Raw genomic sequence first — 72,089 nt, forward strand, 5'->3', positions numbered from 1 at the left:
CAGTCCTCCAGTTACTCCTGCGAGTCCCTCAGGATGCATGATCGCCAAGACTTGCTCCTCCCATGTTGTTAGTTGTGGGGGAGGAGGTGGGGGTCTACCGCCAGTCCTCTGTACTGCTATCTGGTGTGTGAATACCACGGAACACACCTTCCAGTGGGTCATTCCACCTCTTCCTGATGTCATCCTGTGTGCTTGGATGCTGTCCCACTGCGTTGACCCTGTCAACAATTCTCCGCCATAGCTCCATGTTCCTAGCAATGGATGTCTGCTGCACCTGTGATCCGAATAGCTGTGTCTCTACCCGGATGATTTCTTCCACCATGACCCTGAGCTTGTCTTCAGAAATCCTGGGGTGTCTTTGAGGTGCCATAATGTGGTGTGGGTGATGTGTGAGGTGATGTTTGTTGTCCTGTGTGATGTTTTGTGTTGGTGTGTGTTCTTTGAGGTTGTTGGTGTTCTGTTTCCTATTCTATCTCTTTCTGCTTTTTCCAAAAACACTTGTAAGGGGTTGTGGGTAATGTGGGTTTGTGTTTTATAGTGGTGTGAGTGTGTGGGTGTAGTGTGTTGTGTATGTGTATCAGGTGTGTGCATTTTGAATTGTCCAATGTGGTTGTGTTTTGTAAATGTGTGTATTTTTAGCGCGGCGGTGTGTACCGCCAATGGATTACCGTGGTTGAATGACCGCTGCATTGATTCGTGGGTCGTGATAGTGTGGGCGTATTCCTGTTGGCGTGACGGTAGAGGTTTTGCTATCGCCAGTTTATCACTGAGCTTTGGTGTGGCGGACTTGTGTGGGTGTCTGTATTTTGGCGGATTTTGAGATGCGGGTCATAATACCTGTAGCGAATTTCCGCTGCAGCGTTTGTATCTTGATGGCTGTCAGCACGGCAGTAAGCGGGATTTACCACCAAGGTTGTAATGAGGGCCTATATTTGTAACACACATTTAAGACATATTGTTCATGCACAAATGTTCACAATTATATATTTATTAGTTTTTTTACATGGTACATTGCATTTTCACACTTTCAAAGTGTATATTAATTAGTAATGTTTAATACAGAGTTATATATTTATAGTACTATTAAATGTATACTTTACAGATACATCTGCATTGGTGGTGGGCAGAGCTTGTGGAGTTCTACTTCCTGAAATTCCATGAAGTGGTTTAAAAGCTCCCCGAGCTCTGCACAATTCCGCCATCAGCGGAATTGTTCGGCACACCTCACAGTAGTACGTTTTCCACATTCAGGAGCAGGAGTGCAGATTTTTGCAAATGTTCCAGAATGCTTTGGTTTAAGTGGTCATAGCAGTCTTGTACAGCTATGTGTGGGTATAGTTTCAATATTGTTTATAGTATTGCTTGTTTAAAGTATATTATAATGTTCTGTGAAGAGTAGTTTCTTTAATGTGGTTTAAAAGTTCATAGTAAGTATGTCTGGATGGAACTCTCAGAGCTTTGTCCGTGGAATTCTGTGGAGTGGCAAAAAACTCTGAGTGGACAGAAGTGCTCGCCCGTTCGTGCTGCTATTTTACAGGGAGGCAGTATGATCTATATTTCCAATCTGAAAAATCAGCGCGAACGACACCTTGCATGGGCCGAGCTATTTTGGCATTTTTACCTGCTTTCTGTTCTCTGCATGGTGCTGGGCCTCATATTTGGATTCATTTCAATCCCCCCGCTATCCCACTCATTCATCCCTAATTTACCTTTTTTTGGTCAGTTGTGTTGTGTATTTTACATTTTTGTCTTTTATTACCTTTTTGCGACTTTTTTGTACATCTTTGCTTTCACTTTCTATTTCCTTCAGCTCTTTCTGATTCTTCTTTTCCTTATTTGCTATTTTATCACACAATACAATGTCTGAGATGCACAAGGTAGTAAGTAGTGATGCCAGTGTGGCTGCTACAAGCTGCACCCCTTGCAGTTGCTGGTACCTCCAAGGGGTGCAGCTCGTCTAATTTTTTCTGAGGTGGAGATGGCCGCATTTGTTTTTATGTGCAGCACCATCTCCTATACATGCTTGAAGCAGGCAGTAGGCCTGGCAGAGGGTAGGCCCTGTGGGAGTAGTAGCTGCAGTGAGGGAGAGTGCACCAGTTCTGTATGCTGGAACACTGGAGTGCAGCACACGGTGCAGCAGCTGATACACCCCTGGACATACATGATCGACCACAACCTTAACCTGTTTGACCTGTTGGGTGTCATGGTTGCATGGCTTAGTAAGTAATTATTTATTGTTTGTTTTCTAAAATGGCATTTATTTTCCAAATAACATGCTGATCACACTTGAAGGTAAGTTAGGTTTGTGTAACATTATAGATATGATGTGATCCAGTTTGAGCTAGCCAGGTGCTCAGTGCTACTGAATCATACTCGTTGGTGCTTGCTTGGGCTGATTATTTAAGAAGTCATGCAGATTCCTCTGTCCTGTCACTAACATAGTGAAAATAATATCAGTGAGATAACGTTCTCTGTGCATTTTTTATGTAGCTCATACAGTCCGAATCTCCCAGTGATGTGTAGTATGTGTCGATGCATTAAAAAGGGAGAATGACTGAGTTGGCCTATCAAAGGGGGTGAGAAGCAAGGATCATTTGTTGCAATGCATTAATAGTTTCCAATTTAATCTAGGTTTAGGTAAATTAGGAATAGGGCTTAGGTGTAGGAAATTAGGGATCCGTCAGCTCAATACTAGTAGTATAGGTGATCTGATTTAGAAAAGTAAAATGTTACTGTGTTTACCTTTGTCAAAATATGTTTTGAGGGATTAACTGTATCACTGATCTATTTTTTATCTTTATTATTTCTTACATCAGCACCCAAGGGCCAAAAGAGGGCACCATTGAAAGCGGGTCAGGGTGAAGGGGTTACCACCGGTAGCGATGCGCCCTGTGGAAGTACCACCATCACCAGCACTTCGGCCGATGGATCTGCTGGCCCCAATAAGTACTGTCTTTATTATTTTTTCCCTAACTTTTACCTTTCCCAGTTTGGAATAATTTTACCATGTTTATTTTTTTATACTGCTTCCTTTTTTTCAACTCTTCCTCTACCTAATGTTTGTTAGATTCTTGTTATCCCTGGATTATCCATTTATCTATACTTCAGCAACTGACTACCTTCTCTTTGTACTAATCTGTAGCTTTCTCCTACTTTGTTACTAAGCTTTCCCTCTCCCCTTAAATATCTTGTGGACTGGTACTGTAAGACTAAGATAACATATTTTAGGTACTCTGCTGTCAGCTATTTTTTATCTCTGCATGAATGTTGAGAAGGCTTTCTTTTTCTTGCTCATGCTCCAGTTTCCAAGACAGTGCAGCATGGCAAGAAAGTAGTATGACATCCCATTGCATTTGCCAACCAAGACCATATGTCCTTCTTTGACCAATTTATTACACCCCTTCATTGCGCTTCAGTGACTCAGAGTCATCATAGCTCTTCATCTCCATTACAAAAAGTTTTTGGTTGGTTTGACTACCTGAGTTTGTTAACATTGTCAACCAGCAAAATGCCCAAAGTGATATTTTTGATAACAGATGATACTAACTGATCTGTAATGATGTATTGCAGCTGTATTTTGTTGAAAGACAATAATAAGGTGAGGTGTATCTGGAATCTGAAATGTGTAATGTTTTTTCTAGCCACACAGACTACTAGAGCTGGGACCAGAGGCAGTGCCAGTGTACTAGATGTGGCAGCAAAGGATGTTTGAAGGGGAGTACTAGTGGTGACAGGGATGTGAGGTGGTAAGTCACATTGCTTTCTTATTGACAAAAAATATTGGTAGACTCACTTTATTTGTTACGCAACCCAACCCAACAACATACACCACCTCCCTGCCTATGGCATTTCGCCACCCATGGTCCAACTGCAGCATGGTTAAATTAGACACTGCCATTTTGTCTGTGCAATGTGTGTCTGCTTCAGTTAGTTTTCACTGCACTGCAAACCAAAAACAAGGTGTGTCTCCATCACACCACCCACTCAGTTACCTCCTAGTACTTTACTTCTTCATTTTGTCCTAAATTCTGTCCCAGACTACCAAACAAAAATGAAAAATTCAATCTTGGCATGAGCCACATTTTTCTGCTACTACAGTAAATGACTTAGCAAAAGCTTAGCACATGATGATCAGTGACACCCCAACAATCAATAGCAAAACATCTAACTACCCAACCTAATCCCTCAAATTTACCCTACAGTAGAGTAATAAGTTAAGTTTCCTTTTCTTACTGTCAAGTGAATGCATTTGTTAATAATAATTTGTTTGTAGGATGAGGCAAGGGAGTGAATTGGGACTGAGTGGCTGATTTAAAGTTTTGTGGATCGGATATTCTGTGACAAATGTGCCAATTAAAATCTTTATCCCATTCCTTTTCCCTGTACTGCAGTGCATTTTTTCCACAGTTTACTTATGGCAGACAGGATATCCGGATTTTATAGGTAACATGTATGATGTAGTATCATTATTATTTATCTGCCTCTCTGGAGTCAGTGTAGAATTTAAAGGCGTTTGTAGAGGACCATTGGAATAAAAGTAAGATCATTGTCCATCACAGCTGCCCCAGCTACAGAGCAGAGCAAAGTACCCGACGAACAAGCATACCTCCATTAGTTTAGTAGAACAAGAATACTTGTCCTGCAGAGTTCATAATGCCTTGCTCATTATTAAGATAAAATGTATTTATTTTTTTTACACACAAAGGGCCTGATTACGACCTTGGCAGAGGGGATCACTCCATCCCAACTGTGACAATATCCAGCCCACTGTATCACGAGTTCCATTTTATCCTATGGAACTTGTAACACGATGGATGGGATATCTGTCACATTTGGGATGGAGAAATCCCCTCCGCCAAGGTTGCAATCTGGCCCAAAGTGTCTGTATGGTTTTTTACTAGGAAATCCTTTGTTTTTTCAATCTTGAGGTATTATTCTGGCTTAATTCCTTGTGGCCAGTCAATGCTTTTATATGAGGCCTATGTGGGTCCAAAATGAGCAATGACTCCTAATCACATGAAATTCTAATAACCCCAGGGGACAAGCAATGTACTGCTACTGTGCCACTAAATAATTTTAAACACAAATGTTTGCACAGACCATTGTTTACAATTTGTATTTTTTTGTTTTTTTCTTTCTTGATATAGCTACTTCTGCCCTGTCCATCACTAACACCTACTCAGCAGGAGATAGCAACCCAGCTGCATTGGCAGAGGATGGAGGCCATCCAGGCAGAAAACTGTCGGGAGGTGGTTCTAGAGGAGGAGGAAGAGGCTGAAGTGGCATCTGCCACTGCCCCGGGCCCCAGTTCCTACAGCTAGCTGCCAGTGCCCCACCATATGATATACCGCCAGCTGCTGGAAGCCACGTGAACCACCACTGATGCCCCCTACCAGTACCCATACTGCTTCCAACGCTGCGTACTGCACAAGCTGGTGCAGCTTCGCCTGCAAGTAACATGCCTCAAACAGGAAGTGGAAAGACTACAGACCTATATTCATGATGCTGTCTTTTGAAGCTCCTTTTTATTTTTTGCTTTGGTGAGAGGGATTTTTGTTGTGGGTGGAGAAGGTGGGAGTTGGGAAAGGACCCAGACTTTGGAGTTTGAACTAGTTTTCTTTGGATTTTTTTACATTTGTTGGGGACAGGGTGATTTGTTTGGAGAGATGGGTGGGCCTGTTGTGGTTGGAGAAAGTGGGTTTTATTTATAGGTAAGGTACAGTGTTATGGTCTTTTCGCCTTGTTTGCAGGACAAGTAAAGGCCTGCAGATAGTAAAACAGAAACAATATTGTAGGACAGAAGGTAAGCTTGCTTCATGAGGAGTGTACCAAAACTAAAAGAAGAGCAAGAGAATAGGCTGCTGCAATCACTCATTTTTTGACTCATGTGTGATCAGTTAACTGAGAAGTAGGAACACTTTACAACCAAACACAGACAAGTAGCTACATGAACCCAGCTGATCAATCTCACAACTGTCATCATAACATTTAGCCGAGTACATGCATCATGTGATGATGACATGCCATCACAAGTCTGTCTCCAGTTACAAACAACTGTCCCCTGACCACAAATGTATAAGAGGAATTATACATTTGAACCAGTACACATACTCAGCAGCATTTCCCAAATCAATGCACCTCTCTCTAGTGCACTGAGCTGAGTAGACCTCAGAGTCATCATCACATTGGTTGGTTTTCCTTTGAAGTCATTAACTTTCTTCTTCTGGCTGTTGAGGTAGTCCCACCCTGAGTCCTTCCATCCTCCTTCTGATTTTGAGTAACAAATCAGTCCAACTCCGTCCCAACGGGAGCGAGATATAACTGTAGTTCACTGATATTGAAGAACAAGAAGAGAAACAGAAATGGAGTGAACACTGAAGTAGGACTGTGAAAAGTGTGAAAAGGTGTCAACACCAGAATATTACGTGCTCTAATGGCGACTAGAATGCAAAAACCCAGCACTCTCAAAACACTGTAATGTATGCATTTTGTGGATAAGTTGTGGTTTAACCTTCTGTATTGTGGAATTCAATCCTGAAGACTGATTTTCAATATGCTTACAAATACTGTTCCTTTGCAATGTATTGTTGCAGGTTTTCAAAGTGTGTTAGGGTGTGGTCCCTTTCCAGGGTCTTCCATAGACTTCCCTGCAGCATGCCTGGGCGTGGTTGAGGGATGGGCCAAGACTCTATAAAAGGAGAGCCAGCCCAACTCCCAGTGCTCACTATTCAAAGGTCCCGGTGCAGAACAGCAGCTATTTCCAGAGTTCCTGTCCCGGTGGCCTATTTGATTTTCCAGTCCTCTGCTTTTCATGCTTCATTGGTGAATCTTGTTCTTGGGCGGTAAGACGGTAGTTGGGTTTATTCCTAACACTGTTTATTTTCAGAACTCTTGTATTCTTGAGTCTGATTGTTTATTTGATTGACAACTTGCTTTGAACTCGTTGAGAATGTGCATTTGAGTGTTTGTGGTACTTGCATGGAGGTTTTGTGAATCGGCAAAACGGTGATTCGTTTTGTAGAGGTGTAGAGCTTGTGTTTCATTGCGCGCTATTGTTTTTTAACTTGTACATGGACGCTTACGAATCTGCAGGACGCGCAATTCGTTTTATGAAGCTTTAAAACTTGTGTTTCATTACGCCCTACCATTTATTGACATTTACATGAAGGCTATGAATCGGCAAGACGCGCGATTCGATTCAAGATAATTTTAAAGCTCGTTATTTATGGCGCACAACCATTTATTGACATTTGCATGAAGGCTTACGAATCGGAAAGACATACGATTCGTTTCATGATGATTTAAACCTTGTTGTTTATTACGCGCAACCATTTCTTGACATTTTTGCATGGTAACATTTAAATCAGTAAGACGCACAATTTTCTCATTGAGCTTATTTTATGTTGTTCATTGTATGCTACCATTCTAGGATATTTGTTTGGTAGTACTTGAGTTGCTAAGTGTGTGATTTATTTCCTGAACTCATATCATGCTAGTCATTGAAGTACAATTCTTCCATAGTGTTTATTATATATAAATATATATATCTGCAAAGTGTGTAATCTTTGTTGATACTTTTCTAGAAAACACAAAAGGCCAGAGTTTCTGAATGTAATATTGTATGCTTCTATTATGCATTCTTAAAAGATTCAAAATTTAGTCAGAATATTGTTTCTGATTCTCATGTAAAGGAAAATGCTTGAATAAGAAGGTTTTCATTTAATTAATCTTGATTCCAGTACAGGTATCTGGCCATCTTGAAACCTAGTCATTTTAAAACGTCATTCTTAGATTATTCACGTTTTCAGAATGACTATGCTTAAACTCATAGTCTAATATTGTTTTCAGGAGATATAATTTTCATATTGTGTGTTCCAACCTTTTTTCTTACTATAGGTCTCCTTCCCAGCTGTTCCCTTCCTAAATACCTCTTCCCCTCTTGAACTCTCTTAGCCTCTGTGATTTATCTATCAGAGTCTTGAAGCTGTTCAGTGGTGGACGTGTTGGGAACGTGCGCAGACCCCGAGGATCTGGTGACTCTGACAAAAGGCCAATCACCTTCAGGAGAAATGATCACCCGTCAGGCCTCACACATTGCAAATCAATGAAATCAAGTTTACAAATTAGTTGAACACCTTCCCTCACTGTCTGTCACCACATGAATCATCAATCACAATCATTCAATAATATTTAATATAGCACTCATTAGTGCAATGGTTACCCGTTTCAATACAATCACAGAAGTACACAATTGTATCTTCTCTTTGATGCAAGCAAGCAACATGTTGGAAGTGTTGTAAACCAAATGATCTTTACAGGGGCAGCCCACCTAGGCGATGGAAAAAAGGACAGACATGGGACAGAGGTAGGCATTGTCTTCAATGTTCTTGAAAGGAACGGGGAGTCCTCTTTAATGCACACTAATCCAACTCCAATCAAGCTATACAAAAATGGCAGGGCTGCATAAGTCCGACACAAGCACACTATATAATAATACTTTAGCTATATCCATTTTTTTCTTTTCGTAAAGCACTAAGCAGTTTGACAATGAATAATTAAATAGTACTATGGTGACCTACTGAGTCAGTAGGGAAGTAGAGTTAATTCTCAAACTCAGGGGGTTCGCAAAGGAGATGGTCAGCTTATCGCCTCAGTCTGACCAATCACTCTCATTTTCTTCTTCCTTCTATAGTGTTTCAGGAACGGTGCGATTGTGTGGTATGAAATGTGGGGTTTTTATGACCATAGTCAAGCTCTCCATGCTTTGAGGTAAATGACTGATTCTTCTGAAAGTGACAACTGTCCCGCTGCAGTGTAAACATGCTCAGCAGACACACTAGCTGCTGGCCAAGCCATATACTTTATTGCCAGCGTGCTGAGCTCTAGCCATTGTTGCATCTTCCCATATCAATAGACCAATGGGTTTCGATCCACATTAACCTCTTTTCGGCCATCCAAATAGTCCTGGAAACAACCTCTGAATGCCCATTGATGCTGCCACTAGCTCACCCACTTTTGCCTTCACCTCTGCACTTGACTTACACCAAGCCATTACAAAGTCAAGTCTAATTCTTCTGTTCTTGTTGTTGCTGTTGTTCTTGTTGCTGGTGTTGGCTGCGGTGAGACAACAGCACTGCCCTCTCTGTAGGTAATTTGAAGCCTGCATAGTAACTCCACAAAATAAAATGACGGATGGAGTGTTGAAACTTTTCAAACACTCACCTGCAGTCACATATCTGGGTTTAATTCATTGTTATTTTGCTCGCCATGTCACCGTAGTTTGGACCCAGCATTATGCAAATCAGTCTAGACCCTGCTTCCTTTGGGAACAGTCCAGCCCAAACTACCAAGCCAGGTCCTCCCTGGACCAGAAAGGCTGCATGCCAGAACTTCTGCCCAAACCTCTAACTTCCAGCCCTTCTTCTTCCAAGTCCCTTACTTTCTCACCAATCTACATCTTGTACAGTGAAATATTTCCTTCTGAAAAAGGAATGTAAGTAGCCAGTATTTTTGTGTACCGTGGATCAACTATTGTTGATGTTTCTTTGCAGCCGTAGATTATCAGCCAAGCAAAGGATTAAGCTCTCAACAATCTCATGCACTTCTGTGTTGCAATTCACACCAGAGAAACTTTGGGACACCTCTATTGACTGGTCCTGTAACAGATGCAACAATGAGATAGCTTCACTCGTAGTACTCTCCTCCTTGATGACTTCTCATGTAAAAACCTCAGAAGGAAGTAGCATCTGTGTCAGGCAATTGACTAAGTCCCATCTGCCCGCATCCATGGTCAAGCTTTTCCCAGTTGAATCCCCACCTCTTTGAATGACATAGTCAATGTCAATGATCAGTCTGTACTGTTCAAACAGATCTTGCAAACATAAAAAAGGTTGAGTTCCAACGTGTTGGCATTTCTTGTATGAGGCTTTTACTGCTACTCTGTTAGCGCACTGAGTGATCCTCAAATGCGTCCAGGCTTTAAATGAATTGCTGAAATGAGTGCACATTATGATTATATGCCTGATTTAGAGTTCGGCAGAAGGGTTACTCAGTAACAAACATGACAGATATCCTGTTCACCTATTACAATTCTCATAGGTTATATTGGGATCATAGTACAGTGGACAGGATATCTGTCACATTTGTGATGGGGTAACCTGTCAACCAAACTCTAAATCAGGGCCTATGTCTTCTTTTTTTAGATAGTCCTGCACAGCCAGGTTTGAGTCAATGCTTCAAACAGTGGACCCCAAAATATCAACCCTCTGGAATGGCATTAACTATATTACTATCATTGTCCATGGCAACACATCCAATTTTCAGGCCTCTGGGTCACAGCCATTCAAACACCTTGTTGTTAAAGCCTTTCAGGATGTTTGCAGTTGTATGAGATTTCTCCATGATGAACAACTACTGTTGCTGCTGAATGCCCTTAAACATTTCGTCAGCATTTAGACCTACAGATAGCTGTTGCCTAATCCTCACAAAAGAGATCCACTGTGCTGTGTTATACATGTAATAATTTGCTTGACAACTGGTACACATGTCTGTCATCATGCGGATAGTGTGAAGAGTACTCTGTTGAAAAGCTTGTCTAACCAATTGCAGCACATTGTGATGAAGCTCAGAAACACAAACTCGGGCACAATAGGTCTGACTGGGAACTGCCCATTTTGGGCAGCTGGCTGACACAAATTCTAAGAATCCCACTCCTTCCACAAAATAAATTTGGAGGGGGTCCGGTGCTAACATTTTAGCCAGCTTACCATTGTACAAATGTGCCTTTGGGTGGTTGTGTTCGTAGGGCCCCTCCTGCCTAAACCTAGCCATAATAGTAGCCGGAATTTGTTTCTTTTTTGGTGCCACTGACACAGGAAACTTTCTAGAACTAGGAGGTGGTACAGTCAATGTGCATCTTGATACAGTCACTGCCTGAGATGGTGTCTGACTCTTTGTGGCGTTCCAAGGTTGCTGAGGCGGATGATACTGGCACACTGTTGGGGATACTAAAGCTGTCACCCTCTTCCTGATCACTACCTTTGTATTTTTCTATTATTGGAGCTGATTCCCTTTTCTCTTCACCCCCACCTGAAGAAAATTGTTAAGGTGCTCCTCCATCAGATTGCTTGATGCTTTATAATATGTGTCATTAGGCCTCCAGTACCATAGTGTGAACCAGGCTTACGTCGACGAACACTCATGTGACAAATGGAACACACTGCAATGTTATCCTCGTGCTTGGTAATTGTAAAGAAGTCCCAAACTGGGAAGGATAACTTTTGTAGTGGGCCACTGTTTCCAATGTCAAAAGAACTGGAGGTAGGTGGGTGCATCGATGATTGCCTCTCTGCAGCTCGTACTTCAACTGAGGTAGTGGTGGATGAAGGTCTCAGCGGGGGCCTTACAAATATGGAGGCTGGCAGTGGTGGTGGTGATGGTACCAGTGGCACATCCCTAGGAGCAGGTTGAATAGGAGGGGAGTAATGGTGTTCTCTGAAACAGCTTTCATGACAATGACTGGCTCATCCTTGTCATTCCCTTCCAGAATTGTAAGGGTCTCAGCAATGTTACTTTTCCCTTGTCTCCCATGGCAGGTCTTGGACTTAGCCGGGGACCAATCCATGTTCAGAGCATCAAAAGGGGGGCTTGGAGAAGATGGTGGAGTATCCTTCATTTTCCTAACTGGAGATTGGGAAGCCAGTGGTTCAAGAAGAGGTGCATCTAGCTCAGTAGGAAGCCTAACCTCCTGTTCTGCTCCTGCATCAGGAAGGTCTATTATTGCTGTCTGCGGCTACTGTTGTCCACTTAGCTCAGTTTCCTGTGATGGCTAAGTACCAGTTTTCCACTGAGACAACTCCAATTCAGACTGACCGCTCGTCCCCATGATTGCAGTGGCTACTTATCAGAAGGACATGACTTTTGGCTTATGTTGGACTGGGGCCATTGATCTATGAAGCTCCCAGCTTGCTGGCCAGAGGATGGTGTGGCAGGCACACATTCATGATAAAGGTTTTGGCCACTGCAACAGTGGGGAAATCTCAGCTTTCTTCTTTTCCTTACTGGCAACTTTCTTGACAGCACCTTTCTTTGGGACCATCTTCAATCTCTGTTGGCAGCGGAACTTAGCAGCACAAGTGGAAGAGACTGTGGTCACATCACTTTGTCTGCCTTCTGCCTGGCAGTATTCTGTCAGCGATGTCTCCTGCGCACCTAAAAGCGAATAAGCAAAAAAAACATTTAGTGAAACATGGCATTTTTGCAGTTTCAATTATTCATAGTACAGAAAATATAATTTAGACCCTCATTATGACCCTGGTGGTAAATCCCAGTTACCGCCACACTGACGGCCGCCAACTTACCGCGGCAGCGGCGGATATCCGTTCACCATATTATGACACACACACCAATCCGACAGAATTCAGCCACAGACACAAAGGTCAGTGACAAAGTGGCAGTATCAAAACCCACACCGTTACGCCAACAGAACAACGCCCACCACATTATGACCCACAAATCACCAGGTCGGACATTCAATGGCGGTAAACCATTGGTGGTACATACCGGCACGCTCACAATGGACACCCACAGACAAAACGCCACCACATTGGACAATTTAAACAACACACACCTGACACCCATAAACACACCACACCCACACAACTATAAAACACACACCCACAGTACCTACAACCCTTTATGAATACAAATCAATGGCACAAGACTGACACAAAGACCACTGACACAACTACATACACACACCACATACACCCATACATCCCTCATGTACCCAACTTCACACACCCCAACACATTACCCAACACACTCTCACCAACACACATCACATAACACCCATGGCACCACAAAGGCACCCCTGTTTCACTGAGGAAGAGTTAAGGGTCATGGTGGAGGAAATTGTCAGGGTAGAGCCCATTTGGAGCACAAGTGCAGCAGATATCAATAGCCAGGAAGATGAAGCTATGGCGGAGAATTGTAGACAGGGTCAACGTTGTGTGACAGCACCCCAGAACAAGGGACGACATCAGGAGGAGGTGGAATGACCTATGGGGGAAGGTATGTTCCGTTGCAGAAAGACACAAGCTTCCTCTCCAGAGGAGTGGAGGTGGACCCCCACCTCCTCCCCCACAACTCACAGCATGGGAGGGGCAAGTCTTGGCAATATTGCATCCTGAGGGCCTGGCTGGAGTCGGAGGAGGACTGGACTCTGGTAAGTCAACTCTCTACTATTATCACCCCCCTACCTGCATGCCATCACATACCCTCACCCTCACTCCCATCACTCCACTACATCCAACACATTCCACCATCACATCTCGTCAATCCCAATGCCAAGCTCTGCATGCTGTACCAATGCATGGACACCCCTCACAGCCCTGCACACTAAAGCATGCATAGCAGAGAGAACTAACAATCCCACCATACACCATACACTAACATATACAAGTGAAACCCGGCAGGGCAAATCCAACCATACAGGGGAAGCCACGGATGTACAACATGTCACACACTTAAACCATAACACATCATTTACATTCCCACAGGTACCGCAGCCAATGTCAGCTGAGAAGAGGTGCCAGCACTATCCAGTCCCCAAACTGAAGAGGCCCACAGTGATGACAGCAACTCTGGTATTCAGGATTTGATTACCTACCTAACCCATCAAGGACCACTGGACAGCCGGTCACCCAGACCCAGTCACAAACCACCAACGAGCCTCCCCCATCTGGAAACACCGCCACAGCATGCACCCAGCATACCCATACCTCTGTCCCCAGGACACGCCAATCAGCAATATGTCCACCTCTACAGGGACCCCAGGCCACACCTCACCCCCAAGACAAACTGTGACCTGGGGTCAGTGGCAGTGAGTACACAGTTCAGGGGACAGAAACACAGGCCAACAGGGACACTGGGAGGACTGCTGTGTGCCAGGGGGAGGACAGGCCCAGGGAAGTGACCCTCCTTAGGAGGCGCTCTCTGAGATCCTGGGAACCTATCAACATTATCAGGACACAATAGGCCAGATCCTAGACAACGTGCAGGAGAACAGGCGGTTGCAGGAGGGACAGTACCAGGGGATCAGGGGAGACTTGCAGACCATCAAAAACACCCTGATCTCCATAGCAGGGGTGCTGGCAGACATGGCCAACATAATGAGGGAGGCAGTGTCACACCAGCAGGCCCCTGCCACTAGCCAGTCATCTGAACAGCCTTCTACTTCCGCTGCCGCTAGTGGCCAGGAGGCCACGCCACAGGAGTCACAGGTCACCAGCACTCCTCCCCCTGCAGAAGGTGAACCTTCCCGCAAAAATTCCCTGCGATCCAGACAGAAGCCAGAGACACTTTCCAAGACCTCCGCCAGGAAATGAGACTCTCCTGATTGCCTCCCTTGTGTCTCACCCAGTCACCCTGCCCACCTTCAACTGCCATTGCTCCCCTTCCTATGTCCCAATGGACTATGCACCTGTGCTACAAACAGACTGGAACAATACCCTGTACTTTCCTCCATCATTACCCCATCCCACTGCACATTCCCCTCTATATATTAGCACTACAATAAACACCCTTTGATATAAATCTATTTTCAGTATGTCATGTATTTCAAATATGTATTGATTGAAACAGCTACAACCATTGCAAATGAATTGTACATCGAATGAGCATAGAATTAATGACCTGTAGCTGGCTGTTGTGATCACACCAGGAGTATTTGTCAAATTACCAACATCTGACAAATGAATAGCCACAGGGAACAGTAAGTGGGCATAGAAGTGGGAAATACCAGTATGCCAATGCCACACAGAATACAACCAAAATCATTTAAATGTAAAGTTGCACTGTCTCACCAGTGTGTCATTGGAAGTACTGATGGATTACAGATGTTCTTTTGTCCACATCCTCATCCTCTGCCTCCTCATCCTCAGTGTCCACAGGGTCCACTGCTGCCACAGGGGCATCTCCAGTCTCCTTCTCCTGCAGAAAAGGGACATGACATTTGAGGGCCAGATTGTGCAACATGCAGCATGCCACCACTATCTGGCAGACCTTCTTGGGTGAGTAGCACAGGGATCCACCTGTTAGATGGAGGCACTGGAACCTGGCCTTCAGGAGGCCAAAGGTCCTTTCAATTATCCTTCTGGTTCACCCATGTGCCTCATTATAACGTTCTTCTGCCCTTGTCCTGGCATTCCTAACAGGGGTCAGCAGCCATAATAGGTTTGGGTAACCAGAGTCACCTGCAAATATTGAGGGACAACATTTAGCCCACACTATCCCATATGGCCAACACCATAAGCATACAACAATATATACTGAGTGGGAACCAGGGCTCACCTATTAGCCACACCCTGTGCCTCTGTAGTTGGGCCATCACATTTGGGATGCTGCTATTCTTTAGGACAAAGGCATCATGCTCCGACTCAGGATACTTAGCATTGACGTGGGAGATATACTGGTCCACCAAGCACACATCTGCACATTCATAGAGTGGAAACTCTTACGATTCATGAACGCCTGTTCATTCTGGCGGGGGGACAAATGCAATATGTGTTCCATCAATTGCCCCTATTATATTGGAGATATGTCCCATTGCATAAAACCCGGCCTTCACAGTGGCCAAATCCTCAACGTGGGGGAATGCAATGTGGCTGCACATGTGTTTTATCAGGGCAGACAACACTCTTGTCAGCACTATTGAGAGCATTGGCTGCGACATTCCTGCTGCCAAGCCCACTATCACTTGGAAGGAGCCAGTTGCCAGGAAATGGAGAACTGATAACACTTGTACAAGAGGGGGGATCCCAGTGGAATGATGGATAGCAGATATCAGGTCAGGCTCCAATTGGACACACAGCTCTGTGATTGCGGCCCTGTCCAGTCTATAGGTGAGGATAATGTGCCTGTCCTCCAGTGTAGCTAGGTCCACCAGAGGTCTGTACACGAGGGTATGTCTCCATCTCCTATTCATCCGCAGTGGTAGGTATCTAGGGGACATAAGAGTGAGGAGGCTGTCACAGACTGAACAATGGAGCCACAACTGTAGTCTGCAATCTTTAAACATGTAATGGAACAGTGTGATTCATCAAGTATGTACCTATTTATTCTATGAAGCAGCATTATTCCATAGGCCCACCCCCTCCCTGAAATGGCATCCGGCTGTCCTGTGTGGAGGGACAGGTGGAAGTGAGGTTATCCCGCTGACGTTGTGCGCCGTGGCGGGAGGCGGTCAGAAACCGTAATGCAATTTCTCATTGGTTAATATTGGGCCATATGGGGTACAGTGGCCAATGGTGATCTATGCTGGCGATGACGGTATGCACCACTGTGGACGTGACCGCCATTTTCTATCTGATTCCTCACTTGATTCCTGACCTTCCATAGGAGAGGACCTACACTGCATGTGCTGCTGTGACCTGTGTCTGGAACCTACCATGGCCCATGTGACCGGGGCAAGGGCCCCAGCCTTCACTTCAGAGGAATTGGAGAGACTGGTGGATGGGGTCCTACCCCAGTGCGGACTGCTGTATGGGCCTCCAGACCAACAGGTGAGTACACTGTGGGCACGATGCATGTGGCATGACTGTATGGAGGTGTGTGTGAAGGCATCGTGTAAGGGGGGGATGTCCTCTTGGCTGGGTACATGTTGAGTACTGATCTATGTGTGTGCCAATAGTGATGGAAATAGGTATGGTGGGTCATTCGTGTTACAGGCTGGACTCTTTGTTTAATGGTGTTCTCCTGTCTGTATTGCCTCTGCAGGTCAGCACCCATCAAAAGAAGGGTATATGGCGTGCCATCGCCAAGGAGGTGCGGACCCTGGGGGTCTATGGCAGGCAGAGCACCCACTATTGAAAACAGTGGGACTTCCAGAGATGCCGGGCACGGAAGACCGTGGAGGCCCATCTGGGGATGGCCTCCCAAAGAGGAAGGGGTGCCCGTCGAACCCTAACCTCCTGATGGCCCACATACTGGCGGTGGCCTATCCAGAGCTGGGTGGGCGCTTGAGGGCATCACAGCAGCCATAAGTGGGTGAGTACAGTGGCCATCATTGAAGTCTGAGGGGAATGTTGAGTGGTAAGAAATTTGTGCCAGTGCAGTGATCTCACACATAAATGTGGGGAAAATGTGATTTTTTAGCTAAATTTGAGGTTTGCTGAAGATTCTGGGTAAGAAAACACTGGGGGATACACGCAAGTCGCACCTCCCTGGACTCCCTCGGGTGCTTAATTTTCAGTTTTTAGTTTGGTAGGTTTCCCTAGATGGTTGCTGAGACCAGGACCAAAAACGCAGGTGCAGCCACCCTCAAAAACAGGTAGTTTTGTATTTGATAATTTTGATGTGTCTACTCAGTGTTATGGGGTATTTCCTGTCACAGGACTAGGCCTACCCACACAAGTGAGGTGCCATTTTTATCGGGAGATGTGGGGGGAATGCTGGGTAGAAGGAAGGTTGTGGCCCCCCTCAGATTTCCAGAACTTTGCAACATGGAAATGTGAGGAAAAAGTGTTTTTTTGCTAAATTTGTAGGTTTGCTAAGGATTCTGGGTAATAGAACTTGGTGAGAGCGGCACAAGTTACCCCATCCTTGGTTCCCCTAGGTGTCTAGGTTTCAGAAATGTCCAGGTTTGTTAGGTTTTCCTAGATACCGGATGAACTAGAGGCCAAAATCCACAGCTAGGCACTTTGCAAAAAACAGGTCGGTTTTCTTTGGGAAAATGTGATGTGTCCATGTTGTGTTTTGGGGCATTTCCTGTCGCTGGCACTAGGCCCACTCACACAAGTGAGGTACCACTTTTATTGGGAGACTTGGGGAAATGCTGGGTGGAAGGAAATTTGTGGTTCCTATTAGATTCCAGAACCTTCTATCACAGAAATGTGAAAAAAGTCATTTTTTTGCGAAACTTTGAGATTTGCAAAGGATTCTGGGTAACAAAACCTAGTGCGAGCCTCACAAGTCACCTCATCCTAGATTCCACTAGGTGTCTACTTTTCAAGAATGCACAGGTTTGGTAGGATTCCCTTGATGCCGGCTGAGCTAGAGAACGAAATCCACAGCTAGGCACTTTCCCAAAAACATGTCAGATTTCATTGTAAAAATGTGATGTGTCCATGTTACATTTCTCGTCGTGGGCATTAGGCCTACCCACACAAGTTTGGTACCATTATTATCGGGAACCTTGGGGGAAGGGGAATACAGAATAGAAGAACAAGTGTTATTGACCCTTGTCTCTCTCTACATTTTGTCCTTCCAAATGTAATACAGTGTGTAAAAAAAGACGTCCATTTGAGAAATGCCCTGTAATTCACATGCTAGTATGGGCACCCCAGAATTCAGAGATGTGCAAATAACCACTGCTTGTCAACACCTTATCCTGTACCCATTTTGGAAATAAAAAGGTTTCCTTGATACCTATTTTTCACTCTTCATATTTCACCAAATGAATTGCTGTCTACCGTATAGAATGAAAACCCATTGCAAGGTGCAGCACTTTATTGGCTCTGGGTGCCTAGGTTTCTTGATGAAAACTATAAACCCTATATATGCCCGAAACCAGAAGGATCCAGCTGATGTAACAGTATATTGTTTTTAAAAATCTGCCATAGCTGGAAAAAGTTATAGAAGAAAACGTGAAAAGAAATGGCTCTTTTTTTCACCTCAATTTCAATATTTATTTTTATTTTAGCTAATACTTTCTGTAAGAAAACATTGAAGGATCTGCACAAATGACACCTTTAGGCATTAAAAATGTTGTCTACTTTTCAGAAATGTTTAGCTGTCTGGGATCCAGCGTTGGCTTCACACCCATTTCTGTCACTAACTGGAAGGAGGCTGAAAGCACAAACAACGTAAAAATAAGGTATGTCCCAGTAAAATGCCAAAATTGTGTTGAATAATGTGGTTTTCTGATTCAAATCTGCCTGTTCCTGTAAGCTGGGAAGATGGTGATTTTAGCAACACAAACCTTTTGTTGATGCTGTTTTCAGGAAAAAAATCACAAGCTTTCTTCTGCAGCTCTTTTTTCTCCTTTTTTGAAAAAAAATTACATTTTAGCTGTATTTTGGCTTATTTCTTGGTCTCCTCCTGGGGAACACACAAACTCTGGGTATCTTCAGAATTCCTAGGATGTTGAAAAAAAGGACGTAAGTTTGGAGTGGATAGCTTATGTGGACAAAAAGTTGTGAGGGCCTAAGTGCTAACTGCCACAAATAGCCAAAAAAAGGCTCGACACAGGAGAGGAAAAAGGAAAAAGGCCTGGCAGCGAAGGGGTTAACAAGCTTATCAGCCTATAGTGGTTAACATGTACAGCATTCTTGTCCTTTTCAAGAATGCTGTCAAAAAAAGATTCCTTGAAAGATGGTGAAAAAGGTTTTCCCGTTCCAAAATGATTCAATAATTTAGCAAGGAATGGTACCAACTACTTAGAGAAAGCTTTATAAATTTCAATTGGTATGCCGTCACTACTGCATGCCCTATGATTTAACATAATTTTAAGAGCAAGCAAGACCATAGGCTCTTGAATCTCTTCTCTAATTACATATTTCTGTTCTCCTGGTACCAGCGGCAAAACAATGGTATAAAAAAATTGCTCTAGTTTGGAACCGGGAACTTCTTCCATCGTCTCATAAAGATTCTGTTAATGCTGTAAGAAGACTCTGGCAATGTCATTGTTTTTATCCACACCGAGCTGTGTTTCTGAGTTCAACCGTTTCTCGATTGTCTGTTTACTTCTCTGAACGTTTGTATACCATGCTAGAAACTTGCTGACATGCTGACTCTTCATATATTTTTTGCTGATAAGCCTGACGAGTGCATATCTCTTCTATTAGAAAACAAATCAGCCAGTGCTTGCTTAGTTCTCTCACACTCTTTTTTTTCTTTTCTACCTTCTAAATTTCCTGGCATGGCAGTAGCTTTGTCTAAAGCACTCTGCAGTGCTTGTATTTGTGCATAACGTGCTTTGTTGTTATAACTCTGAAACATAATTACATGGCTGCTAAATGTGCCTTTGAATGAATACCAGACATTCATATCATCTGCCATACCAGAATTAATTCTAAAGAACTCCTCTATAAAGGTACTACTTTCCTTGATTCAAGTCAGATCAGAAAGTATTGCTAGATTAAATTGCCATCCAAGTAGCTCTTTGGTGTCAATACTAGTTTGTATTTGAACTAAGATGACAGAAGGTCCCGAAAATGGATTTGCTTTAATACTAGACATTAGGCACTGGGCTGCCCTGATTACTTAAAAAATAAATATGGGATGCTGAGGAAAACTGGCGTAAATGCCAGGTATATGCATTTACTGAAGGCTATGTCAAGTGCCATGGTTCTCTGAAACCAAAACCCTGCTTGAAGGCCTGGATTAAATGAAATGTTTGTGGTTTTAGCTGTTTCTTTGAACTGTTTGAAAGCAAGATTCTGGATAAAATGAAAGTCTCCGTCCCAGATGATTGGACCTGTCTCCATCATTGCTGAATTGTAAATTTGAATGAATGGCTCCATATGGTCAGAAATGGGACCAATAATAAATTAACCAAATTCATTACATTACCCTTAGTAGCCACTTTAAGCCATGATCAATGTGCCTTTAGCATATTGAATTACCAATCTACCGTACTGGCCAAAAGAGTGGTGACTCCCCTGAAATCAGCTCCTGCCCAGGCAAAGAAAGCATAGGAGAATCTTTTAGGGATATAACATTTTGGACGATTGTCCCTGAAATGGGTTTCTTGCAGGAAGATTGTTTCTGGTTTGAATGTTGTTAACCAGTTCAACATTGCATGAGCTTTGTGTTTATTGCAAAGCCCATTAACATTACAAGAAATAATATTAATTTTGGGAAACCAAGAATGGGTGTTGATCTGACAACCAACTTTCCAGAGGTGTGGGCACATCACCTGGAATACAATCTGGAGTAGTAATTACTGAACTTGTCTTGATAATCAATGAGTTCTGCCTCTATGAGAGGAAACTCTGGAGGAAGTACTGACGGAGAAGGTGACTGCGATAACTGACCCTGGCATAGAGGTCCATTCAGAAGCTACTTGCCGTCAAATTGATGTTGTAATTGTAATTGTATTTATATAGCGCTTACTAGCTCTGATGGGGCGTCCAAGTGCTTTTCGCACGCTACTCCGGAACCCAAGAGGAATTAGTGGTGGATTAGTATAGGGAAATATGAGTACAGTATTAGTATTAATATGAGTTAATTTGAGCAGGGGATATGTGAGTTTGTTATTTGGACTGACTAGAGTAATGGAGGGAGAGAGGAGGGAAGAATCCAGAAGTGTTAATTGGGAGTTTATAGTAATAGGATGAGGCTTGGGATGAGTAAAGGAGATATGGGGGAGGGAAGAGTCTGTGGAAAGGGTTAGGGAGAACATAGTAGCAGGAGGGGTTTTGGACGAGTCAAAGGTGAGATAAATTAGGGAGAATTTAATAGGGTTATTTGGGAGATCATGGTAGTACACTGAGGTTTGAGGTGAGCTAGATGCGGTAAAGGAGGGAAGAGCTTAGTCAGGGCTTTTTTGGAAATAAAGGTAGTAGAATGGGTTTGGGATGAGTCAGAGTAGGGATGGAGGATAGATTGGTAGAGACATAGGGTGATGAGGAGACAGAATAAAGCTTACAAGAGAGCAAATGTATATTATTTTTTATTTATTTAATATTGTATTTATTTACATATATAAATATAATTTTTTTATTTAATTTAAATATTTACAATTTGAATTTTATTTATAGATTTTATTTTATTTATTTTAACTTATTTTCCTCTAGTAAAGTAGGACTAGAGTAGTACATATATATATATATATATATATATATATATATATATATACATATACATATATACATAGTAAGGGAATATATGTGCTAGGAATATAATAATGAGTATAATAATATGAGAAGAAAAGTAGCATTGTATAAACATAGACTTTCAAGATTTATAATATTTGAACTTAATTAATAAGTGCACTTTTCTAACATTAATTTATCATTCCTCCATTTTTGAATAGCTAAATACTTGCTGTTAAATAGATAATAAACTATTTGATCATTGTGATTTAAAAATGAAATCAGGGATTCATAAGTATCTAATCTAACAATTTATCTAGGAGCTATGCACTGACCTATGAACATGTCAAACAAAGAAGAATATAAACATATATATGTATATGCACACACATATATACATAGACACATGCACACCCATATACACACACACACTCCCAGACATATATATATATTAACCCGTGAATTTATTATTATGAAATAGTAACAATGCATATTTCTTAAAGAACTATAGATATATATAATATACATATAATCAGATTATAAATATTTATCAACAGAGGCATATGTAGTTCATTGCTGTTTGAATATGGTGGTTATGAAGGAAAGAGCCAACTCTTGAGTAGTTTTCTGAAGGCAAGATAGTTATCCGTGGATCTTGTATTTGGGGGTAATGAATTCCATAGTTTGGCTGCTTGAACAGAGAAGGATGTGCCACCTATTGTCTTTTTCCTGTATGGGGGTGTTCTAAGGCGGGGTGCCAATCGTGAGCGGAGGTTTCTTTGTTGAATGTATTTGGTTATTTTGTTTCTGATGAAAAGCGGTCTTGTTCCATATATAGCTTTGTGGGTGATACAAAGCAGTTTGAAGGTGCATCTTCTATCAATGGGTAACCAGTGTAGTGCTCTCAAGGCAGGGGAGAAGTGGGCTTGTGGTTTTACATGTAATAGTAACCTGGCAGCTGAGTTCTGAATACGCAGTAGTGTTTTCATAATAGGTAGAGATGATCCATGGTAGAGGCCATTGTCATAATCCAATTTGGATAGTACAAGATAGTAGCCTGCACCTTGTGTGGAAATCCGACGTGGGGGAAGATGCGTCGCAAAGTCTTCAAGGTGAAGAAGCTTGATTGTGCTAATTTGCCCACTTGGGCATTCATTGTTAACTTGGAGTCGATGGTAATTCCAAGGTTTTTAACTTCCTTAGATACTTGAGGAGGTGGTCCGAGATGGTCAGGCCAGGCGCACAGTGGGCCATCATTTTTCTAGTCACCACATGTGAGTATTTCCGTTTTGGAAGCATTCAGTTTGAGATGTCTCCAAGTCATCCACTGATCAACGCTCTGAGGCAACTGAAGATTTGTGAGTTTTCAATGTCTTTAGTACATTGCAATTTTAGTAGTATTTGTGTGTCATCTGCATAGTTGTAGCATGTGAGTTGAAAGTCATTGATCAAATCTGGTAATGACATGTAGATGTTGAAAAGCATAGGTGAGATGATTGATTCTTGGACGAGAAGGGAGGAGAATAGATAACATTAGTTCTGTTTTGAAGGTAGGATGTAATCTAGTCAAGATTGCCGGCTTCGTGGAGTAATCGAATTAGGGTGTCATGGTCAACAGTATCAAAGGCTTCTGAGAGGCTCAAAAGAAGTAGTGCAGCAACTCCATTGCAGTCAACTGTGTTTTTAAGATCATCCCAGATTGCTATGAGTGGCAATTCAGTGCCTCTTGGTGGGCAGAATCCAGTTTGGTAGTCTGAAAGTATGGAATTGCCTTGAACGAATTGTGACATCTGGGCGAATGCTGCTCTTTCTATCATTTTGCCCAGGAAAGGCCCAGTTGTGATTGGTATGTAGTTGCTGGGGTCCTGCGGGTCTAGGTTTGTTTTCATAATAAAGGACATATGTAGACCTTTTTCAGGCCTTCAGGAAAAGTTCCTCTGTTAAAGAGTTATTGATCATTCTTCTAATGGCTGTGGCAGTAAAACTAGATAAAATAATGTTCTTGAAGATGTGTAGTGGACAAGGGTCAGAAGGGTAACGAGAAGGCCTGCTTGCTTTGACCAAATCCATAAATTAACCTTGTGATGCTTGTTTGAAGGAGTGCAGTGGCTGGGCTGGTGTATTCTTGGAAGGGGTTTTAAGATAGGGGTTGGTGCTGATGTTTTTTTCCTGTTTTAAATAGGAGTCCAATGTGTCTTCCTCTGCTGTGTAATGAGTTGGCAGTTTGTTTGTGAAATCTTGAGTAGTGGGATGACTTCCTTCCATGCATTTATCTTTTCAAAATTAATTGAGATGTTTCTAAAATTCTTTAGTTGCAGATTTAGCATTTAGAATTCTGTCTGGGTAGTACCTTTTTTTTTAGCTTTTTTGATTGATGATTTGTATATTCTGTTAAGTTTGTGTAGCTGAAGTTAGTCTTGAATGTTGTTTGTTTTGAGCCAGGTCCCTTGCAACCTTGTTGTTTTATCTTTTTAATCTCTGTGTTTCTCCACAGTGTTGGTTTTCTTTTGTCCTGTTTTGTTTTTGTAAGTGGTATTAGGATATCGAAAGCTTCCTTTAGTCACTCATAAAGTTTTGGAACATAATAATTTGTATCTAGAACTGTGTTGGCTGCTAGTTGTGTTTCTAAGTCTTCAAAATTGAGTTGACTCCATAGTCGATAGCTGCATGTGTGCAAGTTGCTATGGGGGGTGTTGATTTGTGGTGTTTATGTTGGAAAGTTATCAAATGGTGGTCTGACGTGATTGGTGTGATGCTTTGAATGGTAACTAGTTCAGGCTTTGCAAAAATGACATTTAGGATGTGTCCAGCAATGTGTGTGGGATTGTGTTAAATCTGATGTAGGTTCAATGTGACTAGGCCGATGGTGACAGCTGTTGGATGGTGCATATTGGGTTTGTCAAACCAAATGTTTAGGTCCCCAAGAATGCATAGGTTTGAGTATAATGTTATAAGGTTTGAGACTGTATCTAGAAAAGTGTCTGGGAATGTTGAGTTGTTAGGTCTGTAAAGGAGAATAAAAGGTCACAGGAGGAAGTTGGTGTAGGGTTGCATCTGCTGAGGAGGGCCTCACAACCTTGTATGGAAATGTTGTCTGATTTACTGAGATTTATTGGTTGTTTGAATATAATAGCTAGTCCACCTCCTTTCTTGCTTATAAGGTTTTGTGTGATGGTTTGATAGCCCAGAGAAACGGCTTCATGTAACACTGGGGCCATGTCATTTCCCAACCATGATTCTGTTACAAACAGTAAGTCAGGTTTTGTGTCCATGAGCAGGTCGTAGATGTGGTGCTTGTTTTTTTAGAGTGATTGAGCATTTATGAGCAGGCAGTTTCGAACATTTGTGTTTGTGGTGGGGGTGTTTTGTTTTGGAGAAGGGTGAGCAGTATATTTTGAGCTTGTAGTAGGTGTGTTGTTAGTTGTAATGGCTGTATGAGGGTCACAATAGTCCTGTTTTTCAATATAGTATTCGTCTTCCAGCAGGCTTAGGAGGTATTTTCTTGGGTCTGTGCATGTCGGTGGTGGACTCAGTGGCTGAGACAGACATGAAGAGTGTAGTTTTTTTTGTAGAGTAGCCTTATTGTGTAATGGACAAGGAGGTGCAAAGTTGATAAGAGTGGCATGTTGTTGATTTTGTTTGCATCTGTGTGGTGTGGAAGTAGTTTAGGTTGGGGTGGTAGAGGAGCAAATGGATCATAATGTAAGGCTCTAAATTGTGCAATGGACGAGAGGTGGGTGAATTCATGTTGCTGTGTTGGGGTGCCTGTGGTAGATGTTTGTGAAGAGTGAGAATATAGATGTAAAAATTGGTCAGGATTTGTATGGGGTGGGAGTGGGTGTGATGGAAAGTATTATGAAAGTTTGTGTTACTTTCATGTGCTGATGTGTGTGGTCTGTTTTGTTTTTGAGGAATAGTGAGAGGAGATATTGATGTAGTGGTTTTCTGTGAAAGATTTTTATGTGAGTTAGTACTGGTAAGTGGTATTAGAATCTTACATGGGGTATTGATTTTTGGAGAATAGTGTATGAGGTGTGTAAGAGGGGATGGATGTGGGTCAGGTGTGCTTGTGTTAGTTTTGATCACTGAAAGAGGTAATATGTGTGGTGTAGTGGAGTGTAAGGATTGTGTGGTTGTATGTAATTGATGAAGAGAGAGGGAGGGTGTTTGTAGATGGTGTGTTGGCATACTGAGATTAGGTATTGTCGTGATAAAAGGGGGACTGGCAGGATAGAGGATAGCGCTGTTGGTTTTTATGAACAGGATGTGTGTATCTGGATGGCTGAAAGTAATGCATAATGTGGTTTTGTGTTGCGTGGGTGACAGCAGGTTGTGTTAGTGGGAATGGACAGAGTAGTGTGTGCTGTGAGAATGAATGTGTCTCACTGCTGTAGGTATGGTGGATATGTGTATAAGTGTGGTATCAGAGGATTTGTGTTGGTTGATGAGACATTGCAATCTGTATGATGTCAGTTTGTGTTGCAAGAGTTGGATGTCTTTGCTGATAATGTGTTCGCATGTTGATGGATGTGTAGGGAGTAATGTCGTTTCTGGTAAATCTGAAACTGGGCAGTATTTCTGGCCCTAGGCCCGACCCGGCCAGAAATGCTGCCCAATTTTATTATGACAGCGATATGAACTTAAGTAGAGGAATTCGATTTTTGCTTTCTAAATATAGTAGTATCTTATTCAGGATCAACATGAGGGATCATTCTCCTCTTCATTATAAATGGTTTGGGATAAACTTACAAACAGTGGTGAACAGCGAAATGAAAGTGTACATTTCTGACTAAATTTCGATACATTTCAAATATATTTTTCTAACATCTGGCCACAATTAAAATCCTTAAGGAAATTGTGGAAATATTTAAATAATATTTTATCAGGCCACATTTATTTCCATAAATTAATATGGCGTACTGAATTATAATTTGAAGCTACTGTATTAATGCTCATGTCCACACACTTAATACTGCGGGGCAAGTTAAATTTCATGTACTACTACAGTACAACAAAATTAACATGAGAAAACAAGTTTTTATTCCTTGCAGATTGTAACAAGCAATGACTCTGCATAGAGAAACAACTCTGCCACTTCAATGTGATATTAGATTGCAGCACAAATTTAACCCATTGCATCCTGGTTTTGGATAAATACATTTTAAAACAAATAAAAAAAACACCATGGCAGAAACTATACATGAAGGTGTGCAAAGTGCACTTATTACCACTAATGAGGTAGGAAAGGATCATCATGACCCACTCGAAACTTCGTCTCTCATGAGTCATGGTCCTTTCCCAGACTAAGGTGGTGATTCTGAGTTTGGCAGTAACTGGACCACCATGCCGGCAGTGGCGGTGAGACCGCGGCCAGTATGGCGGTGCAGACCCCCATATAAAAAGTACGGCGGTGAACCCAACGCAACACAGAAAATTTGTCACCAGTACCACCACCACCAACGAGCAGTAGCTGGAGGTGGTAGCCAACTTTAGGCTGGCGGGAACCAATGTCCTGCCAGTCATATTAGTCACCAGACCTCCAGGATAATCACACAATCACACAATGACAACCACACCACAAACATTTCAACACAGTCATAGACAGGCATGTTGTTAAACACCACACATACACACACACAAAACGTTGTATGCAGCAATGACACCCTATCAGTATCAGTGAACACACATCCAAACAATGACACAGGTGACACATCATGTACAAACAACATACAAAGAAATCCACAGATGCAGCACCATACACACAGACACACCCATACAATCCCACAAGCAAGCAGTCAGAAACATTACAACATGCACATGCCACAACCCATCTAACAAGCGCATGCAACAACACAGACCCAACCCACACACAGATCTCACACATCGTTACACATAGATGTCACATCACCATGTAGAAGGAAACCAGGACAAGCATCTCATCTTGCCAACCACAGCAATGTGGGCAGATATAATAGAAAAATAACAATACATATGAACTATATACAGAGGGTGCCAAATGGCAAGTTCAACGTGCAGAACTGCACATGACACATGGGCCCTCATTGTGACATCGGCGGTCGGTCCTTTCGCAAGACCGTCGTGGTGACGGCCGCCAACAGACCACCGTGGATGCGGATATCTGCCTGCCAGATTATGACACACAAACACAAAACTGACAGAAACCAGCAACAACAACAATTCCATCAGACCCAATAGAGGTGAAAAACTGTCGGACCCACCACCCTCCCCACTATACCAGCAATACACCACCCTCCAAATTATGGACCACGAATCACCACAGTGGACCCTCAACGGTGGTCATCCATTGGCGGTGCACACCGCCAAGGTAGATTTGGGCACCCAACACCAACAGAAGCCAACATTGGCCAGATTGAAAAACCCACACCTGACACATATACATACACCGTACACACCCACCAACAGCACTATAAAACACACCCCCACACAACCCACAATCCTTTGCAAACATGAAAAACTAACTACACCTTGCCAGAAAAAAGACAGTGCAATAACTGCCCACACAAACTACAGCCACCTATTCACCTTTCATGTATCACACACCACACATCATACCCCAACACCTATAACACTCTGCACACACTACATCCACCACACAATATGCATGTCCCCACAGAAGAATCCCCGTTTCACAGATGAGGAGTTGCAGGTGATGGTGGAGGAAATTGTCAGGGTAGAGCCGCAGCTGTTCGGTGCACAGGTCCAGCAGAAATCCATTGCCAGGAAGATGGAGCTATGGCAGAGGATCGTGGACAGGGTGAACTCCATGGGAACATATCCACGCACAAGGAATGACATTCGCAAGAGGTGGAATGGCCTTTGGGGTAAGGTGCATGCAGAGGCCTCCAGGCACCAAGTTGCCATCATGGAGACTTGCAGTGGACCCCCACTCCCCCCACAGTTGACAGCATGGGAGGAGAAAGACCTGGCAATCCTGAATCCTGAAGGCCTCACTGAAGTCACTTGAGGGCTGGACACTGGTAAATCACAGTTACTACCCTACCGCCACTGATACCTGCATGACATGTCACCCCCTTATCCTGACTCCCTTCACCCCACTCCATCCCATACAGTGAACCACTCCTAACTTCCCTCACTTGTGCACCCCTGCATGCCCGACCCACTGCAAGCACACCCCTCCCAGTTCTGCATGCACACACAACAGTCATGCATGGGCAGTATGTAGGACTACCAATCCCACAATCTACCAGTATACACTAACCAAAGTTGGGAGGACAACACCCAACCCATAGGGAAAGCCAGAAATGCTGAATATGTGACAGACAATGACAGAAACAAATCTTTGACATGTCCACAGGTCCCCCAGCCAATGTAAGCGGCGACCATGTGCCACGGCAACCCAGTCCTCCACCAGAAGATGCCCTCAGTGATGACAGCAACTCTGGATGTCCCCATCTGGATGATCTCCATGGCCTATATGGGACCACTGGTCAGTCGGCTTCCACATACCATGCCCAGTCCACCACAGGGCCCCCATCTGACTCCAACACCACAGCATCCACACAACGTCCCCAAACCTCTGTCCCCTTGACACATCGATCACTTGTGTGCCCACCTGTACAGGGACCTGAGTCAGCACCACACAGGCAAGACAATGAAGGCCCTGGTGTAAGGGGGAGTGGGCACACCATTCAGGGGACAGAGGCAAAGAGGGCCATGCCCAGTGTGATGTTAGCTGTGCACCGTGGGGAGGCCCAACCCAGGGAACTGACTGTCCAGGAGGCATTCACACTAGTCCTGGGGGCCTACCAATCCCAGGACAGGATGGGCCAGGTGATTACCATCTTGCAGGAGAACCAGCGACTGCAGGGGTATATCAGCAGGAGGTCATGCAGCAACTGCAGGCCTTAAATGTTAAATGTCAACATGGTCACCATTGCAGAGGTACTGGGTGACATGGCCAACACAATGTATGGGTACATAGCACAGCAGCGGGCCCCTTCCACTAGCCAGTCTATTCACCAGCAAACATCTGCTACAGCTAATTGACAGGAGGACCTGCCATATCACTCACAGGCCACCAGCACTCCTCCCCCTGCAGAAGGTGAACCACCCTGCAAACGTTCCCTGTGATCCAGACAGACACCAGAGACTGTTGCCAAGACCCAAACCACCGCCAGGAAATGAGCCCCTCCTGAATGTCTCCTGTGTGTGCCACTAAGACACCTTGTTCACTTTGGACTGCTGTTGCTCCTATTTTCTGTGGCCCCATGTATACTTGACCTGTGCAACAAACCAACTGGGCCACTACACTGAAGTTTACATCCACCATCATCCCACTCTATTGCACTATTCCATTTGTCACTTCAATAACACAACTGAAGTGTCTGTGCTCTATTATACAACAATATGAAGTGTCCTAAACTGCATTATCCTGTGCAATTGTACATTAATGTGTGAATCCATCCTACAAATGTGTGTAAGCAGCCTGTAGTCATCACATCAGTACACAGTTGTGACCATACCAACATCTGAAAAAAGGAAAAGCATAGGTGACAGTCAAATGAGAGGTAAAGGTATTGCTTGGCACAACACAGCATCCACACAACACTTAACTTTAATGAAGGAATGAACAGTAGTACAGTCTTGCCTGAGTGTCAGTGGAAGTACTGCTGTATCATATGTGTCCTGTTGTCCACATCCTCCTCCTCCACCTCCTCCTCACTGTCTTCAGTGTCATCTGCTGCCACAGGTGCATTGTCTTCCCCCTCCTCCTGCAGGTAGGGCACATGGCATTTGAGTGCCAAATTGTGCATCATGCAGCAAGCCACCACTATCTGGCAAACCTATTTAGAGGCATAGAATAGGGCTTCACCAGTGACATGGAGGCACCGGAACATGGCTTTCAGTAGCCCAAATGTACCTTCAATAACCCTCCTGGTACACCCATGTGCTTCATTGTACCGATTTCCTGCTCCTGTCCTCGGATTCCTCACTGGGATCAACAGCCAGGACAGGTTTGGGTAGCCGGAGTCACCTGGAAATAGTGAGGGACACACATTACTCATATGCAATGGCACAGAGTACAACTTCAGACATACATTGGGAAAAGACTCAAGCTCACCTATGAGCCACACTCTCTGACTCTGTAATCGTGCCATCACCTGTGTGATGCTGCTATTCCTCAATATTTAGGCATCATGCACAGATCCAGAAAACTTGGCAGTGACGTGGGAGATGCATTGATCAGCAAGGCACACCATCTGGACATTTATAGAGTGGTAACTCGTCCTATTCCTGTAGACCTGCTCATTTGTTCTGGGAGGGACCATGGCAATATGGGTCAATGGCCCCAATCACATGTGGTATGTGTCCCATGGCATACAATTCAGCCTTCACATTGGGCAAATCCTCTCTCTGGGGGAATGACGTAGCAGCTCATGTGTTTTACCAAGTCAGCCAGAACTCTCCCAAGCACATTTGAAACCTTGGCGGGGACATTCCTGCAGCCAAGCCCACAGTCACCGGGAAGGAACCAGCCCATCGAGGAGCTAACCTGAGGATGAAGCATGACATCCAATGGATGTGTGAGGGTTGTAGCTTCTAAAGCTAGAAGTGCCCTATATCTTCTCTCTACTTGTAATTTAGGAACAGTGTGCTCACTTATTTTCATACCAATTGTTCAGGGAGATTGTACACTGAACCTGCCCTAATCCTCCCAGTCCCTCATATAATGATATAGACTTTTTTAGGTACACAGGGGCCGTCACAAGAATGAGGGATGGGAGTGGAGGTAGAGGGAGTGCTCGTGTGACGTGTTGGTGTGCTGTACGTGGATGCTGGTATGTGCAATGTGTGCATGTGTGTGGTGGGTGTGTGTTGGGTGGGTGAGTGGGTGCGTGTGTATATCTTGGGGGGAGGGAGCAGAGATGTAGGGAGAGGGAATGGAAGACATGTGAGTGAATGTTGGGGTGGTGTGTGCAAGTGAGGTGGCTGTGCTGCAGGTGGCAGAGAAGGTGGTCGTGGTGAGTGATGATGTGGTGTGTGGGGTGGGTGACTGTGAGTCTGCTGTTGTGGTGATTGAGGATATAACAGAATTGCTAGCAGGACCAGTGTGTGATGATGCAGTGCTGGCAGGTGTGAGTGGTGATGTGACTGTAAAGGAGTCAGTGTGGGAAGTGTCTGTTATTGTGTATGCAGATGTGTGTTGGTTGTGCATGCCTGTGGGTTCGTTTGTGATGCTTATGTTTGTCTTTGCACACCTTATCTTTTGCAGTGAGTCTATGTTGGTCTGTAGCTGTGCCTTGGATGGGTAAAGGGAGAGGGGTTGTGGATTTGGAACAGGTAGCTAGAGGAGGAACGAAGATGAAGGGACACTCGCCATCATCAACGAAGAGGCCAGAGCCTGAAATGATTTCTGTAGGCCAGACAAGGAACCGTGGATGCCCTCCAGGTAGACATTGGACTGCTGCATCTGGGATGCCAGTCCCTGGACTGCATTCATGATGGTTATCTGCCCCACAGAGTTGGACCTCAAGAGGTCAATAGCCTCCTCATTGAGGGCAGTATCGCTGACTGGGACAGGGGCAGAGGTGCGTGTGGTTTTATTTTATTTTATTTAATGCGTTTTTATATAGCGCGGACTTTACCCGAAGGTGTCAGATCGCTTCACAATAGGCAAAGTAAAGATACAAGAGGAGAGGAATTACAAGTGAGCCTGTTACAAACGCAAACGTTACATTACATGAGGCAATACGAAAGGAGAAAGTGACGTGTGCAGGTTACAAGAGCAAATAAAGTACGAGTAGAGGAAAAAAAAAAAAGAAAAAATAGCAATAAATGGTAGACACTCAAAACACTAAAACAATAGTTACGTTACTTGAGGCAGTGGTGGCCGTTGTGCATGTATCAAAAGCAAACAAGATAAAAGAGGTAGCAAATGATACGTTGTAAAAGGAAAGGTGCCGTGTGCATGATACAAAAGAGTACAAAATACATGTAGAGGTATAAAACTGCACTAAATGGCAGACACTCAAAACACAAAAACACCCTGGGAAGGCACTTCTATAGGCATGGAGAACAGAATTTCCTATAATGGAAGGACTTCCTTCAGAAAATAGAGGGCTTGAATTAAATTTGGAAGTGTCTTTGAAGGAGGAGAGCTTTGAGGTCAGTTTTGAAGGCCTGGGAAGAGGTGGTGGTGAAGGAGACACCCACCCTCCTGGGTGAGGGGGCACGGGCAACTGGGTGAGGAGCTACAGAGAAGGCGGTGCTGGTAAGGGGGGTGGCAGACAAGGATAGTGCTGGGGTCGTCCCGGATGGGTCCGCCACCATCAGGGAGACACCATTGGAGGAGGAAGTTGAATTAGATATTGTGGTTGCTCCAGTCTCCCCATGGTGCTCCCCTCGCCCTCCGTCCCACTGGTCCACCTCGGCTTCGCTGGTGCCAGCCTCCTGGATCCTGTGGGCTGCTACATCCCCACTCACCAGTGCCCTTCCTCTTCACCAGATGATGCTAATGCACACATAGGCAGAGGTGGACAGAGAAGGAGGGTGAGAGCAGAAGAAAGGGAGGAAATGGTAAAAACCTACACATACAAACAATACATACATTTGCCCCGTCCGGGAAAACGAGAGCCCATATTGCAATCATGAACAATAGAGTCCTGCAAGCCATATCGAAACTTATCACCAATTACCTTATCCCTGCAGCCTACAGCCCTGTTTGAAAACTCCTGCATGCTGTCAACTGGCTAACTGACTAATCCAACAATTTAATCCATGAACATACCAAACTACATGTCAGTCATGATAGGATGAAACAAATCTGACCTCAAAGGAACTGTGCACACAAACTAAATGACAGGTATGTGTGGATTACATTAGCTACAGATGTCCATCCCTATTGCAATTAAATCAACTGCAATGTAAACTAAACATATCTGTCAATACCCAAATACAATGCCAAAAAGATCACCTTGAACCAATACAGTTTACACAGAGATGGGGTATGAATCCCGTAAAATGCCTGAACATTTGAGTAACTCATATGTACAGTAGAATATGTGTTACAGTACCACCACTTCTGTTCCTGCATGGCTTTACATAGCTAACGTATCGCACTCTAACATGATTAGTGTGAGAACCAGAACTGTACACTCCCCACATTTCATCTGACCACATACATCCCAAGTCCAGGGAGGGTCACAGTAGACAACCATGCAGAAGTCACCTAACAGTCTACACGTATCCCCTTGTGGCTGCTGTGCTGCCCTCAAGCACCCATCCAACTCTGGGTAGGCCACTTCTGACAGGCACCTATTCCACATTGGGAGGCCGCCCCCAGCTGAGCCTTTGTGGTCTCCCGGGCCCAGCGTCTTAGGTCCTACCACCGCTTCCGGCAGTGAGTGCTCTGCCGACTATGGACCCCCAGGGTCTGCACTTCCTTGGTGATGGCTCACTCAACTCTTTTTTCTGGTGGGCACTGACCTGCATGGGAAATATTGAGAAAATGGAGGACATGATGCAAATGATACCAATACAACTTTAACCTTTGGTGAAACACAACATACACGGCCAATGCACATTGCCAACATACTACCCACCACACACATATCATGTGCATGCAAAACCCCAAATCAGTCATCACATGTCAATGTGCACACAGATTTGCTGTCAAACAGCACCCGAAATGTGGGTCAAATGACGTTGTACTGACCTGTTGCCCTGGAGCCCCATACAACCATCCATACAAGGGAAGGACCCGTTCCATCAGTTTATCGAGCTCCTCAGCTGTGAAGGCTTGGGTCCTATCCGCTCTAGTGCATACCATTGTGGCTCCAAGATTGAGGACACAGCAGCACACAAAGTGGAGGTCTTCCTTGTCTGAATGCCAAGAGTCAAGTGAGCTTGCCCATACAAATTGACGGTCACAACCACAACAGTTATGACTGTCAGCGCCGACAGTGATCATCAGTGGTCCCAGTTTCCCATAGACGTCAATGTTAACCAATGAGGAGTTGCACAGCTGTTTCGACCGCCTTCCTCCAAGACGTCTGCCGCCAGCGGAATTAGGTCACTTCCATCTGTACTCTGCATGCAGGACAGGTGGATGACATTTTAGTATGTTACATGACTGTCCTGGGTTCACACTGCATCATTACCTCCATATCGTCACAAAATGATTCATGTAGGTTACATTTTGTGAACAATCACATATGTAGTGGGTGTCAGGTGACATCACCACACTTGTCACTACCTATGTTTGTATTGACAATCCGTATGGTGGAACACATGGAAAGTCTTTGTTTATCCATCACTTCATGTCCTGTACATGTCACTTGTCACATGTATGGCATAATGTGGCATTGTCTGGGTAGGAATGGAGTGTGGAGTTATGTGTCTTTCCACAACATGACAGCCAACTTACATGACCAATACTTCATGATTGTCGTATTTCATACATGGTTCACAACATTTTGAGATGTGCCCAGAGTGTTGTTTGTCTCCCTGCCTAAATACCGCCAAAATGGAGTGATGAGGAATGCACCAGTTTACCGACCCCTAGTAGATCTTGAAAACATGGAAGAGTGCCACATTATCATGACCTATCGACTGAATCGTATGTCTGTCAGGGAATTGGTCACCCAGTTGGAGCCAGACCGCCTGCTGGCTTTGAGAAATCCCCATGCCATCCCTCCAACAGTCCAGGTGTTGGTAGTCCTGCATTTTCTGGCCAGTGGCTCATTTCAAGTGACTTTGGGACTGGCTGCAGGGATGTCACAGCCCAAGTTGAGTAAGGTGTTACAGGATGTGCTGGATGCCCTAGTCAAGCACGTGTTGAATTGCCCACTCTTAAAGAAAATTTCTACAATATATCACATGTCCCATATGTAATAGGGGTCATTGAAGGGACTCACATCATCTTTGTATGTCTAAGGGCCAATGAACAGGTCTGCAGAAACCAGAAGAGTACATATTCGCTCAATGTACAAGTGGTGTGTCTTGCAGACAAGTACATAACACATGTAACAGTGAAATTCCCTGGTTCGGTACACAATTCCTACATCCTGAGGAACAGCAGTGTCCCTGCATTGATGTTACAGCTACAGGTAGAAAAGGCCTGGCTAATAGGTATATGTACTGCTCTCCATGTCACACGTTTTAATTCCTTCCCTACACAGTCTGTACTATGCCTAGCATTGTTACCTATAGCCATATCTCCTTTTCCACACAGGTGACTCCGAATACCCCAACCTACCCTGGCTCCTAACACCTGTTACACAACCAACTATAGGAGGGGAGAACAGGTACAATGAGAAAAGACTTTCGGACTCTTGAAAGCTAGATTTTGTTGCCTCTATGCGCCTGGTGGTGCCCTACAATACCAACCAGGGAAAGTCTGCAAGATCATGTTTGCATGCTGCATGCTCCATAATCTAGCTCTCAGAAGGCACATCCCACTGTTGGAGGAGGGGAACATTGATGCTGGAGCAGTGGTTGAAGCCGGTGACTCTGATATTCAGGAAGAGGCAGACAAGGATGAGGCACATGACAACAGGACTCACCTGATTTGTCACCTCTTTCATTTTTAAACAGGTACGTGTGATTTGGATGTTATGTGCACTTGGACTATGTATTGGAAAAGCTAGTCTGTGCTCAGATTTTTCATGCGTCAAGGTGTGTGTGGAGACTATTGCCTTCCATCTTGGTTTCCAACCCTAAAACGTAGCTGACTTACCATATGGGGTAGTGGAAATGCATTGCTGCCAATGATGTGTGAAATGCTGGTGCCATAATGAAACATCCTTATGGTTGTAACATAGATTTTGGATCCTCAGTCTGACTATTTGGATAAATGTAAAGGATACTTATCGGGCTTGTCTTGCTGTGTAGGCCTATCAGGCTGCATTGTCAGCTGCTGTGTGACAACTACCTGTTCCTGACTTTGCAAGGAGGTGATCGGTAGAGGATGTCACCTATGTGAAATCTTTACTTTACTACACATGCGTGTGAGTGAAAATGCATTCCCTTTCATATGTGGTAACATAGCTGCTGGGGCAATCATCCTGTGTTTGTGTTCTACTGCTCTTGATGTATGGATATGGACTACATGCCTTACAAAATTGAGCCTTATTCCATGTCGTTTTCCCTCTTCCGGTCACATGTATGTTTGCAAGGTGATTACTGATATGTCTGTTGGCACCCTTGCCACTGAATGTTACTAAAATATGGATGCATTTACACACCTGCTGGAGTTTCCTACTACATATCTGTTTGACATTCTTGTAGTGCCGATATGTGTATTTGATTGTTGCTTGTAAACAAAAATGCCACTTTCAACAATGAAGACACAAAAACCATGATTTGTGCTAATTGGTGTTTATTGAGTGTTTCACATCACTCTCCAGAGGAGTGGGGACTTGGTTTAGGTAAAGATCGGAGGGGGTTGTCCAGCTGTATGTTTCACAGGTCCTGTATCCATTAGCCTTGGGATGATGGGAACTTGGTATTAGACGGCCAACAGGGTGTAATAGTGGCACACAAGGGTGACAGTTCAGGAGAGGGATCACTTCCTGGTGGGGGGATTGCTCTTTGCCTCAGGTTCTGCAGGATGTCTGGATGGCCAACTTCTTTTACGGGGGTCCCTCAGCTGCAGGGGTAGGGGTGCTGGTGGCCTGTGAGTTCTCATGCTGGGCCTCCGTTCCAGTAGCAGGTGATCATGTAGAGGGCAGTGGGGTTGTGTGACAACTGGATGGGGCTTGTTGTTGGGTAGAGGACATACGCAGGATGGTTTTGAGTTCTTTGAACTACCCTAACATGGAGGCCATGGTGGCAATGAGTACCTGATACTGCTGCATGGCCTCCTGGTGGTATTCTCCCTGCAGCCTTTGGGTCTGCAAGGTGATGAGTATCTGACTCATCCTGCCCTGGGATTGCTTGTAGGCTCCCAGGACTCTTAAAACGCAGTCGTGACCTGTTGCTGCCTTGTCCTTTAGCCCACGATTCCCTCCCACTGGCCCTTGCCCCCTGTGCCCCTGGTGCAGTGTGCCCCCTCTCACTGACACCAGGACCGTCATTGTCTTGGGATTGCAATGTTGACTCATGCCCATGTATTGTGGGACACACTGATGTTTGATGTGACCTTGGGACACAGGTTTCGGAAGGTGTGCCCTGCTGTGCATTGAATGCCACAGGAGAGGTTGTTTCAGTTGTGGGCAGGGTGAGGCTGGTGGTGGTGGACTGACCACTCATGCCTGATGGGCCAAGTACGTCATCCCTATCCAGACATCCAGGGGATTTCTACTCTATTGGACCTGCTTCCAGGGCTGGGCTTTCTGTCACTGGCATATTCTGCAGTGTGGCACTACTTGGGAGACCTGTGGAATGAGAGGTATGTGTCACATGATGATATTGTACAAGTGGTACACATGGTTGGGTTGTGTAGTCATTTTAGTTTTAGCTCCATGTAAATTATTTTAGGACACTAGGCCTGCCACTGTGCACTTTAGCCTAAATATATTTTATTCAGCTTTGTTCATTATTTAACAATAGCCATATTTGCGGGCTTGTTTTATTTCTCTCTATCTGATTGTTCTTGCTTAGGCCAGCACAACATTTTTAAACAAGACCTTCTTGCTTTTCTCTGTGCTTCTTCCAAGGCTGCATTAAGATAGGTTGCCGGTGAACGTGGTTAAAGTTTTGTCTCTGGTATTCATGGAAAATACACATCCTTACGTAGGGACATTTTCTCAGAACATCAGTTGTTTTATTATAAAAACACGTCCCTTACACGTTAGAGGGAGATTCCAGCCAGAAACCACAAATGTATGCTGATTGCTGAATTCTTTGCTAAGCTGCTTATGCAGACTTCAGGCCTTTGCTCAGGTATGGGGGATGATGTCTTCCCAACGGAACCTGAAAGGCAGAACTAGAGCTTGACATACTGTGCTCTAATATAGCCTAAGCAGGAATTAGTCTACTTGACTCTAGTGACAAAATGGTAGCGTTATTCCTATGCTTTACTCTCCTTGTCACAATTCTAATTCTGTCAAGCTTTATTTTCCTGTTTATTGAAATACAAGCTTTAGTGTCTAAGATGCAGCTGCTTCATTAAAACCATATTGAAACATATACTGCCTCTGTTTGTCCTTTGTATATGTGAGACTAATGTAACTAAGAGAAACAGATGAGACCTGAGTAACCACGATTTCCTTGAGAAGTAAATTGTGTCATGCGCCTGGCTGCCCAATCATCCCTGCTCTTGGGAAGAGATGAGGCACTTCTAGTTAGCTGGAGCAAACTCCAGATTAGGGCAACAGGTGTCACTTGTAGTGGGTTAAGACTCAGTCTCACCCACCGCAGGCGATTCTGATGCTCAATTCCAGTAGTTTCATTAAAATAATGAGAGCCTACGCAACAGTTATATTCCATCATTGTCTGGATTTGCAGGGCAGTAATGGCATTAATAGTTACTAGACTACTGCTTGTGTTTGCATCAGTAGAATATTGCAAAGATCCCATTTTGATCAATGATTGGTATTGGTCTTGCTACTGTCATTGCCATGTACTGATGTCCATTCCAATTACTGGTTGGTGAATGGAGTGACATGGTTTTACGTTCAGATGCACCGATGTGAAGTGGATTTAGCAGTCATGCAAGGGTAGGGAGTTTTGCTTTGTGGTAGTTCTATTATTAGTGGGGAATCCATGCAATAGGTGGGCCAGTGAGATAATAGTGGTATTAGGGAGCAGTGGCGTGCAAGGGTAGGTATTGGGTCCATGGTTAGTTTATGTATGTTAGGGTGGTGTGAGGGGGCGAGGGGGCAGTGGGGATGCATGCTGTGCACTGGTACATGTTGGCTGGGGAGTATAGTTGAATTACCAGTGTCCAGCCCACTAGGTAGTCCCATAAGCCCTCTGGGTGTAGGATGGCCAAGACCTTCTCCTCCCACAATGATAATTCTGGGGGAGGTGGTAGGGGCCCACCACCAGTCTTCATGACGGCAATTTGGTGTCATGATGCCATGGCCTGTAACTTCCTCTGTACCGTCCACCTCTTCCTAATGTCATCCCACTGCGTTCACCCTGACGACGATCCTCTGCCATAAGTCAGTTTTCCGGGCTATGGATGTCTGCTGGACCTGTGCTCCAAACAGTTGTGGCTCCACTCTGACAATTTAATCGATCATGTCCCTCAGCTTCTTGTCTGTAAATCGTGAGGTTTTTTTTGGTGTTATGGTGGTTGTGTTATGGGCGGTAGTGTGTGTGATTTGAAGGGATGCTGAGTGTGTTGGTGGTGGTGTGAGTGATAGGATGTGCGTGTGGTTTGTGGCGTTTGTGTACAGTGGTGATGTGCGTGTTGTGTTGCTCTTGATTTTGTGTGTTGTGTGATGCGTGCTCAGTGTGATGGTGCCTGTAAAATTGAGGTGCAATGACTTCTGTCAGTATGGTCTGGACTCGCTATGTCAGACTTTCTGGGTGCAAAGGATTCTAGGTATGTGTGGGGGTGTGTTTTGTAGTGCTCCGGTCAGGTGTGTATGGTGTGTGAATGTGTATTAGGTGTGGTGTATTGGTATTGTCCAATGTGGTGCAGTGTTCTGGTGGAGGTGCACGGCAGTTCGTACCGCCAATGGATTGCTGCTGTGCTAAGTCTGCGGTGCTGATTTTTGATTCATGAGTTGGAGGGCTGGATGTTGTCAGGGTGCAGACTCCTCTGTCACGCAATCGTTCAGGCTCATGGTGTTGGTGTTTTGGTATTTTTTTAAGGGGTGACTCGTAATACGGCGGTCTTCAGGCTGCCATCACTGGCAGTCTCTCGGTGCCTGCTTACACGGCAGTCTTTTGCAAAGACCGCCGAAGACAGAATGACCACCTAAATGTTAATGAACATCATGTTAAATTCTTTATAACTGAAAATATATACTGTGTGTTGGACCTGGCCCTTTTACAGGGTCATTCCCCAGAATTTTTGCTTTTTGCCTCCTTATTTTTCTGACCTTTGTTGGCTGATGTTTTGACTCTGAGCACTTTTTCACTGCTAACCAGTGCTAAAGTGCATGTGTTCTTTCTTACAAATTTGGTAGGATTGGATTCTACCTGATTGGCATATTTAATTTACCTATAAGTCCCTTGTAAAGTGGTATCCCTATACCCAGGGCCTGCAAATTAAATACTACTAGTGGGCCTGCAGTGCTGCTTGCGCCGCCCACTGAAGTAGCCTGTCAAACCTATCTAAGGCCTGCTAGCGCAGAGCCTGTGTGCGCAGTTTTCTGCCACAGGGACCTGACATCTAAATTTAATTGCCAGGCCTAGAACTCCTCTTTTACTACATGTAAGTCACCCCTAAGGTACGCCCTAGCTAGCCCTTTGGTCAGGGTGCCATGTATGTAGAAGGCAGGACATTTGCCATGTTGCGTGGCCTGTCCTGGTAGTGACAAACAGCCTAACTTGGTGTCTCACTGCTGTGAGTGCTGCCCTCTCATAGGATTGCATTGGAAATGCCCTGCCTTATGTGTAAGGGGTATTGTCTGATTTATGAGGGGTAGCGTAGGCATGTTTGGTATGGTTGTGACAGTGGTAAGAAATGCTGCTTACTGGTGTAGGTGTATTTTTTATTACTATCACAGAAATGCCACTTCTAGAAAGTGCGCATTGATCTGTGCTTATAACTTTGGTGGCATATTTATACTCTGTTTGCGCCGGAATTGCGTAGTTTTTTTTACGCAAAGCTAACTCCATATTTATACTTTGGCGTTAGACCTGTCTAGCGCCAAAGATCTTCGAGTTTGCGTATTTTTTTAGCGTGGACACCTACCTTGCGTTAATGATATGCAAGGTAGGCGTTCCCGTCTAAAAAATGACTCCAAGGCATGTGCGCCTTATTTAAACTCCCGTGCAAAAATGACGCACGGGAGTGGGCGGGTCAAAAAAAATGACGTCCAGCTGCTTTTGCGTCATTTTTTAACGCCTGGTCAGGGCAGGCGTTAAGGGACCTGTGGGCTCGGAAGGAGCCCAGAGGTGCCTTACCATGCCCCCAGGGACACCCCCTGCCCCCCTTGCCCACCCCAGTAGGACGCCCAAGGATGGAGGGACCCATCCCAGGGAACTTAAGGTAAGTTCAGGTAAGTATAATTTTTTTTTTTTGTGGCAAAAGGGGGCCTCCTGGGCGTGGCCATTGGGCAAGGGGGCATGACTCCTGTCTTTGCTAAGACAGGAGTCATGTCAATGGAGGGTGGGAGTCAAAAAAAATGGCGCAAATCGGGTTGAGGCAGATTTTTTGCCTCAGACCGACTTGCCCCATTTTTTGACGCCCAAGCTCCATTTCCCCCTACGCCGGCGCTGCCTGCTGTGGGTCATTATTTTTGACGCACACCAGTCAGCTCCGCCGGCTAACGTCATTCCATAAATAAGGCGCCCGCATGGCGCTTTGGAATGGCGTTAGCCGGCGTTAACATTTTTGACGCACAACTGCGTTGGCGCAGTTGTGCGTCAAAAAGTATAAATATGGCCCTTGGTGTTTTGCAGCTTGTCTCCAATCAACATCTGGGCAGACTGACAGTTGGGGCTTTGTGCATACTTCTCAGACAGCCTGAACACAGGGAGGGTGGAGGTGACACAGAGGTGCATCTACATATTGCAATGCCTTCCTGGGCTGAGAGAAGGGAGAGGCGGGGCACACCTGCATTTGTAAAGACTGTGCCCTGGCCTCACACAAAAGGGTTGTTAACCCCCCTCTGATGTTTGGAGCCTGTGCTGAAAGGAGAGAGGGGGGACTCCCAGAACCAGTTGTAACTGGCTGGAACCTCCTCTCCCTACCATTGAAAAACACTGTAAGAAGTGACTATAAGTACAGGGGAATTTTCCCCACAATTTTAAAATTTTTGGAACTGGAAACTGGACTCAGAACGCTGATGAATGGACTCACCAGGAACCCACCTTGAACTGCTGCTGCTGTGCTGACCTGTGACCTGCCTGGTCACTAGAAGGAACTGCCACCATCTGCACCCCTTGTGCTGGCCTGTAACTGGGCCCACCAGCCCTGTGCTTTTCCTTGTTTTCTTGCTGTTCCAAGGGGCAGGGTGCTGGGTCCCCTGACCCCTGCAACCACCCCTGTTGATTGGACTAGAAGTGTTTTTTTTGGGGTGTCCTAGCACTTTCTCCAAGTGCCCCTCTGCTGATGCAAAATCACTGCCGCAGCCCGGGCTTATGGAAGTGCCCCCGCACTGGAGAAGCGCTTCCCTGCTGTTTTCTATCACCGCTGCGGCCGGGGCCGAAGCACAGAGTCTCCGCGCTTTAAGAAGCGCTCCTGTGCTGAGAAAACTCACTGCCGCGACCCGGGAGACTGCCGTCCGGCCGGGCACCAAAACTGCCCTTCCCGGAACAAGGCGCACTCGCATAGGCGCCCCCGGGCACTAGCAGGCACAGTCCTCGGTGCCTGCTCAACCTAACGTATTATTGATGCCAAGAGAGCGGCTTGTGCACCATGTGGGTGCCGCCGCTCCCCCAGAGCAGGAGGATAGCCTCATCGGAGGCCCCTGCTCCACCTTACCTTCGTTTGGACAGCCGCCCGAAGACGCGGGTGGCTGTCTCACCGACGCAGGGCACGGGGAGTGGAAAGGGAGTTCCTTTCCCCCAGGCCACTGTCCTAGGGGCGCTATCGCCCCCATAACTCTCAGGAGAGGGCCGTTGAAGGCCCAGAGGGGGCCCCAAAAAGACCACAGGCCCCCAGAGGGGCCGGCCTATTGCAAGGAGGGGGCGCCGACCGCCCCTCTCCCCCTGGAGCCCCACGTGACCCCCGCTTTGCACATCCAGCCAGGTACTTTCTTCTAAGGGACCAGTAATAGTGATAATCCAAAGTTCTTTGGTTCATATACTACCTACCTGTGTTTGATGTTCTTTTTAAATATATGTGCTAATGTTCCTTTTCTTTGGCATGTCTAGCTGATATGTATTTATATGACTTGTGGTACATTCTCTAATGTTCCTTTTATGGGTGTTTAGGAATTGTTCATGACAAGTGCATATACCTTTTACTATAATTCCTGACTACTGCTTATGTTGCAGAATCCTGAGTACTTACATGTTCTAATGTGACAACTGCATATTCCTGCACAGTATTAGTAACCTGTGTAACAGTCTGACAACTTCTAAGGTAGCAGGGTATTACTTACATGATATGTTGGTCTAATTATGTTTTGTGCAATACAGATTATTTTTACATAGCTCAGTGTTGTGTTTACTTTGTGGTGTACATTTTGCATCACGTGTGTTGTGTGTTGTGCAAACGCTGTACACATTGCCTCCAGGTTAAGCCTGACTGCTCGTGCCAAGCTACCAAGGGGGTGAGCAGGGGTTATCTTGGACGTGTAACTCCCAAGCCCTGACTAGCGTGGGTAGGTTCTGCCTGGCTGAGGAGCATACCCAAGCCAACCAGAAACCCAATTTCTAACACTGTGGTATTAAAAAGAGGATTGCATATGGTGCTCAGTCCATGATCTTTAGCCATGTGTATAGTTATAAACAAAGAAACAGGATCCCAAGGCTAAATCAAACAGCAATTATGTTTGTGAAGCAACTCACTGTAAAGTAATTCGTACTAATCCATAAAGGTCCCCTCTTGCACAATCTACAACCTACGGGCTGGGTGACAGAGATGAAACCTGAGACATCAACACAACCAGACAGCTGAAGAGTGTCCATACTTAAGCAACGGGTGGTTAGACAATCAACAATATCTACCCTCAAATGGTATGTAAAATGGCCATTGTTAACCTATAGAGACCAGGCATTCATCAATGTAGCTGAACTTGTGTTCATTAATATAACTGTTTCAAAAATGATTCTTCAGTGAAGGCTTAAAAAGAGGGGTACAAATCAGAAGCAGCATTAATGAATTCCAGAGCTTAAAGCATACCATAGCAAAGTCTTCAACAATGTGAAAGGGCTTGGGTTTGTAAAGGTAAGGGGTGTAACATATGGACTGACCACGTAATGGTGTGCATTAAATTACCATCAAAGAGCTGAATAACATCTCTAAATTGCTCTCCTACAATGTCAGGAATCCCCAAGGTGCCTCCTGCGTTATCTGTCAGCATCCTCAGAGATTAGGGTTAAATCATATCTTGGTTAAACCTTCATGTTTCTAAGTAAACATAATGTACTGTGTTACACAATTGGTTTTATCAATGCTTGTTTTAACAATGCTTGTTTGCTAATGTGAGCAGGTGTAGACATGTGCTTTTAATTGGGTGTGGTGTAGACATGCTTCTAAATGGGTGTGGTGACTCATCCACATGTGGAAACTCAACTGCTTTCCTGATTGGTTTTAAATAGCAGAGTGAAGCATGCCTCCCTACTTGGCTTTGTTTTGCTTCCTGATCTCAGCATATGATTTGGCAGTCCAGCCCCTGCTGTCATCCTCGTATCCAGGACTTTTGAGGCAATTATTTTCTTCGTGCCTGTACCAGCTGACACTAGGCATTCCTCCAGCACTCCTGAAAAGACTGCAGCCAAGTGACTAGTATTCTCCTGGGAGTTTGTTCTTTGAGTGCCCCACTTTCCTGGAACAGCTGGTGAATTTCAGACCTCGTATTTTCAGACCTCGTAAAGTGCTTATCTTGAAGAGACAAATGCATTTCTGAACATTCTTTATTATTATTGTAGTTACTTGCCTAAATGTGTTTCAGGAAATCTGCTTGAGCTCAAGTACTACAAAAAGTGATAATTTTAAAAGAGCATTTACGTGACTTTTCTTTCTCTAATAGCATAACTCTTGGATTTAAATTGTGTCATTCATGCATGTGTTTCAGGTTTGAGGAATTTGCTTTTGAAGGGTTTTTCACAAACACAGTGAAACTAAACCAAACTGTGCCACCCCAACTGTTTAAACCGAGAGTGGACATTTGTATTTCTTGGATTGTTTTTGTACCTTTTAGTTTAACCTTATGCAAGCAGGAAAGTTATATGTTATATAATTAATGCCCTTGTTTATCTTTCTTGTGCATGATAAGTGCAACCACAGTTCTAATTGTAGTGCACAATAGTGAATCTCTGTGAAGCCAGCCCTAGTGTTGCAGTACTTATTGTTATGGTACTCATTTTTAGTTTTTGGTAATGCATTGTTAGTAATTGTGCCAACAGTTATTATTATCCAAGAAAAGTGCAGGAGCATCCTGGTGTTCTTCTACCACTCCCATGCCCATATCAGAAAACAAGATTCAGTTTCAAGGAAGTTGAGTGTACTAACTCTACTATCACTCTGTCAACAACGACCTGCCCCCCGAAGATACAGGGTGCCTGGCTGGACCGGCAAGATGTGGCAGTGTTTTGTCTCTTTCTCTTCTACTCCCCCTTTTTGGGACACGTGCCGGGGTATCTGTGTCCACCAGGAAGTGACGAGAGGTGTTCCAGGAGGTCAGGGTGCATTCCATTGCCCTTGTAGACATCCTGCTTTTCAGATGAGTGGCCCTGTCTTGACACAAATATTGCAATGTGGATGCACCCGACTATCAAACATCTTTGTCTAGTAAAATGGGGTGACTTTCTGTAGTATTTCTCATGCATGGATGGGATTTAAATTAGGCCTCAGAGGGTGACGTGTTAGTCAGGTGCCAGGGTCCTAGCCCCTGTTTCTAGGTCTATGGGCTCTGTAAAATGAGGGCCCTGCTGGTGTGAAACCTGTTTCAGAGCCTAAGAGGACAGGTCTGGACATGTCAGACATTCAGGACCAAGAGGCTGCTTGGGGGCCTCCTCACAGGGCAGAGCATTGGGAGTGTAAGGCCAAACATCCACACTGTTGGCTAATCCAAAAAGAGGGTCTGGGCAAATACTGCAAAGGTCGTGACCTTTGGTTAGCGTCATGTGTAACCCCATCAATGTATCAGAGCCATCAAGGAAAGCATATGACTGCTATGTGTTGTAGAGGCGTACACCCTTTTGGAACCATAGAATACATACAAGGAGCCAGCTAGAGCAGCATGCCAAAACGTGAACCATTGCTGAAATAGATTGTCAAGGCAATATGAAGAGATACAGGGGGTGATTTTAACCTTGGCGGACGGCGGAGGCCGTCCGCCAAGGTACCGCCGCCAAATGACCGCACCGCGGTCAAAAGACCGCGGCGGCCATTCAAACATTTCCTCTGGGCCGGCGGGCGCTCTCCAAAAGAGCGCCCGCCGGCCCAGAGGAAAAGCCCCTGCAACGAGGACGCCGGCTCAGAATTGAGCCGGCTTAGTTGCAGGGGTGCGACGGGTGCAGTTGCACCCGTCGCGTATTTCAGTGTCTGCAAAGCAGACACTGAAATACTTTTTGGGGCCCTCTTACGGGGGCCCCTGCAGTGCCCATGCCATTGGCATGGGCACTGCAGGGGCCCCCAGGGGCCCCGCGGCACCCCCTACCGCCATCCTGTTCATGGCGGGTTTCCCGCCATGAACAGGATGGCGGTAGGGGGTGTCTGAATCCTCATGGCGGCGGAGCGCGCTCCGCCGCCATGGAGGATTCACTGGGGCAGCGGTAAACCGGCGGGAGACCGCCGGTTTACCCTTTCTGACCGCGGCTGAACCGCCGCGGTCAGAATGCCCTCGGGAGCACCGCCAGCCTGTTGGCGGTGCTCCCGTGGTCGGTGACCCTGGCGGTCACCAGCCGCCAGGGTCAGAATGACCCCCACAATCCGCTCACCAAAAAAGCCGCCTCCTCAGGGGCCCAGAACACTATCAATAAATATTATCAGACCCTAACACCGCTGGTGTTGCATGAGAATGCACAGCAGACTGCCCCTAAAGATGGGGATTCCAACGTTGCTGGTTTTTAAGAGGAACTTTGTCAGTGGCTTGAAAAGCTCAGCCTTAAGGATTTGCAGCAACTGACATCCCCGATATAGGTTGACAGCAGCAAAGCCTCGAAAGACTAATTAAATGTTGCAATCAACTTCAGCGACACTGAAGATGATGAAGAAGGTGTAGCACCACCAAATTCGCCAGTCTGTCAATACATGGGCATTCAGGAGGACCATGATCCAGAGGCAGTTGTTGTACAGCCAGCAAGTGTAAACTCCAAAGCCGCTTACATACCATTGGAACTATGCGACCCGCAAGATTTCAGAGCAGCCGCTGAGTGTAGCTAAATGCTGAGGTTAGTAAAAACTCTATAAACGATTATCTGTATCTGCTGATATCATACTTTTAACTAATAGTTTGTCATTTGCTTTCTGTTTGAACCGTAGAAAACAACTGCAGAAAGAGATGCCCTAGAGTGGTCCACGCCAAAGGTTAATAATGTAAGTTTCTACTGCTTATGCTGTTCCAGACAGTCTGAAAGTATTACAAGCGAACAAAGAACAGCGTAAGACATGTGTTTGCACCTACAATAGCATCGATTTTGAAAAGGAAACTCTGGGCGTACCCTATGACGCATATGGCCTCTTAAAGGTTTTGCTGCGATCGTTGTGAACACTTGTGGCTATTATAACCTATGTTATGGGCATGAAATTAACAAACCATAGCAGGAGGCCACAACTATACGAGTTGTACACTGCAAGAAAAATTTGACACATATGTAGCCCGTTAGACCTGCACAAGGTATATAAGTTGTTAAGGGTGGTGTACAGGTTGTCAGCTGTGAAGAAAAGTGTCCATGTTGATAAGATTAAGGTCTTGCAGCAGTGGTCAATGAGATCTGATATGCTGCACCCTGCTCAAAACGCAAACGCATGCAGGGGCCGTGTACGTATTTTGACAAAAGTTTGACAGAAAGGGTCATAGGAAGATGAATGTGTGATATTTATTATAAAAATAGAAGAATTAGGTCTTTAGCCCCCACGAAAGTTGTGTTAAAAAAAATAAGTAATACAGAGGTTGTGGATAGCAGACCATAACTGTGTTATTTAATGCTACATACTTACTCACTTTTAGTTCAAGAATCAGAGTGTCGCGGTGCAAGATGTCTATGAGTTACACCCAGGATACATCTGTATCAGGAGATTGATATCTGTGCTGATTAGAGAAATAATAGCTGAAACTCTGCATTATCTGAACATGTCGGAACCTCCGGCTACGTTGCAGTGTGACAGCCCTGTGTGTATCGCCAACTGGTGTATCAATGCATGGCTACCAGCAAAGGATAAATACTGGAGCATGTACAAAGACCGTTGCGTGAGTTAAGAATTTCACAATTGACTGGGCTACACCGTGCTTTGGAACTCATGACTGAAGATTATTTCACAAATAAGGGTTCTGTATTGTACGAATTAGAACAGTATGAACTGTTGAATGCTATCAGTATCCTGAACGTCCAGAGTTATAGGCAGGGGAGTGGGAGGTCTAGAGCTATTGACTGTATAGCTATAAATATATCAAAGCTTGTGACGCTGAGACCTAGTAAAAGGAACGGCTCGGAGTAATATGTGTAACATTTGTCGTACTATATATACATAGTCAAAAGACCTCACAGTCTTCAGCAGCGTTGACAGCTATAGGCAATGTACCACCAAATGTCAAGTACAATGTGTTTATGTTGTACTGACACACTTTTATTTTGTTTTATGTTTAATAAAATGACCTTACACAAAACAAACGTCTTTTATTTCATGGTTGCGGTGTGTGACAGCATGATGTGGGCTGGGTTAAGGAAGCTTTATTACAATACACTAGGGGTTGGAAGCTTCATAAGCGCCGAAGCTTTGTTTAGAAGGGCTTGAGTTGAAAATGAATCTGTAAACCGATCAGGGGTGAAGTCTTGGTTTTCGGGGGAAGAGGCGTATTCACTCCACAAACCAGCCAAGAGATGTTTTAAGAGGCGAGCCACAGTTGTTAGTGCGCAGCTAGATTATCAGTGGCAGGCTGACATAATCAGTCTTCAAGATCTAGCTAAGCATAACAACGGTGCAATGTATATATTAACAGTCATTGACATACTGTCCAAGTATGCCTATGCAGAAGCGTTAAATGCTAAAAGTGGTACCAGCCTCATCGACCCCTTTAAAGTCATCCTCACTAGAGGTCAAGTACCTCAAAAACTACAAACAGACACTGGAAATGTTATTTAAACAAACCTTTTCAGAAATTATTAAAGCAGCACGCTGCTCAGCATTTTATAATGCACACCGGGGTAAAAGCGGTGGTTGTAAAGCGTTTTATTAGAACTTTAAAATCAAAGATGTGGGGATATTTCACAGCCAACAATACCTACACATACATGAATGTTCTACAGGCTTTTATAGATGTTTATAACACCAGTTACCGTAGGACCATAAAAATATCTATCTAACAGCTGATTTAATGGTTTGGAGAACTGTGTACTGGAGTCGTCTCATGGCGAAGGTCAAGAAAGCTGTTTTAAAAGAAGGGGATTATGTCAGGGTTTCAAAGTTGAAGGGTGTCTTCACCAAAGACTACCAACAGACATTTAGTGCCGAGATATTTATAGTGGAAAGTGCGGAGTTTAAAGAAGGGGTATATATTTAAAGTTGAAGGACTACGACGGGGAAAAGGTAACGGGTGTCTTTTATAACGAAGAGTTACAAAAGGTGCCCTACGATCCGAAGAGGGTGGATAGGGTTGAAAAGGTTCTGAAAAGGAAAAGCAGCAGAGCTAAGAGACTGGCGCTGGTCAATTGGCGGGGCTTGCCTGAGAAATGTAACAGTTTGGTTTTCTACAGCTCGCTGCACGGGGTGTGAGGTTGTGCTGTAAGTGCCTAGATGGAGACCACACCTTTTTATATTACGCTACCGTCCAACGCCTCGAAGGACATGTTCCCCGACAATCAGATTTCTAATTATACAGTGAAACTGGCTAAACCCGTGGACCTGAAAGGGTCCTGGGAGGTGGCCCTAATGCAGATACAGTACCATAGAATGTGGAATACATTTACAAAGCACAAGGCTAAATTTATCATAAAGGGCTCTCAGGACTTCTTGAGCTTCCCCGTGAGTTTCCCACACTGGTATTACGCCACCATCACGGCGGTGGTCTACGCCATCAACAAAGCCATAGCCAGCATTGAAAAGTATGCAAATATACATCTGGTGTCGGATAACGTTAGAAGAAAAGTGTTTCTTAAAGCCCTGGAGCTTGATAACAGGTTCACCTATACCAGTAAAATACAAAGGGTTTTAGGGACCATACACCATGTGAAAAGACAGGTGGATCCAGTCTCTATGTGTCCCGATATTAACGGCAGATTTAATACACTGTATTGCGACATCGTAGATCTTCAGAGGATAGAGAATAGTTATTCGCCGTTTTGAGATGGGTCCCGGTGAAGGGAGAAAATAATACGATGGTTAATATACAACATCACAAACTCGACCAAGTGGCTATTTCCAAAAAACATTTTGACACTATAACCATCATGGTCTACGACGATCAGTCAGAGCCAGTGGCCTTTAAATACGGGAAAGTTATTGTTAAGCTACATTTAAGGCCGCACCGGGACAGTAACTATTAGGCAGTTCCGATGGTCATCGTGAAAACATCGGTAATCCCTGTATGTACAGGGACTATTATGGAGTTCAGGCCAGCTATGGAGGACAGCCGACCTACTTTCAAGGGGCCCTTGTTATGTACGTGGCCGGATTGGAGGGCTTGTTTTGGAGTTTGTTTAGAAGAGCCATGCCTTTTTTGAGAAGAGGGTATGAAATTGCAAAACCTCACTTTAAAGCGCCTGCTATGAACAAAGCCCTTGATGCCGTGGGCTCTGTAAGGTCGGCTGTCGCTTAGCGCATGATCACACAGCCCCAAGAAGGAGCTGGGTTGTTGTACAAGGGGCATGCGGGTAAAAGGAGGCGAAGGGCTTCGAGGTGCAGGGGCCTGCCAATGCCTTATAAAAAACAGAGGACTTCTTCAAAAGGTCCACACAAAAGAAGAGTCGCAAGATGGAAGAGATCTTCCAAGAAGAAGAAAACCCGCTCTAGTATGAATATTTTTTAAATCAGCTATCATAGCCTTCTTTCACTGCGCCTCGGGTGAATGCGCCAATCTGAGTTAGATTTGTTTTCTCTTAAACACAGACCAGCATCGAGAACAGTTTTTTCATGGAAGTATCGCCTCTAACCATTCTGATGCCTCAGACGCCGATAGAGTTTTATGTGTCGGGGTCCACAGATATGTATTTGGATCTCAACAACACTCTGCTACACCTCGTATGCAAAATAACCAAAGCGAACAACACCAACATCGAGGCTGATGCTAAAGTAGCGCTGATCGCCTACCCTGTTGCAACCATGTTTAAACAAATAGACATTAACCTGGGCAATCAACTCATCATGCAAAGTGATAAGATGTTAGCATACAGGGCCTACATAGAGAGTATTCTAAATTACAGTTGCGAAGCCCTGGACACACAGATTTCAGCGGGGCTCTTCTACAAAGATACTCAAGTGCATTTTGAGGACACGGCATTTAACGGGGCAACAATGGTTTCCAAGAGGTCAGATCTTTAGTAGCAGTCATTTTAGCAAGCAGCATTTGCGCTGCCCCTCTATACCTCTGACTTATATTTTTAAAAAGGTCTTCGACAAAGACGTTTGTGGGTCCTGGGTCTTGGGGCGCTACCGGGTCTGCCGATGGCTGTTCCATGACTGGGGTATAAAGAGTCAATTTGTTGTTTTCAGCATTCAATTGTTTGTAACACTGTGAAAGGTTTTGGAGGGCTCCTGAGTAAAGCCCCACTTTCTTCTGTGGTTTTTATATCATTTTGGTTCAAAATGGCTTTGATCTCAGCACCGAGACGCTGTGTCTCATTTCTGCGTATTACCCAGACTTCGGTGGTAGAAGAGCCAAATTGTTCCAGCTGTTTGCGAAGCACAAGGTGCACTTTTTGGGGGTGTTCCATCAGGTCCTCAACAGGAGACCTGTAATTAGGGGTATATCTATACCCAGCAGCGCCCCTATAAAACCTCCAGACTGTTTGACCAGTTTCTTTTTAGAAAGGAGGGACGCCCTTTTATTGCTGAGCTTCTTAATAATGTGGCACTTCTTCAGCACGAGGAACTGGCTCGTTGATATCAGGTCATTACCTTTTAGGGTGTTTAGGGCTATTTCTGAAATGGCAGCCACTAAGTCATCCGAAGCAGCGCACAGGATAGCCTTTCTTTTTAGGGGGGTGGCTGTGACCAGCATTTTTAGGAGGTCTATATTACGTCGTAGCCTCCTAGACATGATAGCGACCTTATATTACAAGATTTAGAGTGTAAATGTTATAAAATTCCTTTTAATGGGTCTTTTTACAGGCTTTGGGGGCTGTTTCAGGTGTGTAAGCGACTGAGAAGTCAGGTGGGAAAATATCGGAGTGTAGTCTGTAGGGTTTTAAATCCACCAATAAGTAGGAGTGGGGTTTTGCGGTAGCGTCGTTAAACACTTCCATGAAAAACTGCATGTTTCCGGGGTACATCTGTTTAGCTATAATTGATATCTGAAGCTTGTTGCAGGGGTTTTTAAATAAGACCAGGTATGAGGCATTGAGAGTTATAGAACAACAGCTCTTACCCTTGTAAAACAAGTTCTGCACGATATAGCATATGCTTAGATTACGATCATGTGAATATTGTGTAAAAGTCCTCTCGATCTCGGGAACCACCTTTGTGCATGAGATTGTCCACAATGACCATGTTTAAAAGGTGTTTAGATAGCAAGTTGTCATCATTGAGATTAATGGGGATGCCTTCTATAAATCGGATGTGTGGGAACTTTAGGGATTGTTCCGTGTTGTTAGCGGTCTGAGATAAAACAACAGGAGCGTTTTCTAACAGTTTCTTTATAAAACAACTTTCACCACTATTTGGGGGACTTGCTAAAATGCAGGAGAATGGGTGTTGCAGCTCGGTGTTTATAGCGGTTGGGGTTCGCCCTTCCAATGTCTTTTAATAACCATACAGCAGTGTTTTGTAGGACCCGTTTATCAAACACTACTCGCAGTGTTTTATGCAATGGGTGTGTTGTAATTTCCCACTTTTTTTGGACCTGACTATGCTAGGGTGATTTACGATTATTGCTTTGTTGTTTTTGTGATCGCTCGATGTGCAGTTCTCGTGCACCAGACCCTTCAGACTGTCAACATTTATTTTAACCATATTGCTGATGTTTAAAGTGATACCTTTGACTTTCATGCAAACCTTGTTGTTAGAGCTTTTGTAACTATAGGTCTTACATCGGAGGAGGTGTATTTGATTATGTATTCATCCCTTTCAAGCTTGCTGGTCAAATCCCCTGGATAAACATCTAGTGCAGGATCTTCATCACCCTCTTTATTCCCAAAAGTCAGTGTTGTGGTACAAACAACGATTCTGAAGCTTATCCAACAACCTGTAAAGCTCTAGACGAGAGTGAGTGTTTGTGAAGCTCGCTTTGAAGATGTTTATATTGTTACACGTTGTAGGGTACTCTGGCGTATTTCCAGAACAGCAGTCTCATCGTTGATAAATTCTCAACTGGACTGGAAGTAAATCATCCGCGGAGGGTGGTTTTGACACTTAACGAAACCAAAGTACTCGTCTAGGGACTTAAAGTTCCTATATATGATCCTAGGATGCCCCACCGGGTACAATTTCACCTTGTTCACAAACGGATCCAGACTGGTGAAGTTGTAGTAGTGTATTTTCTCCCCGTCACCAGCGACCCGGTACAGCTGTATGGCATTTGTACGACCGCCAAATAAGGCGTCACAGGGTTCCAACAGTGCTGGTAACTGCAGGCTCTTAATGAAAGCGCTAGTTCTGCATATTTTGTTAGCTCTTCCAACCACTTGTGTTCCCAGAGGGTTCTTAGAACAAAGCAGCTGTTTTCAATATACTACAACTTTGCCAGCGTACGAAGATGCAGATGTTCAAACATGGTACCTGCAGTCTATTAAACCTGTGGGGTTTGTAACAACACTGACACCTGTAGTAAAAGCAACCGCTGATCACAAAGGCGGTTGGTACCCCGTTAATTAACCCATAGCCATCTAGGTAGTAGCAGCCCAAGCAGCATTCATTGCCCTGAAACGCGTATTGAATGAAGATGTTCTCTTTCTCCAAGACGTACATGAGCCACTGAATAAACGGGGTGGAGTAACGTTTTTGTTTACAATTATGGAGGTCAGGGGGTACTAGAGCTATGGTTTCAGGTTTTAAAAACATGTGCTGATAAATAGACATGCACATGGCAGCCAGAGTAATGTTCTTAAAGGGGTCTAGATATTCCATGATTTCTTTCCTCTTACAGGATTTGGTTATGATAATCCTGACCCGTTTCATCATCTCCACCACAATGTCTCTGAGAAAGTTGCATGCTTCTCGCAAGATTATTACATCCACCTGACAGTAAGCTCTCAACTCTGTTTAAAAATGAAACCGATTTTCATGGTTTTCATCGTACCATTGTAGAAAGCTCTCTTTTTCAGACGGCATCATGTACTCAACGCCGTAACTGTCGGGTGGAGGCATAGGACCGCTGTAATTCTGATTAGCCCATGTGTTAGAAAAGTGAGTTTAATAACCTTTGCATCCTTCAAAACCAAAGGATTTTGGCAACTTGTTCAACTTCATGGGCAGAAAATTCAAGGTGTCTATGAACCTAATTTCAAAAGGCACAACCTTTAACAGCATCAGTTTGGAACCCTGGGTGATGAGCTCCATGTTCAGCTTTTCGTGAATCAGGTCCTGGAGAATAAAGAACGAGTCGTTCGGTTTCGAGTTGTGAGCCAGCATTGTATACTCATAGTATTTCGGCTACAAGAACCTGTTGAGGAAATTGTTCACGCATGACCGGCCTTCAAACTCCCAGTTTTTATCGCTGTTATATGATGGCCGTAAATGTAGTTAGGCTGGTGCACACCCGTCTCCTGTGTACACTTGATATTGAATACGATATAGTCTTCTGTTTTTTGGGGGGGAAGCTTTCGAGCATGTAACACTTGTGTGCTGTTCTGGCTATAAAATACACTTTACACCTGGGACATTACATACCTTTTCAATCGTGGTTGGTGGCCTTGTAGCACCTGCAAGCCTGACAGTCTGATTTATGGACGCACTGTGCAAGGCTGATGTGTACATTCAAGCAGTCTTGCAACCGACAAAACATCTTACACGTCGAGCAGTTCACCTTCTGATCCTCGTCGTCGACACACCCGTCCCTCTGACACATTTTCCAGTGCATTTCATACTGGTGTCTGGACCAGTTGTTGCATATGTGGTCGCAATGCTCACACACGTACTTGGCTCCTATAAAACCGTTCCGGTTCAAGATACTGTAAAAGTGTTTTTTGTGATGTAGCACATAAACGGTCTTGTTTTTCACACGCTTATCGGTGGTGAAGTACTTCCAGAAACCGCTGTGGTACAGAATTTTTACAGTAACAGCAAAATGGTTCTCAAAAAGCCCCATGTCCCCAAAACCAACCAGTCTGTCGGTCAGTAGTTGAAGTGCCTCATGGGCTGCAGCCGCCATAGACATAATGACGATGCCTGTGGTAGCTCGGTCCACCAACAGTCGAGCAAACCATCAATATTTCTTGTCAATGATTTTACTGTACATTATGCTCTTTAAAGTTCTGGAAGCAATGCCTTCATGACCCCTAACAACGAGGGCAATGATTCTAAAGGTCCAGTTCGCCATTAATTCAGCCTTGCTCTGTAAAAGCTTAGACAGGTTTTCTAGAAACATCACAGCATCAAACACATCTCGAGAAAACCCTCTGGTGAACAGAGGGATCTTGACACTCTGCCTCTGAAAAAGTATCTGGAAGAAATCGTTAGGCCCCACATCGTGTAACAATCGTTCTATGACCGTTTGTATGGCTTGGTGTATAGCTATAACACCCTGATCGGAGGAGTTTAGACGGACTAGGTTAACAAACCTAAACTCCTCATAGTGCTCTGTAGCATTAAACCTCTCTACAATATGACTATACCTTCTGACACTTTCTAAAAACAACAATTCTGAATCCTCAGTTTGAGGATTGCCACAGGATGGAGGGCTCCCTGTGGTATCAGTCGACAGTAGTTGACTACGGATCGTTGTTGGGGTATTTTTATGCTACCTTGTCATGCTTAGTCTGGCTTTCTTTAACTTTCTTATTAAAAGCTTATGGTTTCTAGTGCTACTAGCCCACTTCTGTTTCTTACAAGCCCAGCTGTTTTTAGGCAACCGACCACAGCCTATTTGAACAATAGTTGGTGTATTTACAGGAGACGTCCTTGCCATTTTACCTAATACGGGTGGGGGTCCTTCAGGATGTTTGGGGTTGAGTCGGCTCTGAACTTTACCCCTTGGGGCTCTGAAAATGCCTATATTCTCTCCTAACTCTATATTTTGAGGCCTTATGGGGAGCGTTTTAGGTGTTGAGGCTGCTGCTTTTAGGAGTTTTAAAAAGTTGGGGTTTGGCTCTAGCAGTTTTTTGGTTTTGAGTGCTCGTAAAACACATAGAGCTTTACTGAGTACATCCTTGGTCCTCTTTTTATATTTAGACCTATGGACACCCTTTTTTAACAAAAGGCAGTGCACTCATTAGGGGTACACAGTTGCCAAGTCACGCCGATATATTGTCAATGTCTGCCGTGGCTGATTCACAAGCTATGACCACCTCCCTTCTACACCTTGCTAACCTTAGGATTAACACTCTTTGGGCTGGTCTGGAGGACCCAGTGTTGACACCCGACTTCCCCAGTTTGAGGTCTTGAGCTTCAGGTGTGATTTTATTTTCCTAACGGCCTGTTGTATTTCTTTCAGGTATGTATCCAAAACCCTGTTGGGGGTCAGGGCACCACATTTTGTTCGGCTACGTGTTTCATTAGCTGTGTGCTATATATTACCCATAACCACCCTGGGGGTTTGATCACTGCTAACTGCAATAAGCCCTTTGTGAACTGGCAGGTTGGGAAAGGTAAAAAAAAACAGGGCCCCAGTGTGAACACCCCAGTGCTTGGGAGGCCTGATCATCGCTAGATGACATTCTAAAACTCTGATTTTGTGACTTGCTACATCCTGTACTGCTTCAGGGTATATTGAGGAGGATGGTGAAGACCATTGTGCGCAGGCACTTGGGGCCGGGCTGGAGGGGTCGTACGCTCCAGGGGGTGTACTTGGTGACATTGTACATGGGGACGTTAAATGCTGGTCATAGTATTTCAAGGCATCTGATGCATATAAAGCGTTGTGGCTGGGTGTTGGTGATTGAGACCCTGGTAATTGCAACCCATCGGGTGCATTAGAAGGGTCACAGGGCATTGCCGTGGCTTCAGAACTCTCTACCAGACCTGCTAATGCCTTTAGAAGTCCAATCCACCCAGAATATGGATCATTTATGGGGCTATCTGTTTCCATGCATGTGTCATGTGAACAGGGAGGGCTAGTTATACAGGCTGCCAGTACAAGGGCTTTGACAGACCCGACTATATTAGACTTCTCAAGCGTTGAACATTTAGAACATGGTAGGCTATGTGGAACAGTCTGAGCCTTAACAACATTTTTAAAAGACAGGTCTAGAGGCATGGCTTTTAGCTCAGGGGTCTGCAGCTTTGTCTTGTGGTTCTTTAAGGACAACCAATTTATTTTAGGCTTATTGCACTGGTTATGGTCCCAGCCAGAGGTTCTCCATGGTACAGGATGGTGTGTGGCTGTAAGCGTTACGCTGTCACATAGTCCAAACCTTCGTGCACAGGTAGTTACTGTAGAAGTGTTCACGGTACTGGGCTTAGCCTTTATTACTGTTCATGCGGTATTGTTAAGAGGTGTACCTGGGCCATGACCGCTGTCTGTAGAGCCGATGCATGGTTGGTCCTGGGTGTTCATGGACGCGGCTGGTGCCATGAGGTTTTGAAGGGTCATGTTGCTATCCTTTTAAGACGATGCAGTCCACTTAGTCTGATGGCCGACTCTTCCAGAACTCTTTTGTGCTGACTCTAGGATGTAAAGATAATAAAATGCATATTAGGTGTTGCTATAGCTGCTATATCCTGGGGTGAAAGAGGTTTGAATTCATTTGGCTCTACAGTTTCTAAAAACTCACCTGAGCTGTTCAGATGTGAGGGGTCTTTCTTTATAGGTGGACCTTCCTTAGACGCTGGGGATTTCCTTTTGCAGACCGTCTTTTTAATGCCCCTACCTTATTCTGGGTTGTTATCATGGGAGTCGCCTGTACCACAGGGGGGGGGGGGGGCTGGGATAAAAAAATAAATAAATAATGTTACATTTACAATATAATACACAGATTATACAAGATCTCTGAGGGCTCCCTGTATGCTGTTTTTATGGGGGCTGTTTAGGTTTTCACAGTGTTTACATAAAGACTCCTTTTATTTACCACAAAAGCTGCATCCTGAGACATTGTGCTTGGACCATCTTGAGCCTGGAGGATTTGTTGCAGAGCACCAACCGCAAGCTGTAGTTCTGCATCATAACCTGTAAAAGCACCCAAACACATAGGAAGCCATTAATGGTAAAATAAAAAAAATAACAATCAAGATAGCTTTGTTTAGGATGCCCGATGACACGGATCTCTGATATATAAATTTGTAGATATATATACCTTGTTGCAAGGCCTCCATTTCCTCTGGGTACAGTGTTGGCTCTTGGGGATCCTACGTACAAAAGAGACAGAGAAGACATTTAGCCCCTAATGCTTTTTTATGCTACATTCATAATTGAAAGGTAGCCACACATATAAATATTAGTTGATGCGTTACCTATCCTCATGACTGTAAGCCTTATTAATTATCATGGTATACACACACTTTTAGAGGTATATACTACTACAATCAACCAATCAATCAATCAAAAAAATGTAGAGAGCGCGCTACTCACCCGTGAGGGTCTCAAGGCGCTAGGGGGGTGGGGGTTTTTGGGGGTGTCATGGTGGGTCACTGTTCAAACAGCCATGTCTTGAGGTTTTTTCAGAAAAGCAGGAGGTCTTGGATTTTGCGGAGGTTGGTGGAGAGGGAGTTCCAGGTCTTGGGGGCGAGGTAGGAGAAGGACCTGCCTCCAATGGTGGTGCATTGGATGTGGGGGATTGAGGCTAGTTCGAGGTCGGCAGATCGGAGGTGGCGGGTGGGAGTTTGGAAGTTTTGTTGAGGTAGGTTGGGCCGGTGTTGTGGAGGGATTTCTGTGCGTGGATGAGGATCTTGAAGGTGATCCTCTTGTCTATGGGGAGCAAGTGAAGGGATTTGAGGTGCGGTGTGATGTGCTCGCGGCAGGGAAGGTCCATGATGAGGTGTGCGGCTGTGTTCTGGATTCTCTGGAGTTTGTGTTTCAGTTTGAGTGTGGTGCCGGCATAGAGGGTGTTACTGTAGTCTAGCCTGCTGCTGATGAGTGCGTGGGTGACGGTCTTGCTGGTCTCTGTGGGAATCCATCTGAAGGGTCTTTTCAGCGTGCGGAGTGTGTGGAAACAGGAGGAGGTGACTGCGTTAATTTGCTGGGTCAGGGAGAGGGAGGGGTCTAGGATGATGCCACGGTTGCATGCGTGGTTTGCAGGGCCTAGGGCAGTGGGCCACCAGGAGTCATCCCATATGGTTTTGTTGGGGCCGAAGATGATGATTTCTGTTTTGTTGGAGTTTAGCTTGAGGTGATTTGTTGTCATCCAGGTGGCGGTGTCAAGGAGTGCAGAGTGGAGGTTGGTTTTGGCGGTGGTGGGGTTGCGGGTGAGGGAGATGATGAGTTGGGTGCCATCTGCGTAGGAGAGGATAGTGATTCCGTGTGGTCAGAGGATGTTGGCGAGACGGGTCATGTAAATGTTGAAGAGAGTGGGGTGAGGGAGGATCCTTGGGGGACTCCGCAGATGATCTTGGTAGCAGTGGAGTGGAAGGGTGGGAGGCAGACTTTTTGGGTTGTATTGGTGAGGAAGGAGGTGAGCCAGTCTAGGGCTTTGTGTCGAATTCCTGTGTTGTGAAGGAGTGCGCGGACTGTGTGGTGGCAGACAGTGTCAAAGGCAGCGGAGAGGTCTAGGAGGATGAGTGCGACGGTCTCACCCTTGTCGACTCTGGCTATGATGTCATCAGTAGATGCGATAGGGGCGGTTTCCGTGCTGTGGTTCTTGCGGAACCCGGATTGTGAGGGGTCGAGTGTGTTGTTTTCCTCAAGGAAGTGGGATAGGTGGGTGTTAACTAGTTTCTCTTCGACCTTGGCGGGGAAAGGGAGGAAAGAGATGGGGCTGTAGGTGGAGAGGTCGTCCGGGTCGGCTTTGGGCTTTTTTAGGAGTGCAGTGATTTCTGTGTGCTTCCAGAGGTCTGGGAAGGTGGCGTGTCGAATGAGGTGATGGTGTTCAGTGGTGAACCATGGGGCGTTCTTGATGTTGTGAGCGGTGACGTTTTTTCTGAGTGGGGCTAGTGTGTCTGCGCAGCTAGTGATCCATTTTGAGAGGTTGTGGGCAGCGGTGTTGGGGTCGTCGGTGTGGGGGGGTTATGTGTCAGTTGGGAGTTCAGGCGTTCTGTGGGGATCTTTTCCAACATGCGGTACGGTGTGGTGAGTTGGTGGTGGTGTGTGGGGGGTTTGGCGAAGGAGAAGTGGATGCAATGGTGGTCCATCCAGTGGAGTTCGGTGGTGTGGGTGTAGGTTATGTGTTGGGTTGAGGTGAAGATTGCGTCAAGTGTGTGTCCTGCCGAGTGGGTTGGTGCTGTGACCAGTTGTTTGAGTCCTATGTTGGCGAGGTTGTCTAGGAGGGAGGAGGAGTTGGGGTCTTGAAGGTTCTCCAAGTGAAAGCTGAAGTCATCAATGAGGATGTAGTTTGTGGAGGTGAGGGCATGCGTGCTGGTGTGGTCGGTGATGGTGTCAAAGAAGGCGGGGCTTGGTCCTGAGGGGTCTGTAAATTAGTGTACCTCTGAGGGTGGTGTTATTGTTAATGTGGATTAGGAAGTGCATGTGTTCTGCGCTGGCGAGGGTGTCTTGGGAGTTTGTGGTGACTTTAATCGTGTTTTTGTGCAGGATGGCGATGCCACCTCCTGGCTTGTTAAGGCGGTCTTTGTGTTGGAGTTTGTATCCCATGGGGGTGGCTGTGGCTATGTCAAGCTCTGAGGAGTGGTTTGTCCAGGTTTCCGTGAGGAAGATGATGTCAGGTGAGTGTGATGTGATGAGATCCCAGAGTTCTATGGCATGTTTGTGCAGGGAGCGGGTGTTAAGGAGTAGGCAGTTGAGATGGTTGTGGTGGGTGTTGTTGTTGTGTCGTAGGATGGTGTTGCTGTGGGTTGTGGTGGTGTTGTTGTGGGGCGTGTTCAGGTTGTGATGTGTTATGTGGTGGGGCTGGTTGGTGGGGGTGGGGGCTGTGTGGGTGTTTATTGCGTTGAGGTTTTTGTGTTTGGCGTGGGCGCTGGGGTTGGTGTGGGGCATGTGGGATGTGGAGCAGGAGAAATGGCAGGTGTAGCAGGTGAAGGGGCCCTGTGTGTGTGTGTGGGGCTGGATTGGGTGCAGGTGGGATGAGGTCCTGGGTTGAGGAAGTGGCGGGTGAGAGGGGAGTAGAGTTGTCTGGGGGGGTCTTGGCTGGGGGGACCAGGAGGACTGGCACTGGGGGCGGTCCAGGCATGGTCTGGCGCAGACGGAGCGGCGCAGCATCGGCTGCCATTAAGAGGGTGGGGTCAGAGGGTGGAGCAGCTGGGAGGAGGGAGGTGGCCAATGGGTGTGCGTGGGGGGCGGGGCCGCAGTGGAGGCAGCGGCAGGGGAAAAGGAAGCCAGCCAGAGCTGGGGGTCTGAAAAACAGGTGGGAGAGAGTGAGAGCGAGGTGAGAGGTGAACACGGGGGCAGAGAGCGCGGTGAGGCAGCGCTGAAAGGAGAAAGGCAAAAACAGGCACACGTAAAATACTAAAGAGTAAAGTATGGCATAAATATATACAGAGGCATGGACAGAGTTCTATTGAGCATAAAAAGGTATGAAACGGAATGAAAAAATATCGGAAAAAACACACAAGGGTCATTTACACGTTCGGCGGGGATCGGAGAAGCCTACCACTAGGCACTAGAGATGAGGTGCAGACGAGGAGCCTGCGGGTGGAGGAGGGCCTCGAACTGCTGTCCAGGCGGTAGTTGGGATGGTCAGGGGGCAGGGGGACAGGCTGGTGGAGCCAAGTGGACTCCTGGCCAGAACCAGGTCAGGGAGTCACATGGGACTCCGCGCAACGGCCGCCATTAGGAGGGTGGGGTGGGAGGGTGGAGCAGCTGGGAGGAGGGAGGGGGCCAATGGGTGTGTACAGGGGGTGGAGCCGCAGGGGAGGCAGCAGCAGGGGAGAAGGAGACCAGCCAGAGCCGGAGATCTGACAAATGGGCGGGAGAGAGAGAGAGCGAGGCGAGAGGTGAACACGGGGGCAGGGGGGCAGAGAGCACAGTGAGGCAGCGCTGAGAGGAGCGCTGAGAGGAGAAAGGTAAAAACAGGTCAAAGCAAAATACTAAAGAGTAAAGTATGGCATAAACATATACAGAGGCATAGACAGTGTACTATGGAGCATAAAAAGGCATGAAACGGAATGCAAAAAATATCAGAAAAAACACACAAGGGTCACTTACACGGTCTTCGGAGATCAGAGAAGCCATATGTACATATGTCACATTCAAGATTTTTTACATACACATTTAAAAATTAAATTCATTTTAAGCATTCTCGCTCATGATGCTAGCTGTTAAGTATCCTTGCAATCCATACATAGGATTGCAGAAGTACAAGCTAGAAAAAAATTAATGTTTACATTTCTCAATTACCCTGAGATGTTTATCATAAAAGACCATAAGGTGGCGCTGATGTATACCATAAGCTCTAAGGAACTGGTTCCAGAACGTTCACAGCATTATTTACACACATTACTATATCATTCACAGTCCTTGTAATACCACATGATTACAGTGATTATAAAATATATACGTATATATCAGTGACCACATAACATTTTGAAAAACAAAATACATCTAATACATACATCAGAGATATATACATACATATATACAATGCATTGGATGCCTGATCCTGGATTCCATTCTAGGATTTACCCTCACTCCTCCAAGCTCTCAACCATGTGCATTGGGGGTGGGGCTGCCTTGCTAGGAACAGCCATTCTTCCTCCCAAGAACAGGGAGTTCCTAATGGCCTCCTTAAGACCCTGGACACCACTAGGGCCCCCCACGTCTGAAGGATCCCATTTGCACCCTAAAAAGAAAAAATAATGTAAAGGGCCCCCACTGCGGGCCCCCAATGTTATACAGTATTTTTAAGCCCCAGTCCTGGGCTACTTTTTTAAATTAAATTTGATTTATTTTTTAATTATTTATTTTTCATTTTATTTTTTAAACCCCATACTCGTGATAGGGGTGCTTCATTGCACCCAAAACAGCACTTCAGGCCCCTCCTGGGGTCAGCATGGGTGCTTGGTGGCTGGTTTTGGGGACCCCCTGTTCATGTTTGGCCTTGGGGGTACTGGGTTCTGTGGCCCTGCAACGTGGTTTTTTAATAAAAAAAAGAAGCAGAGTTCCCAGGCCCTGTCCTAACATTATCTAAATAATGGCAGCCGGGTCCCGAGTGGTCCGCGACCCGGACGCCATTACGGGAAATCTTAAGGACAGGGGCTGGGGACCCCAGCCCTGTCCTAACATTATCTAAATAATAGAAGCCGGGACCCGAGTCGCGGATGACTTGGGACCGGGCCACTATTATTTAGATAGTGTTAGGGCAGGGCCGGAGTCCCCGGGTCCTGTCCTAACATTATCTAAATAATGGCAGCCGTGTCTCAAGCTGTCCACGACCCGCCTGCCATTACAGGCGGACTTAAGGACAGGGCTGGATACTCTGGCCCTGCCCTAACAATACTTTTGTTAGGGCAGGGGTTGGGGTCCCTGCCCTAGCAATAGTATATCAATGCAGGCCGGGGGACCGGGACCACAAACAACCCGGGTCCCTTGGCCTGCAATACATGTACACATTTAGGGCAGGGGTTGGGGTCCCTGCCCTAACAATACTTTGGTACTGCAGGCCTGGGGACCTGGACAACGTGTGGCATGTGTCCCCAGGGCCTGCATTACAGGTGCACAGTTAGGGTAGGGGATGGGGTCCCTGCCCTAACAATACTTTGTAATGCAGGCCTGGAGACCAGGATGACGCGCGTTGTCCAGGTCCCCAGGCCTGCATTACCGGTGTGTTGTTAGGGCAGTGGTTGGGCTCCCTGCCCTAACGGCGCACCGGTATTGTAGGACTGGGGCCCCGGGCCAATGCACAATCCGGGTCCCCTGGCCTGCATTACCGATGCATAGTTAGGGCAAGGGTTGGGGTCCCTGCCCTAACACTACTTTTGAGAGGGGGTCTGAGGACACAGACCACACACGGTCCGGGTCCCCAAACCCAGAACATCACCCAATGCCTCAATGCCTCTCACCCAGGCCTAAACACAGCCTTGCTAACAACTTTTTAAAAACATACATGGTCAGATAAACCTATTCTATAAAGACATCAGCATAATAAAATTGTATGGACCTAAACTACATAACCAAGGATTACAATATTAGAAAACATTTAATCATCATGTCATTGGTCTATAAATTTAGACACTTCTATTTTTACCACAACCACATGTTTTTTAGCCTTTAAAAATACTGTACCCCTCTACAAATTAAACAGCGGTTTCAACACAATATAAATGTATGTCTCAAAATAACCTGTACAAAAACACATGGCTTTTGCTCTGTTAGGTATAGGTAAAAAGGCAGGGGATAACGTCCATGTTAAACAACAATAAAACATAGCTACAGACCTTAAGTAGAAGAAGGGTAACACCACCAGTCTGCGCTTTGCCCTATATATTTTTCTCCTTGAGGGGTTCTGGAAGCCCAGGCTCACCGCAAACTTCAAATATGTAGTTCAGAAAAAGAGCCCTGTGAATGTGGGGGTGTTTTGTATATGGCCCTCATTGTACTAATTATGCATAGGTTTTGTGGAGGGTTGGTGTTAGACCTGACAGCCTTAGGGTGGTCACCCTTAACTTTTTGCCTACCTCCCTCCACTTTTTGGATACTGTTATTTGCTGGTTTTTAGACTCTGCGCACTTTACCAGTGCTAAAGTGCAGAGGCTCTCTCCCTTTAACCATGATGACATTGGATCATACCCAATTGGATTATTTAATTTACTTATAAGTCCCTAATAATGTGCACTAGATGTGTTCAGGACCTGTAGATTAAAGGCTACTAGTGGGCCTGCAGCACTGATTGTGCCATCCACTTAAGTAGCCCCGTGACCTTGTCTCAGGCCTGCCACTGCAAGGCCAGTGTGTGCAGTTCCACTGCCAATTAGACTTGGCATCTAGAAGTACTTGCCAAGCCCAAAACTCCCCTTTACCTACACACAAGTCACCCCTAAGGTAGGCCCTAGGTATTCCATAGGGCAGGGTGCTGTGTAGGCAAAAGGCAGGTCATGTACTTGTGTAGTTTACATATCCTGGTAGTGTAAAGCTCCTAACTTCGTTTGTGCACTGCTGTGGGGCCTTCTCCTTCATAGGCTAACAATAGGGCTACCCTCATACACTGTTTGAGTGGTGCTGCTGATCTGAAAGGAGTAGGAAGGTCATATTTAGTATGGCCAGAATGGTAATACAAAATCCTGCTGACTGGTGAAGTTGTCATATTACTATTTTAGAAATGCCACTTTTAGAAAGTGAGCATTTCTCTGCACTTAAATCCTTCTGTGCCTTATAATGCACGTCTGGCTGGGTTCAGTTGACAGCTCCCATGTGCATTCACTCAGACAAATACCACACACAGGATGCTCAGCCTCACTTGCATACTTCTGCATTTTGAATGGGTCTTCCTGGGCAAGAAGGGTGGAGGACCTGACACTTACATGTCAAAGGACAGTAGCCTTCCCTCACACAAAGGACTGCCACACTCCCTACTGGGACCCTGGCAGACAGGATTGAACTGAAAGGGGACCTTGTGCACTTCTAAGCCACTCTTTGAAGTCTCCCCCACTTCAAAGGCACATTTGGGTATTTAAAGAGGGCCTCTGCCCCTACCAACTTAGACACTCCCTGGAGAAGAGAACCTGAACCAGAACCTGCATCCTGCCGAGAAGAACTGCCCGGCTGCCCAAAGGACTCACCTGACTGCTTTCTGTAAAGGACTGCTGCCTTGCTGTTGCCCTGCTGCCTTGCTGCTCTCTGGCTGTGGTGAGAAGTGCTCTCCTAGGGCTTGAATAGAGCTTGCCTCCTGTTCCCTGAAGTCTCAGGACCACAAAGACTTTATCTCTACAAGAAGGACTCCTTGTGTGGTCAGATTCGATACACAGCCTGTCAGAAACGATGCACAGACTGCATTGCAGTGAAAAATTCGAACTGGAATGACGCAGCCTGACCGCAACGAGAAGATCGTCGCAGCACCAGTGTAGCGACCGGAAATTTGACGCAGGGCCCACTGGATTGATGCTCAGCCGAGCCGGAACAATGCAGCCCGACATCCAAAGAGGAATCGACGCAGTAGAAATTTCCACGCAATGCTCTCCTGATCAACGCAGCCCCTGTGACTTAATCCTGTCAGACCCAGAAATCCACGCTTTGTCCCCAGGGTGTCCGAAAACCCCGCAACCCGAAGCAGAGCCAAGATCGAGCGCCGGAAATCATTGCAAAGTCTTCCCTGCATGAAAATTAAATGAGGCATTGCCATGTGCGGCCCGAGAAATCAATGCACACCTCCCTGTTTTTCACGCATCTCCTCCTCGCGGTTCTTTGCTGAGATTTTGAATGCAAACCAGGTACTTTGTGCTTGAAAGAGACATTTGTTGCTTTAACAAGACTAAAGACACTTTATATAATTTTTACAGTGATACTTTCAACATATAATTATTGCATTGCTTTAACAAGACTAAAGACACTTTATATAATTTTTACAGTGATACTTTCAACATATACTTATTGCATTTTAATTGTTTTGACCTGCATCTTATCCGATAAATATTATATATTTTTCTAAACACTGTGTGGTGTATTTTTGTGGTGCTATACTGTGTTATTGCATGATTTATTGCACAAATACTTTACACATTGCCTTCTAAGATAAGCCTGACTGCTCAGTGCCAAGCTACCAGAGGGTGGGCACAGGATAAATTAGATTGTGTGTGACTTACCCTGATTAGGGTGAGGGTCCTTGCTTGGACAGGGGGTAACCTGACTGCCAACCAAAGACTCTTCTAACAGTTGGGCTTAGAAATAGACATCTGTTTTAGTGGGCCGTTGCTTGTCTTCTGTCTCTTTCAAAACTTTTTTTAATTGACTGGTCACTTTATACTTTAACATATGCTGAACACCTTTGAACCCAAGTCCGGGAACTCTTAGGGCTACATCTGTTTTAGGTTTGCAATGCTTGTACTATGTCTATTTCAAAACTTTTTTTAAATTGACTGTTCACTTTATACTTTGACATACACTGAACACCTATGAACCCAGGTCTGTGAACTCTTAGGGTGACATCTGTTTTAGGCTTGCATTTCTAAATTGATTGGCTGGCTCTAACACAAGCAGCATTTGCCCAGCCCCTCTTTTAGATTAGCCACCAGTGTGGAGGTTTAGCCTTACACTCCCAATGCTCCGCCCTGTTAGGAGGCCCCCAAGCGCCACTTGGTCCTGAATGTCTGACTTAGGCTCTGAAACAGGTTGCCCACCAGCAGGGCCCTCATTTTACACATCGCATAGACCTAGACACAGGGGCTAGGACCCAGGCACATGACTACCACGTGACCCCATGAAGTCACAACCCATGTGACACACCTACACCTACGTCACTGCCTACGTCAGCAGGGGGCAGGCCAGCCATGTCAGTGCCTACGCTATCGCCTACATCATCACGGGCGTGGGCACCTGTCAAAAGTTTGATGGAAGGTATCCCCTTATACTACTCACATGTGCAGACAGGTTGTGCTTAAGTCTTCTCAGCAGCACAGGATGTGAACTTTGTCAAGTTTACATGTGCTTCTCACAATAAGTCCCACTTAAACAAATCGTATTTGGCTTACTGTATGGGTTGCAATAGATAATGCAATTAAGGACATTCGGAGTGCTGTTGTATTATTGTGGGGCTTAGTTGCTGCTCTCGCTTGCTTTTCACAACTGGCTGGACAATATATAGGATAAAAAAAGACTGGACAGAGCAAAGTTCATCTTGGTCAGGAATCCTTGTCAACCACAGATGCCTGTAGGACACTTTGCAACAACATGTAATACCCCACTTTGCACATTAATAGTGTCAGTTATATTCACCTGGACCAAAGTACTTCACCGAAATTAATACTTAATTTTTCTTTGCTAATAAATGCTAAAATATTTAAGGTATATAGAGTGAAGCTTTGATTTTATATTTCACTTTTTTTAATCATCATATCTGGCTCTAGCCAGGAGACAACTGCACAATGTTTATGTTATATGTGCGTTTTCAGGTGCAGTAGTGCCACATAATTTGGGTTTTGTTTTTGAAGAAAAGGCACTTCATGACTGACTTAAATCTTTGATCACTCAACCACTAGGCAACACTTCAATATGGATGGTATCAATGTTTTGAGGAACAGTCTGATTCAAGGTGACTGAATGCTAAGATAAAATCTAAAAGATATCTACTTTTCTATTTCTCTTGTTGAAGGCAATCTTTAAATTCTCGGGATCAAATCAGATGTGGCAGTTTTTGCTTGTTTTGGTCTGTCCGCCATCCCATTATGTTTCACCAAAATTATGTGTGGGGTAGTTAACTCAGATGGATTTCCTTCATTATTTATTCCAACACATACTGAATGTCGAGAGCGAAGGAGATACTTTGGGTCCCTTGCAGTATACTTGAGACAGAACGCAGCTGTAAAAACAACACTACCTCTCCCAAGCGAGATTTGAAGGTTGTTTCTCCAGAAGATACACACTTAACAGTGAGCTGACGAGATTGGATGTGAATGAATCAGGTGCATTATCAGCTGATCACGGAATCCTCAGGACTATGTATGTAGTGCTTGCTCTTTACATCTCAACATCAGTGTGATACATTTATTTTAGCAATATCTGTAAAAACAGAAGAAAATCGGTTGAGTTAGTTCCTTATCAGAGTGACAGCACCTATATACACTCTCTGAGAGAGAACACTTGGGATAGACGTCTTTTACCCTGAGGGGAACCTCAGAGTGATAATTGGGTCAAAAAGTCAACGCATCTCTCTGTTTGTAATTTAACGTCCAGTAGATCAAGACTACTCCCAACTGATTTCGCTTTTCTCAATCTGATTTTGAAGGAACAACAGATGATTTACTGTGTTATGGCAATGTATAAACTGCACCCAATAAAGAGCACTGTGCCATCTGCTCTCAGTTTATTGATCAAATACATAATACAATGAATGTGTACTTCAATACAGCGGCTTTTTATTTTGTTCCTTTACTAACTGACATTGATTGCAATTGAAACTATGCAAATAACCTCAAGACTTATCAACCTATGAATAAATCGTACTAGACAGATATGTTTAGTGTCATTATTCATTTTAACTACATCCTTCTAGCGCAGCAATGTCACATGAGCTTCCTCTACCATATCATCTTGTCAATAGCTCTCCACATAACCTCAGTTTTCTCCTATTCAAATAATCAACTCACAGATTTTCCAGATATAATGTCAGACAGGTGCATCCAGAAAGTACCTACTGTAAAGACTGCTAGTTTTAGGAGGGAGCTCGAGTTAGTCCTCCTCTCACACTCACTCTATTCCCTGAGGAGACTACTGCACCACAGCTCTGTTTCCATTCTGTATTTTTCAAAGGATGGTGCTAGGTTTTAAGCTCTGCTTCTTGGAACAGAATAAGTCAGCTTCCAGCCTCTTGCTGGACCAATTCTTCTCATCCTCTCCTTCGCTTGCTTCATTAATTGCCTCAAATAGTATTCTTGAGTAGCTCCTCACCGTCCTCAGATAGAAATGTAACCCAAGCCACCTACGCAACCACAGCCTGCTGAGTTTCATAGGCTATGGTCATAACAGGTGTGTATGGTTCCTCCTTTGGGGACATGTAGGAAGCTGACTCTGTAGGTGGTATGTCAAAACCTAGATATACTGTGTAAAGTGAGTCCACTGAGTGGACAGGCCTTGCTGTTTAATCCCAAAATGCTCTATTTGGAGGTAGTGACATCCAGCAGTCATAGGCTTAACACAGGAGTGCAATACATCCTCAAATACACACAACGGTAAAACAAATGAGACACAAGACTCAAGAAGGAGATCGGTCTCTCCCTTGTGAGGGAAGCCAGATCTGCATACCAAGGGAAGTGAGCTTCTTTGAAGCTCCCCACCTTAAAATGTAGATTTGTAGGTCATCCTGTTGACTGCTCTCACAACAGGCTTTGTAGCGGACCACCAAGAGCAAAGAACCTCACCTTATGGTGTTAGGCTCATGTCTGGTGGAGACAGGCTGGCTCAAACTAGTCAGCAAGTACACCAGAGACTGGTAGTTTTTCATGGGTCACCTCTAAGGTGCCCTCTGGGTGCATATACTGGTAAATCCATCACTGACATCAGTGTGGGTTTATCAATATGAGATGTTTGATATCAAAAATCCCTATCCTCAGTGAAGCCATCATGTAGCTGGGGATGTCGTATTGACCAGTCCACGGCACATGCATTTAAAACGGATTCCATGCCCACTTACCATGTCTAAGAATCAACAAAGACATAGCAGGGCAATATCAGCTCTTGCAGATATGCCCTCACATGTAATATAATACATCCTGCCTTGGGGTTATAAGGCCTGCTGTATGAGTGACTTACATATATTGAATGAGTGTTAGGGGACATTGCACACAGGCTGTGTGCCACGTCGTGTTTACAGTTGTGTCTGCACCAATACACGCAGCCTGACATGGCAGCCTGAAATGTGCTTGGTGAGGGGTCCCTATGGGTGGCACAATTTGTTCTGCAGCCCTTAGGGACCCTCTTTAGTACCTCAGACCCTAGGTACCAGGGGTACCATTTACTAGGCACTGACAGAGGGTGCTAAAGGGTTTACCAATTGGGAAAAAAACTGTACAGTTTTGGGAAAGAGATCTGGCACTGGGGACCTGGTTGGCAGCAACCCAGTTCACTTTCAGTGAAAATCACATCAGGTACCGGGCAAAAACCATGTAAAAAAGAGGCATATTCCTACAGTACCACTTGACTAACAAGTGTCAAAGTCTTCTATGCTGGCTTTAGGTTAGAGGATATCTTTAAGGCTGCAGACTGGACCTTCACTGGGACCTCTGTGATTGCCACTGAAGAAAGAACATTACATGGTTGAAAGATTCAAATATGGGTTGTGCATGCTTGTATTGCGGTCAATAGTTTTGCCTTAAAATGG

Source organism: Pleurodeles waltl, chromosome 5 (genome assembly GCF_031143425.1).
Source record: "Pleurodeles waltl isolate 20211129_DDA chromosome 5, aPleWal1.hap1.20221129, whole genome shotgun sequence".
NCBI classification, from domain to species: domain Eukaryota; kingdom Metazoa; phylum Chordata; class Amphibia; order Caudata; family Salamandridae; genus Pleurodeles; species Pleurodeles waltl.